This window comes from Poromitra crassiceps (genome assembly GCF_964638095.1).
Source record: "Poromitra crassiceps genome assembly, chromosome: 1".
NCBI lineage: Eukaryota > Metazoa > Chordata > Actinopteri > Beryciformes > Melamphaidae > Poromitra > Poromitra crassiceps.
This window is the reverse complement of record NC_139623.1, coordinates 106,798,387-106,853,733: the sequence shown is the minus strand read 5'-3', so window position 1 is coordinate 106,853,733 and position 55,347 is coordinate 106,798,387. Positions and strand designations below refer to the sequence as shown.

General features: G+C 43.3%; 2 protein-coding genes across 3 annotated transcripts; one reads left to right on the top strand and one right to left on the bottom strand.

Annotated features, from left to right (window-relative positions):
- Nucleotides 1–13,446: 13,446 nt before the first annotated feature.
- Nucleotides 13,447–15,611, bottom strand: LOC310772497 (uncharacterized protein; the record flags this gene model as incomplete). Its single annotated transcript, XM_083632319.1, has 3 exons — nt 13,447–13,708; nt 14,675–14,822; nt 15,560–15,611. The coding sequence occupies 3 exons, from the start codon at nt 15,609–15,611 to the stop codon at nt 13,447–13,449; spliced, it is 462 nt and encodes a 153-aa protein (XP_083488445.1).
- Nucleotides 15,612–23,561: 7,950 nt separating this feature from the next.
- On the top strand, nt 23,562–35,916 carry rbm8a (RNA binding motif protein 8A). Of its 2 annotated transcripts, none has more exons than XM_083638039.1 (6): nt 23,562–23,647; nt 24,893–24,952; nt 25,089–25,166; nt 25,725–25,861; nt 34,219–34,355; nt 35,393–35,916. In XM_083638039.1, the coding sequence occupies exons 1-6, from the start codon at nt 23,587–23,589 to the stop codon at nt 35,439–35,441; spliced, it is 522 nt and encodes a 173-aa protein (XP_083494165.1). In that variant the 5' UTR covers nt 23,562–23,586; the 3' UTR covers nt 35,442–35,916. The 2 variants fall into 2 exon arrangements, with proteins under 2 accessions (XP_083494165.1, XP_083494164.1); XM_083638038.1 differs by having other exon boundaries at nt 23,577–23,653.
- Nucleotides 35,917–55,347: the final 19,431 nt, after the last annotated feature.

The window sequence follows — 55,347 nt, the reverse complement described above, 5'->3', positions numbered from 1 at the left end:
TTCGAAACATGTTGGCATGTTTTTAATCTATGAGCCACTAAAATAAAGGCTTTTTAATTGTAACTCCTCGGCTTGATTTTTCCTATTGGAGTTCCATGGATTGTCCTCCTGTTTCAAATAAATAAATAAACAAACAAACAAACAAAGATGCACTGAAGCTTTTCCTGTCTTATTCCTGGGGGGGGGGGGGACAGGAAAGGAAAGGTAGGGTCGGCCGCGGGAAGGGACCCCCTCCCCCCGCCTCCCCACAGTGCCCCCTGAGCACAGCCGGTGATGAGCCATGTTCCCCCCATTATCCTAACCCCCTCCCGCCCCCTCCCATCATACAGTATATCCACCAATCAGAAGGTCTGTGGTTCGATCCCCAGCTCCTCCAGTCCGCATGTCGAAGTGTCCTTGGGCAAGACACTGAACCCAAAATTGCTCTCGATGGCTGTGCCAGCACCCTGCGTGGCAGCTTGCTGCCTTTGGTGTATGAATGGGTGAATGTAGGCACTATATAAATGCAGTCCATTTAAAATTTTGTGATTGTTTTTCTGTATTGCTTTGTCTTCTACTATTGATGTGATCACTGCGCTGAATACTTGCACTAAAGTCAAATTCCTCGTTTGTTATCAGATGACTTACTGTGGCTAAAGCCTTAATGGTTTGCACTCTACCAGTTGAGCCACCGGGGGGCGCCTCCCTGTTGCATTCCTATGACTTGTTTCTGTACTGTAGTACTGTAGTACATTGGTGCTGTACCATTCTTAGACTATTTTGTAATGGGAACTTTGTTTACTGTCAAATAAGACAATGTACACCTATAGTCATGCTACCTGCTGTTAGCGTGTGTGGTTTTTGTTTTAGTTTTAGGTCATTGTATTTTGGTAGAATTATTTGATTTTGACATTATGCAGTGTTTTGATAGTTTTGGTGCATTTTGGATGTGAAATTAACTGTTGTGCCAAGCTGGGTGTTGGCACCATAGACTGTAAAAAGAGATGGACGTTATGAGTGTGATGTCACCCATTGGTTTGTGAACTCCAATTTCGAAGCCTCGAGATTGCCATTTTGGCCGCTGCCATCTGAATTTTTTAAAGAGGATTAATATATTTTTGACAAGAGCTTCAGTCACTTTTTAATGCAGTGATTCATTCCTAATAATAATGACTTTAAAGGTTTGCAGTTGTCATGGATACACAATGCTTTAAAAGTGCTGTAACAGTTAAAAAGTAGTGAAAAATGTCACTTTAAAGGCTACAGTAGAGAACTAATATTAGAGGTATGATGCATTTATTTTGCCAAGTCTTTCTGTCTGCCTTGATGAGAGTCCACAGCAGCGTGGAAGACTAGTGATTTTGTTGTTTTGTAGTTAAACTGACTGACAACAAGTCATTGTCTCCCTCACTGCTATGAGACAAAAGCGCAAAGTCAAGTCAACAAAATGCAACTCTTTACTTTACACCAACCTCAATTTCCCTTTTGGTCATTTCACAATAAAAGAGTCCTAGTTAGTTGCCTTCCAAGCTGTTTCAGTATCAGTGTACATTGGGAAAGATGTACAGAGATATCACCCTGATCATCTACATGTGTGCACAATATATTTGACCTGACTAAATCGGATACACTCAATATTCAAACGTGGCGAACCGTGCCTATCAGAACCGGGCCTTCTATAACATAATCCACCCACCCCCACACACACGCACACAGGCAATAAACCCAAATGTAAAATATATATTATACATACTGATCAAACCTGGTCCAAAACCGAATAACTAAAAATCATGCAATGCTGGGATCAAGTGAATAAAACAGCTTAAAAAGAATGTCCCACTCTGACACACACACACACAAACTATAGCCTACCCTACTGCAAGTGATAGGTCTCTCTCTGTGCGCACTGCGTGCGTCTTTACGCGTTGGTGAGGGCGTAAACAGGCTATTGGAAATACTACATGCCCAAGATCTATGATGAGTTGTCTTGACTTCCACAGCCAGCTGAGGTCGCTGTATCGTTACACACAATAATTACTCCACTACTCCTCCTCAGCTATGAAAATTACATTAGGCTACATAAACAAATGGCTGTCACTGTCAATAACACAAACTCCCCCTGCACACCGACAGCAAGCTGCCCCAGCGACACCACCAGCAATGAAATAAAATAAAATAAAATGAAATAATAACTTACCAATGACGTTCACAGTGCTTCACTTGAAGACAAAACCCAAATCCACCAAAAAGCAACAAGCAACCCACCGCACAGCACAGCACAGCACCGCACAGCAGTAATAAAGCCTCTTGTCTTGTGCCCAACTCTGCATGTAAACTAAGGGTAAAGTTCCCAGTTGCTAGCCTGGAAATGGCGAAAATATAGCTTTTTGCAGGTTGAAAGCTCTAATTTTATCCTTTGGTTTTAACCATGGATGTATTAAAAGAACGGTTTGAACAGGCATCTTGAAAACTCCGCCACACTTCCTAGTTGCCCGAAATCTCCGAATAATCATTAACTCCTCCCTCCTTGTCGTCCGTCGTCTCCTGGTTGGCTTGGATTCGCGAATCCCTGGGAATATCCCACCCACAACTCAACTAATTGTGATTGGCTAACTCCACAACTCAATGGAATTCTGATTGGTTAAAACACCTGTCATCCAAATTGTCGTCCCCATTTCATGACCAGGCTTGCTGTCAATCAAATGCCATTTGCTGGTAGAGGCTTGTCCAATATTTGCTGAAACAAAGTGAGTGCAAGATCATAGCAATTTACGGACATTATTACTGGTATTTCAGTGAATAAAAACGAATAAATAACAAATACAAATAATTTATTAAGGGGAAAATTATTTTCTTTTCAATTTCTTCTTGGGCCAATGGGCCTTCAGTGAATACCTAGAAGGCCCTGATGGTTCGCCAAACCGGATTTATCTCCAATTAAGTAAATAAGCCACAAAATGTCAGGGCAAGATCCAGCATCATATGTTTTCCATGCAGCTTTTCTAAGCATCCTGATTGGAAAGGCGTGATTCCTCTGTCTGTATCGGTTGTTAGAGAAAAACATTCCCTTTTGTTCAGTGTAAGAACAATGTTTTCAAAATGCAAATAATAAATCATTCAATTATTTTAACTGTTTTTTTTTTTACATTTAAATGTTCAGCCGATACTGAGATATGCTTGCCTGAAACATTTTTTTCCAATATTTTGCAAAAACACCATTCTGTATCACTTTTGAATCAGGAGTTATTAATAGATGGGCTATTTTTCACGATTGGAGTTTGCAAATAACCCACCATTTTGTTTGGCACTTTGTTTTCAGTGATTTCCCCTTTTCAACTGACTTTTATGGTAAATGAGTCCAGGATCGTGAATGCAGGGTCGGCTGGGACAACATACAAAACAGGTGGAATATGACTGGTAAGAAAAATATTATTTGTTCTGAGCTCATTTCTAAGAAAACCCTTATTACGATTCATGATGTATCAAATTATTTGCAGTATGAGCGATAAAGTATTTTGTTTATTTATGTTTCAGTTCGTAATAGTAAAAATATAACCTCTTTTTCTGACTCAACAGTTTCGAGGTGAGCTGCCTGGTGACAAAACACAGCACAATCATACACAACTCTCAGCTCTGGAAACCATGGCATGAATGTTGTCAGTTTTGTTATGATGCAGATGCACGGATGAAATTGTAGATGAGGGTTTCTGAGAAATTGATTGGCCTGTGTCAAGCCATGTCTGCAGTGTAAACCAAGCCAAATCCTTAACTAGCTGCGCTGCATCTGTTGTTAATTTGGTCATCTTTAATTTTTGCAGATTTCCTTTTCCTTGATCCTGTCTTCCCCCAAAGGTTAAAGGTTGCTGTGATAAACGAAGCAAGACTCTTTCAGCTGTTCCAGGGTCAGATTTGTTCACCCTCCTGGTTATCATTCTAATTCTGTATTGGGTTAATTATTGTAGTGACGTCGATATGTCCAATGAGATGAATTTGTGTTAATCACATCAACCTGATTTTATCCAGATTGTGAGCTAAGCTCCAACCTATTTTGACAACCAACTCATGAATATTGAACCATGAATGATGGAAAACTCCTTTGACCCAAAGGTTAGCTGTGATGCTGATATTGACTAGCCTCTCATCAGATTCTGCTTCCCAATTTATTTCATTTCAACCTTATTACTTGCCCTTTGGCTTTTCATAAATCAATCAACGCACTCACAATGGAAGAGTCTGAAGAATGCATCAGTTATGTACTGAAATGAACCAAATACAGAACCGCTGCACACAAAATGGCCTTTTCCCCTCCACCCCTTTAAAGACGAAATTCACGCATCACATCTCAGATGATTTAAGGTCCAATTAACGTGAAATATGGATACGCATACGGACCAAGCCTTCTGTCCGTACTCTGTGTTCATTTCGTGTGTAATTCTCCACATTTTCTGAAAGCATGCCGATACGGATGAAACGGAGCAGTACCACAAACACATTCACACATTTGACTCTCTACTACCCACTAGTAGATGTATTGCTTAACATGATACCAACTTGAAAGATGCATGGAAGTATCTGGGCAGTGATGGACACATTTATTTTCATATGAAAATGGAGCATAATTGGGCCTTTAGACAGGGGAGGAAGACTGACTAAATTTGGTGAAACAGATGAAGGGAGACATTTGTTTTTTCCCTCCAAATTCTGAGCAGACCCAAAAGTGAGACAGAGCCAGTGAGGTGTTCCTGCGGCTGGGTGCTCAGGGTGGGGGTCGGGGGTCGAGTTTCTCCATCTGGTTGGTCAGGGGCTTGACCTGGGCATGGAAGTTGTCGGTCAGGGGCTAATTGACCAGGGTGTGAGAGTTGTCGGTCAGGGGCTTGACCTGGGCATGGAAGTTGTCGGTCAGGGGCTTGACCTGGGCATGGAAGTTGTCGGTCAGGGGCTTGACCTGGGAATGGAAATTGTCGGTCAGGGGCTTGACCTTGGCGTAGAAGTTGTCGGTCAGCGCATGACCTGGGCGTGGAAGTTGTCGGTCAGGGGCTTGACCTGGGTGTGGAAGTTCAGGGGCTTGATCTGGTCGTGGAAGTTGTCGGTCAGGGGCTTGACCTGGGCGGAGAAGTTGTCGTTCAGGGGCTTGACCTGGGCAGAGAAGTTGTCGTTCAGGGGCTTGACCTGGGCAGAGAAGTTGTCGTTCAGGGGCTTGACCTGGGCAGAGAAGTTGTCGTTCAGGGGCTTGACCTGGGCAGATAAGTTGTCAGTCAGGGGCCTGACCTGGGCGGAGAAGTTGTCAGTCAGGGGCTTGACCTGGGTGGGGAGGTTGTCAGTCAGGCGCTCGACCTGGTCTTGGAAGTTGTCAGTTAGGGGCTTGACCTGGTCGTGGAAGTTGTCAGTCAGGGACTTGACCTGGTCGTGGAAGTTGTCAGTCAGGGGCTTGACATAGGTGGGGAGGTTGTCGGTCAGGGGTTTGACCTGGGCGGAGACACTGCATTCTGGCAGGCAATGATGTAACGCAGTAACGCATGCGTTACTTGGATTAGTAACTGTAATCTAATTACTGTTTTGGAAATTGTAACGCCTTATATTACTTAGTTACTTAAAAAGTAACTAATTACAGTAACGTGTTACTGCCCAACACTGCACAGATGTGACTATGGCTTTTAAGGGGAGTGGACTGGACATGAGTTCACACGTGTGAATACTGTTTTGGGTATAAACACGCCTATATGGAGGTTTGCAATGAGATGACGCCAAGCGCAGCGGGCCGACACGCCCACAATTAGGGCTTTGCGGCCTGCGGCCTTAAACCCGGAGGCTGTTGTGGTGTTATGTGCATTGAGGAAAGTTTGGATCAAAGGAGAGTAGGGGTGTCACGATATTTCGTCGCATGATATATCGCGATATCAAAACGTCACGATATGTATCGTCAGAAAAAAATGATGATACAAAAAAAATAAAAAAAAATTTTTTTTTGCTCCTGAATAATAATAGAACAAATTTAGCAGAATCAACACGCATGAGTGAGGGGGTAGACTACTACTGGCATGGCAAAACAGCTCAAGGGGTACATAAGATTACATAAGTTTAGGGACCATTGAGCATGAGTTATTTAAGAAATAGATTGTATACTTTATTTTTCTTTCACCATGCAACAAACATTTAGTTTGTGACAGTGTGACACATTCTATTGCAAGAGAAGCATTATCTTCCATGTTGTTTTATAGTTATTATAATAACAATTTCCAAAAACAGCATTTGTTTTGTATTTTGTGTATTTCAAATGAAAGACTATTTTTCCAGTATTTTCCCAGGGCCTCCTTGAAAAGAGGTTTCGATTTCAACGGGACTCACATGGTTAAATAAATTATAAATAAATACATAAAAATTATTTACTTTTGTTAAAAAGAATATTGTTAAAATATCGTATCGTATCGTTATCGTGAACCCAATATCGTGTATCGTATCGTATCGTGAAATTAGTGTATCGTGACACCCCTAAAGGAGAGTCATGGAGGGTTTTGGGAAAAGCCTCCCCCTTGAACTAGACGAACTGTGTTGTACATTAGCTCAAGGAGGCCACCTTGAGTACAGCTTGTAGCTTGGCAACAGAGCAGGAAGAAGTGGGCGGCAATAGATCGATCTTTAAGAGCATTCATATATTTTTGACCACAGCTTCAGTCACTTTTTTTTATTTTAATTCAGTGGTTAATTCCTAATGATAATGACTTTAAAATTTGCAGCTGGTGTAACCGAGGTGAATCAGCGCGGATTCCTCGTGAGTCCCGAGTGGTAGCGAGTGAATTGGTTAAACTCACTCCCCAGTATAAAGGCATGTTAATCAGCTCCGCCAAGGGAGCTAGCTCTCTTGGTGTTGCGGTTAACATGTCGGACTCCCAAGCCGAAGGTCGGCGGTTCGTACCCACCCCTGGACAAGCCCTTAACATGGGTTGCTGCAAGTACCACCTACACAACGCTGTTACACTGGTATGGGTACAAAAGGCTTTAAAACCACTGTCAACACTTAAAACATAGTGAAAATGTCCCTTTAACGACTACAGTAGGAGATTTTGAGTAGTAGGCTAGAGATAGAGACAAGGAACTAATATTAGAAATATATAAGATGTGTTTATTTTTGCCAAGTGTGTTTCTGTCTGCCTTACACTGTCTGGCTGAGAGAGTCCACAGCAGTGTGGAAGACTAGTGATTTTGTTGTTTTGTAGTTAAACTGACAACAAGTCATTGTCTCCCTCACTGCTATGAGACAAAAGCGCAAAGTCAAGTCAATAAGATTTAACAAAAAATGTGATATTTAATATCACACTGATCTTCTAAATGTGTGCACAATAGTAGACCACCTGACTATATATATATATATATTTTTATATATATATTTTGTTTTCAATTTTTATAGAACAATATACGAACAAGACAAACAGGCTCAGACATAGGAAAAGAAAGAAAAGGAAAACAAAACAAAAAACAACATAAATCAACATTCGACATTGCAGTGTGGTGCTATCGGCCGCATAAGGTGCTTATGTGTTTGTAAAAGACAATATGCATGGGATCCCATGCAAGGGGTTCCATGAGATACCAGCTGGGCGACCCATCCGTCTCCCCTAACCTCAGTCACTGGTCATTCTTAAAGGGACAGCTCACCCTAAAATCCAAAATACATATTTTTCCTTTCACTTGTATGGCTATTTATCCATCTACATCATTTTGTGTTAGTTGCCTGAGTTTTGGAGAGAGTCCCTTCCTCCCAGCACCCCCTGCTTAAAGTGACTTCCAGCGGCCCTGGCCTAACCTCGCCATGAGTTCGAGAAAAAATAAGAAGCATGGCCATACCAAACAAAGTATTCAAATAAGTAGAGAAGAGGGCGCAAGAAACCCGCCCCGCTATTACTACACGCGGCGTCGCAGCAAACAGAGACAGCGATCAATTTGACAGGCATCCCTCTCTCGGACACTCACACTAAGGTTTTGTCTAAAGGACTCACTTTTGCTCCTACATGTCATTCCAACAGCTTTGATGTAAAATTTGATATTTTTCGTTTTTACCGAAATCTACATCTTAAAGCATTGTTATACTCTAACTACACTCCTTAAACCCCATTGTTATACTCTAACTAGACTCCTTAAACCCCATTGTTATACTCTAACTAGACTCCTTAAACCCCATTGTTATACTCTAACTAGACTCCTTAAACCCCATTGTTATACTCTAACTAGACTCCTTAAACCCCGTTGTTATACTCTAACTACACTCCTTAAACCCCATTGTTATACTCTAACTACACTCCTTAAACCCCATTGTTATACTCTAACTAGACTCCTTAAACCCCGTTGTTATACTCTAACTACACTCCTTAAACCCCGTTGTTATACTCTAACTACACTCCTTAAACCCCGTTGTTATACTCTAACTACACTCCTTAAACCTCGTTGTTATACTCTAACTACACTCCTTAAACCCCGTTGTTATACTCTAACTACACTCCTTAAACCCTGTTGTTAGACTCTAACTACACTCCTTAAACCCCGTTGTTAGACTCTAACTACACTCCTTAAACCCCATTGTTATACTCTAACTACACTCCTTAAACCCCATTGTTATACTCTAACTAGACTCCTTAAACCCCGTTGTTATACTCTAACTACACTCCTTAAACCCCGTTGTTATACTCTAACTACACTCCTTAAACCCCGTTGTTATACTCTAACTACACTCCTTAAACCCCGTTGTTATACTCTAACTACACTCCTTAAACCCCATTGTTATACTCTAACTAGACTCCTTAAACCCCGTTGTTATACTCTAACTACACTCCTTAAACCCCATTGTTATACTCTAACTAGACTCCTTAAACCCCGTTGTTATACTCTAACTACACTCCTTAAACCCCGTTGTTATACTCTAACTACACTCCTTAAACCCCGTTGTTATACTCTAACTAGACTCCTTAAACCCCGTTGTTATACTCTAACTACACTCCTTAAACCCCGTTGTTATACTCTAACTACACTCCTTAAACCCCGTTGTTATACTCTAACTAGACTCCTTAAACCCCGTTGTTATACTCTAACTACACTCCTTAAACCCCGTTGTTATACTCTAACTACACTCCTTAAACCCCGTTGTTATACTCTAACTACACTCCTTAAACCCCGTTGTTATACTCTAACTAGACTCCTTAAACCCCGTTGTTATACTCTAACTACACTCCTTAAACCCCGTTGTTATACTCTAACTACACTCCTTAAACCCCGTTGTTATACTCTAACTACACTCCTTAAACCCCGTTGTTATACTCTAACTAGACTCCTTAAACCCCGTTGTTATACTCTAACTACACTCCTTAAACCCCGTTGTTATACTCTAACTACACTCCTTAAACCCCGTTGTTATACTCTAACTAGACTCCTTAAACCCCGTTGTTATACTCTAACTACACTCCTTAAACCCCGTTGTTATACTCTAACTACACTCCTTAAAGCCCATTGTTATACTCTAACTAGACTCCTTAAACCCCGTTGTTATACTCTAACTAGACTCCTTAAACCCCGTTGTTATACTCTAACTACACTCCTTAAACCCCGTTGTTATACTCTAACTAGACTCCTTAAACCCCGTTGTTATACTCTAACTACACTCCTTAAACCCCGTTGTTATACTCTAACTACACTCCTTAAACCCTGTTGTTATACTCTAACTACACTCCTTAAACCCCGTTGTTATACTCTAACTACACTCCTTAAACCCCGTTGTTATACTCTAACTACACTCCTTAAACCTCGTTGTTATACTCTAACTACACTCCTTAAACCCCGTTGTTATACTCTAACTACACTCCTTAAACCCTGTTGTTAGACTCTAACTACACTCCTTAAACCCCGTTGTTAGACTCTAACTACACTCCTTAAACCCCATTGTTATACTCTAACTACACTCCTTAAACCCCATTGTTATACTCTAACTAGACTCCTTAAACCCCGTTGTTATACTCTAACTACACTCCTTAAACCCCGTTGTTATACTCTAACTACACTCCTTAAACCCCGTTGTTATACTCTAACTACACTCCTTAAACCCCGTTGTTATACTCTAACTACACTCCTTAAACCCCATTGTTATACTCTAACTAGACTCCTTAAACCCCGTTGTTATACTCTAACTACACTCCTTAAACCCCATTGTTATACTCTAACTAGACTCCTTAAACCCCGTTGTTATACTCTAACTACACTCCTTAAACCCCGTTGTTATACTCTAACTACACTCCTTAAACCCCGTTGTTATACTCTAACTACACTCCTTAAACCCCGTTGTTATACTCTAACTACACTCCTTAAACCCTGTTGTTATACTCTAACTACACTCCTTAAACCCCGTTGTTATACTCTAACTACACTCCTTAAACCTCGTTGTTATACTCTAACTACACTCATTAAACCCCGTTGTTATACTCTAACTACACTCCTTAAACCCGGTAGTTACCCTGTAAGTACAGTGTGGTACCCCGTAATTAGCCTATAAGTACAAACATTTGTCCCCTGCTTCATAATACAGCCTGCGACCCCGTCGTTAGACTATAAGTACAGATCTTGTTACCCTTTAGTTAAAGTATATTTTCACTCCTTAAACCCCGTAGTTATACTCTAACTACACTCCTTAAACCCCGTTGTTATACTCTAACTACACTCCTTAAACCCCGTTGTTATACCATAACTACACTCCTTAAACCCCGTTGTTATACCATAACTACACTCCTTAAACCCCGTTGTTATACCATAACTACACTCCTTAAACCCCGTTGTTATACTATAACTACACTCCTTAAACCCCGTAGTTAGACTATAAGTACAGATCTTATGTTATAATTCACTCCTTAAACCCCGTAGTTAGACTATAACTACAGCCCTAAACCCCGTTGTTATACTATAACTACATGCTTATTTGCGGGCTGTATTCTAAAGCGTTACCTTATTAGAAAGAATTGGGATCTTATCCAATGTGATGAGGCTCTACGACAGGTGTTCCCTGACCCTCCCATTTTTTTCTTTTAGGAGAACTCCAACTCTAAGTGACAAGCTGGTTCACAGTCACACACCAGCTAAAGGCCTAAACATGGTCGTCCGTCAGAGCCTCGCCCCGCCCTCCCCGTAGGACGGCGGGTGGAGCGCCGTCCTATGGGGAGGAGGCGCCGTCGGCTGACGGGGGCTGCTCGAAAATGTGACTTCACGGCGACGATACGTGCGTGACGTCAGCTGCAGGAGAGTTGTGACTGGCCGTTGCCTTGGCTCATCGTCGTAAAGTCGCCTTTCAAAGCATGACGTTAGATTATAACGAACTAGTTGTGTGGCTTAGCCTTCCCAAATGTTGAGGGTCGTTTTTTAGAATTTAATACATAGAATTGGGAACGTTACATTCAATTTCATTCAGACTGCCTGGCACACAATCTCCGCCATTTTCACACGGAGCTTCCACAGGAGGAGGGAGGGTGGGAGGGGGGAGGGCGTAGTGGCGTCCTAGCATGTAGGGCTAGCTGGCGCCGCCAGACGGCGAGACGGCTCCAATTCGAGGCGGACGGACGACCATGTTTAGGCCTTAAGGAACCAAGTAATTGGCTGTAGAGCAGGAGCACCCAATGGCACTTACAGGTGTGGTAACTGTAGACAATGTGACATCATAACGAAATCTAAAGATTTCATCCACCCTGTAACACAACATAGATACACAAATAGACATTTTATAAATTGCAAGACAACACATGTTATTTATATTCTTTCCTGTACTTTATGCAATGCTTTCTATGTTGGACGAACTAAACGTCGTCTCCAGGATCGTGTAGCGGAACATAAATATGCTGTAAAATCTGGTAACACTGACTATGCTATAACCAAGCATCTTAAGGATGCCCATAACTGTTGTTCAGTTTCCTTTACAGCATTGGGCATAGATCGTGTCCCCCTAACCCCTAGAAGAGGGGATAGAGAGAGGACCCTCAATCAAAAAGAGTCATTGGATCCATAGGCTTCAAGCCATGTCCCCCCCTGGTCTCAATGACACCATTGATATGGTCTCTTTCTTGTAAACTATACGCAGTTAGTTGACTTAGTGGTTTTAAATACCCTTGTATATATTTGCTGTGCTATCAGTATGGTGTTTTGTGGTTTGTTCTTTTCTTTTCTTTTCTTCTTTATAGGTCTGCTGGATTGTATCCATAGGCTTTTGTACAGTATTTGCCTCTATAATGCTGCCCTCTATAGGAGGCTATGTGCAAATGTCATCACCTGTTCCTCATGACTGTTGATTGCCTGAACTGGATATGTGGACTGTTTGCCCTGTGATTCTTTGCACACCCTGACGAAGGTCTGTTTGACCGAAACATGTTGATGTTTCAATTCAATTCATTATGAATTAAGCCTATAATAAAGCTTTTTTTAATTTGCTAGAAGAAGTGCCTTGGTCCTCCCGTCTTTTTTACACTATTAGGACTCTTTGACCAAAGAGCACCTTCTATTTTAACCATTTGAAACGCCGCAGCCCTCCTTTTGTTTCTTCTATTCTGTTTCTTCTATTATACTTGAAGAAACTTGCCCGATCCATAACATTACAGTACAGCACTTTGGTTCCTATGTTCCGGCCATAGCCGGAAGTCACGGAGCGAGGTTTTACCCACTGAGCTATATTAAATAGGGTTTTTCCATCCAGACTTAGCCTGGATGGAAAAACCTTTTTGGGCGAACTTATCCTTTAACAATGCTGCATCTGTTAATTTGGCCATCTTTACTTTTTGCAGAGATTTCATTTTCCTTTATCTCATCTTTCCTCAAAAGTTAAAGGTCGCTGTGAGAAATAAGACTCTTTCAGTTGTTCCAGAGTCAGATTTGTCCACCCTCCTGGATATCATTCTACTTCTGTATTGGGTTAATAATTGGGGTGAAGTTGATCTAACGAGAAGAATCTGTGTGAATCTCATCAACCTGATTTGATCTGCAGTAGATTGTTCTAAGGTCAGCGCTAAGAGACAGGTTTTGACAACCAACTCATGAATATTGAACCATGAATGATGGAAACACCCCGGTGACCTAAAGGTTAGCGATGACGCCTCGCATCAGATTCTGCTTCCCAAATTATTTCATTCAAATAATTGTCCTCTGGCTTTTCATAAATCAATCAACGCACTCGCAATGGAGAGAGTCAGACAAATACATCTGTTATGCACTCAAATGAACTAAGTACATAACCTCTGCACACAAAATGACAATTATTTTTAACCCCTTTAATGATGAAATTCAATGACAATCACATCTCAGATGACTTGGACAGGGGAGTAAGAGAGACCAACACTGCATGGTGAAACAGATGAAGGGAGACGGTTGTGTTTTCCCTCCGAATTCTGGGCAGACCAAAAAATGAGCCCGAGCCAGTGAGGTGTTCCTGCAGCTGGGACGAACCAATGGCGAGCTTTACTGGGGAGGGAGCAGGGCCTTAGTCTGGTCCAACAGCTGGGCAAAGAGCTTCTCCATCTGGTCGGTCAGAGGCTTGACCTGGGCGTGGAAGTTGTCTGTCAGGGGCTTGACCTGGGCCTGGAAGTTGTCGGTCATGGGTTTGATCTGATCTTCGATGTTGGTGATGAAGGGCCTCAGTTGCTCCTGGAGCTTCTCGGCCTCGGCCTGGACCTTGTCCACCAGAGGCTGGATCTGGGCTCTGCTGTCCTCCATGTAAGTCCTGTGGTTGAGGAAGGCAGAGTGAGAACATGAGAGGTTAATCGTTTTTTATCTCTATTTCTAACTGACTTGCATTTCAAAAAACAAACTCTTACGCTTCCTTCGTAAGCAACAGTCTGTGTTTGAGTAGGCCTACTAGTTGACGTTATGGCAGCTCAGTCAATGTGGTTTTCCTTAGGTTATAGGTCAGGTTAGCTTGTGTTTTATACTTCCCTACAATACAATGGTGAGCAAAGCAGGCTTTTGTACGGCAAGGTATATCATGTTCTTACGGTAGTTTGTCATAGATTATCTTTCTGCTGATGTTGCAGTAAGCCATTCGATGATAACAATTGAAGACGTCAGACATTCATCAAAATAGTTATCTAGTCATATTGGAGAGACGGTTTGTCCTTGACAGATGTGACGTGAGTGATGCGAGACAAGGCCCTCTGTCAGAGGTGAACGTGAAATGAAATGGTGTACAAAGTTGGAAGTGTGTGAATGTTAAGGAACAACGTGCTTATGAAAGTATGCTATGTGTACTTAAGTGAATGATTGAAAGTGTAACTAAGCTTTAAGGTGCCTAGTTAAATTTTCTACATCAGCCATAATGGATTCAGCCTTCTCAATTACACAAGATGTCCTGCAATTTACATTCTGTATGTAAATGTACACCCTATGCCTGGTTACATAGCCTATGCATAGATTCTTCATAGAATTTGCTGAGAGAAAATGAGCCTTTCTACAACTCAGCTCTCATGCCATATTGGCTGTTTATTGCTACAGTACACTGTAGCAACAAATCTGGCATTTTGTTGACTCTTCTCCCAGCGAATTAACAGGCAATGGATAGGACAGCTATTCCTCTGTCCATAGAATAATCATGCATGACAGAGTGCAGCATAGATATAGCTTTGGTAAGTATATAGAGCACTATGCGAAAAGAGTCAGGGAGTAAAGGTAAAAGTTTGAGACTGGGACTTACTGGGCCTTGTTGGTCAGCTCATGAGCCTTCACCTTCTCCACCATGTCTTGGGTTGCACTGGTGAGGGTGGCGGTCATGTCCTTGATGAACTGGGTGATCCTGTCCACCTCAGAGGGGATGTCACGCTTCACCAGGGCAGACTCAGTGCCTGTCAAACACATTTTAATAAATGCTTTATTCAAATCCACTTCCATAAATCCTTGTCATTCCAATTCTGAAGATTGTCATGTTTCCACTTCAAGTATTACACGCTTATCTGTGGGCTGAGACAATTCTGACACCTTTCAAAACCAGATCAAATCAGATAAGCTCAAAAATGCATGGTAGTCAAGCTAAAAACAATGTTTTTTCATTGTCTCTGAAAAGATGAGACAGGTTTTCAACGCCACAGCAATGATTTGACTATGTGCAGAATATTTGGTTGGCAGACCAGAAATGTGCAGAAATTTGTTTTTATCTTGTTCTTACATACACTACCAGTCAGAAGTTTGGACACCACATTTTTCTTGATTGTCACTAGTTTTCACATTTTAGAATATTAATAAAGACAACAAACCTATGAAATAACCCAAATGGAATTATGCAGTGACCAAACAAGTGTCAAAACAAAAACAAATCCAAACTATATTTTAGATTCTGCCCTTTGCCATTGATGGGAAGGCAAAGGCTATGTATGAAATAAATTCATACATAGGCATCCACTTCACTGTTCGTATTTTTCTAAGAAACAAATGTCAAACATTTAAGCTTAAGGCTTTAGATCAAAATGGATGAATGAAAAACATACACTCAATCAGGTGTGTCTAAACTGTTGACTGGTAATGTATATGTGTGTACAGTGTTATAAATGCAATTGTTTTTAAGATCCATGCAGTTATGTCTTACCATGGGCAACAGCCAGCACCAGGACCAGAGCGGCAACAAGGGAGAGTTTCATGGCTGCAGATGAGCAAGGCCGACCTGGAGAGAGATAAAGTCGAGAGAGAGTTGTCAAAAAACTCTGAAAGTTGCAAAGTAGTGAAAGCCTGGCAAACCATATTGAAACAGTTACTTATGTCTTGCATGAAACAAGCAAAGCAAAGCCAGTGACACAAACAGTTCCAGAAATACAAAGAAGTCTCCAAATTAAACATTTTCCTCAGATCTATATGAACAGCACAATCCTATTTACAGCCAAGCAAAGAATTTGAAACACCAAAGCTAAGTAGCAAGAGAGCAGACGCACCTTAACTCCTGGGGTTCTTGGACCTAATGGTGCCTTCTGTCAGGGAGCCAGGGGCTTATATAGCTGGTGGGGAAGAGTAAATCATGGCAATCACAATGTAATCACTTCCCATACAAGGAAGTGACCTGGCAAGCATTGTGTTGGCTGGACCTTGATGCGTTGCCTGTCACAAGAAAGACACAAAGTCCACTCTGTGTGTGTGTGTGTGTGTGTGTGTGTGTGTGTGTGTGTGTGTGTGTGTGTGTGTGTGTGTGTGTGTGTGTGTGTGTCACACACACACAAAACATCAATTGTTAGCTGTTGTGAATATTGTTGATGAGGTTTCCCTTTATTTTCAATTGAATTTTCATTTACTCAGCCTGTAAGGGCAGGCAGCTAACACTTGCAATAGACCAAACTGACTAAAATATATACTGTACCATATATCAATTTCAAACACTTATACAGCTGCTCAACAGTTCCATAAAGAAAGATTGAATGCTCATATGAACATTTCCGCCATGTCGCCGACCTTGACATGGCAGTATAGCTCTAGTTATGCACAGTCTACCATGCAGTCAAAAGATTGGACCCATTGGATATACTGTACTACAGTATGCTTTTGATTCTCTTAAAGACATTTGGATAAAGGCTTGTACTTAATGCTTGAAATATTAGCAGTGAAGTTGATCCATCCGTATGAATTTCTTTCGAAAGCCTTTGCCTTTCCATCGAGGCAAATAGTGGCTACTTTAAAGACTAACATATAAGAGCTTTGATTTGTTTAGCACTTTTTGGTCACTGCATCATTTCATGTGTTATTAGTTTTGATCTCTTTACTATCATTCTAAAATGTGGAAAATAATACAAATATAGAAGAATGTGGTGCATTCAAACTTGTGACTGGAACTATATGTGTATATGTAGCAAGCACTTTTCCAGAATATGAGTCATCGACTACAGCATATGTCATGTAATGCAGGATCCCATAAGCTTCCTGAAGCTTAATGCTTTGTCTTGGCCTACTCTCTTTTTGCATGCTAATAGAATTGTAAGCTTTCCATATTGCTAGTCTACTCAACAAAGGGTCAATTGATGAAACAGTTGCTCAATTGTCCTGACAAGCCTTCCGTGTGCCCAATTACTCATTCCTATCAGCAGTTGCCTCATGCTGCAGTACAACCACAGCCAGCTGTATCTGTGGGACGAGGTCCTGATAAACTCATCACAAAAGATAGAGGATACTGTTTCTTTGTTTGTCGTGCACGTTTTCTCCGTCACTGCATGTTTCTAACACTAGAATGCCCACGGCGGTCACTTTGACCTTTTTGAAATTGTGCAATAACTTTGTTGAATTAAAAATACAATGTTGGTGGTACCTGACTTTTCCTAAAAGTGTCTGTATTTATGGTTTTGATATGAATTAAACAAAAGGCAAAGAAAATGTGGTCATTTTTACCTCGAACGCCCATAGGCGGTTATTTTGAGCTCACTGTATTTCCCAGGGGTGTAGTCCTATTTTTTTAGCCTATCTTTTCACATTTTGGTGTTGTTTTGCGTTTTTAAAAGATATCTGAACACAATGAATTAATGCATTCATTTTTCAATTGGGTATTTATCATGAGAGATTATAGCGTTTGTAATCTAGTGGTCAAAATGACCACTTACAGCCATTCGAGTTATGGAATTTTGGCACTTCTTTAAACTTGCTAAAATGCACATTTTGGTGTTATTTCATCTTTTCAAAAGACATATCAACATAATAAATGCATTAATCTCTCATTTGGGTATTTATCATGAGAGATTATAGAGTTTGGAATCTACAGGTCAAAATGACGATTTACGGGCGTTCTAGTATTATGGAATTCTGGCCCTTGTGTTAAAACGGTCACATTGCATATTTCTTAGTTATGATCAGATGATTCTAAACATCCTTTGCAGGGCATGAAGGGAAAACGGGGTAAATTCTCAGATATCCTTAGACTTTATCTAAAGATCATCTACACCTTTTCAAAGTGACTTCAACAAAACAATGTTTTCATTGTTTTGCCAGGAAATATATTACAATCAATCAGATATGCTGTTACATTTTGTGGTTATTGAATGAATTATGTTGCCATCTTGGTCTTTGCCGTTTGAATAGTTGAAACAGCTTCAAATTGCAAAACTCAGGGTGCTTTGTTTGGGCATTTCCAATATGAATTTGTGATTAATTCATGAGCAGTCTATTCAAAATAATTGAGAATGTATTACCGTGAATTAAAATTGTATAAATAAAAGTGTGGATTCAAAAATAATATTGATTCAGAAAGACAAGATATTCTGCCACTATTGTATAAAATATTCTGCTATATGCTAATATTAAGTAACAGAGTGGATTTGAGTGTTTGGGGGATTCAGGTTAGTGTAGAAATCATCATAAGAGCAAACCTTACAGCTGGACATTGAAGACAGAGGTACAAGGCACATTCCCATGCTTACGTGTTAGTTTAACATTCATTAGGTTAAAGTACAGGTAAGCAAAAGGTTATCTCTCCTTACCATACTTTACTTTGCATTGACTTTACCAAAGACCAGACAGAGTTTTGCTCTAAAAAAGGAAAGGGTGAATAGGCTAATGTGTATAAATCTTAAATACTCTATGCTACAGAGTGTATGGGAGTTGTATTTGTAGTTATAGAATTCTGAGGGGGGGGGGAACTAAAACCCAATGGTTATCAGATTATCTTTGAGGACAGATCTCATTTCTGTTAACACCCAACGTGACACATATCTCACATGCGTCCACTGATTCTGAGTCCAGCGTGTGGCAAATGTTGAGGAAAGCACAGACCTGAAATTAATCAAACCTTTTGTTTTCTTAGGGTTAGTTAGGGGTTCAAGCCCCGAAGGCACAGTAACCAAATTTTGCACCTAGGCTAGAAAACTCTAACCTGACGCTGCCAGATGGATGTAAATGCCGCCCCCATCTGGCGGAGTCAGGCTAAGAAAACTCACCCACTACTCAGAAACAAAAAATTATACTAATCTACCAAAGTTTGGCGATATTACCAACACCTCATTTCCTGTTTTTTAACCATACTACTGAGCCAATCCCTGAAATTTGGCCCAATGACAGATATGACAGATATTCAAGCCTCTTCAGGGGCAATAGGCTTGAACCCCTGGTATTCCCGCTTGTGGCTATATTTAGAGTTATTTCTGCTTTATTTGACAGCTATAGACGGTTTTAATTTGACAACATAAACATTCTAAATTGCTCCTAGCTTACTTCCTGTTGCAGTGTTTGCTAATACAATAGCTGACAGGAAATAAGATAGGTCTCAAACTGTTCCCATAGCAACAGAATTCCATGAAAACCGTCTATACAGACAGGAAAATCCTATCATAAGAATGCAAAGTCTGTGTGTCTGTGTGTGTGTGAGAGAGAGAGAGAGAGAGAGAGAGAGAGAGAGAGAGAGATGTGTGTGTGTGTGTGTGTGTGTGTGTGTGTGTGTCTGTGTGTGTGTGTGTGTGTGTGTGTGTGTGAGAGAGAGAGAGAGAGAGAGAGAGAGAGAGAGAGAGAGAGTGAGTGAGTGAGTGAGTGAGTGAGTGAGTGAGTGAGTGAGTGAGTGAGTGAGTGAGTTGAGTGAGTGAGTGAGTGAGTGAGTGAGTGAGTGAGTGAGTGAGTGAGTGAGTGAGTGAGTGAGTGAGTGAGTGAGTGGCAGAAATTGTGTTCGGCCCAAGGGGCAAGTCCACCCCCTTTCCCCTGAAGATGCGGAAGTCTTTGTTTAAGCTGTAATTCCTCGAATGGCCACTTGAGGCAGGACTCAGAAGTCCCGTCGTTCCTGTTAAAATGCCCCACTTTGTAACAGTAATTAAACATATTTACAGCCTGGACTGAAACACAGTTTTGGTCTATATAGGACGAATCAGCATGATGTCACTTGCCAGCTCCCACAGACCTGCACAAGGGCACGGGAAGCTGGGTGCGGTGGGTGCTGCAGCACCCCCTGGTGGCAAGAGATGCAACATGCAAAATACCCGCTGAATAAGTGACCAAATGTTCATGTAATTCTGGCCAATACTCCACTTCTGTTATAACATTTCAGTCTGGAAGATATAATCTTTATGACTAAAAGGCTAAATGAATAGCTTAGAAAATGAATAGCCCCGGGGGCCCATGGTACTATTAATCCAGCCCTGGATATATGGGAGGAATAGCAGGTAGGCTATCACTGTCCCTGATTCCTGAGGGTAAATTGAGTAATGCTGCAGAGAAGAGGAGAAGACACTGAATAATGACATCACAACAGTATAATCCTAATGTTAATTTAAAATTAAATATTCCTCTAAATATGGCTAAAAGACCAAAAAGGGTGGGAGAGAGAATGAGGATTCCAACACAGCAGTGGGAGCAAGTGGTGACATGGAGGTGAGTGAGAAAAGGTGACTGAATAATGACACAACAGTCTAATCTTAATGTTAATATTCCTCTAATCTGGCGACAAAGTGGCCAAAAAATTTTGGTCGCCGCCAAATTTTCCGCCGCCGTCCCCCCCAATGTTGAATCGGTGGCTACGGCCTTGCAGCACCCCCTACCTAAAAGTACTTCCAGCACCACTGGACCTGCATGTCTTTGGGCTGTGGGAGGAAACCAGAGCACCCGGAGGAAGCGACACGGTGAGAACATGCAAACTCCACACAGAAAGGACCGGGTGGTGGAGATTCAAAACCACAACCTTTTTGCTGTGAGGTGACAGTACCATACTCTAGTGTTGGAGTCGAGATCACCTAACCCGAGACCGAGACAAGACCAAGACCGAGGGGAGGCGACACCGAGACAAGACCAAGACCGAGGGTGGGCGAGACCAAGACAAGACCAAGACCAGACAAATGCGAGACCATTTGTAAGACCATTTACACGCGACGTGACCATTTAACCTTTTTACACCATTGCTCTGCTAACAACGAAATAAATCATTATTTAGGAATTATAGTAAAATATAAATGGCTGTACAGTATATACTCAGTGACAGAATGCAATCCTTTGATCTGAAACACATCTAATTCCATATCACTGACCTTCTGAAAGGCTCAACACAGTGAACAGAATGAAGCATAAAAACACCTTCCTGCTGCTAAATTATGATGGACGACATCTCTTGAGCCACCTTGTTGACCTGTGTTGTCTTCCTTTGTGCATGAACGTGAGGGGAGTGGCTACAGCTTTAGAAGCTTTCAACCCGGAAGGTTATTGGTTGCGAATTTTACACCCAATCACAGTAAAAAAAAAAATACCCAGGCAAGTAATGATGTCACTGCAGTTGTGGACCGAGACGAGACCGAGACCGGTGGAGGGCGAGTCCGAGATGAGACCAAGTCACCGAGACCATCAAAATGTGGTCTTGAGACCGGTCTCGAGACCAAGACTGGTCTCGAGTACTACTAGTAACACTACCATACCCTGAGCCACCGTGCCTCCCAGGGCGCCTTTTTCTGGGAAAGAACGCTGGTCTCAGATTTGGAGGTGCTGAGCCCTTATCCCACACACAAACATGTCAGTGAGGCAAATAACAACAACAGAGAACAGTGTCACCAAACTGGCCGGGCTGGCCCTCTACTGCTCCTTACAGTAATATCCTATCCATGAATATCACAAACAGCAGAGGGGACGAGGTGCATCCTGGTCGGAGTCTGATGCTTGAACAAGCTTGTCTTAATGCCAAGAATGCAAATACAGCACTCAGTCCGAGTCAGGACTGCATGGCTCGCAGCAGCTGCCCTGTCACCTCCATACTCCCACAGCACCTCCCACAGGAGAGCTTGGGTAATAAGGTCATAGGCCTTTTTCTGAATCTATAAAACACACGTAGGCAGGATCAGCGAACTCCCTTTTATCCGAGTGTCAAAAGCTGCTTCACTGTTCTGTGACCAGGACAGTTCCTTCCTCGGCATTGTTCCTCCCAGTGCTGCCCCCTGAACAGAGAGGGTGTGTCAAAGTGTTCCTTCCACCTCTTGATATTCCCATTTGTGACGAGCATTTTCCTGGTCTCACCATCTTTTGCCATAGCTACTAGCAGCCGATTCCATGACAGAGGATTCGAACAGGAATACATTACAGTACCCCATGTCTCCTCCTCAGTGATCCAGGAGAAACTTGGTTTGGGATGAGATTCCCAGCACATGCATGATCCTCTTCAATGCCTGGGGTTGCCAGGTCTGACAGCCTTTGCCTCCCATCTGAAGATCTGATCTGATCCAACTCACCACCAGATGGCGATCAATCGACAGCTCAATTTGTTATACATTAGAATAATTGCTTCGCTGGCCCGGCCACTAATAATCAAAACGGATTTTCCTAAATTTGATTGGAATTATGTTCAGGCAGCCAAGACAATACTTATATAAGCCCTAAAGCAGGAGTTAGCAGTCACCTAGTTGAAATTAATAGTGGCCAAGTGCCTAGGTTAGATTTAGAAAGTGGTGGGGACATTTGGCCGGGGGTCCGCATCCCCCCTAGGAAGAACATTTAAAATTATTTTAAATTAAAATGCATCAATCCGGTGCACTTTGAGAGCAAAATGAAGAGCCTAGATCTATGAAGAACTACACACATCACATTAATTACTATGATGTGGCTTTAGTTTACAATGATCAAAAAAATTATTGTCTCCTTATATATTCTGCATACAGAATTCAGTCAATTCTCTCTCACTCTTAAAGGAACACTCCGCCCATTTTCAACCAGCTTTGTATCATTAGAACATCAGTAGTATATCAGAAAACTGTAAATGGTTTTTAAGTCTGTCATTTAATTTGACAGTTATTGAGTGTTAAAGTGTGGACCAGTGACATCACTGGTCCACACTAACTCAAATTAATAACTCATTAACTCAAATCAACTGTCAATAACTGTCAAACTATTCATCATTCATCTAGTTTGACAGTTATTGAGAGTTGATTTGAGTTAATGAGTTATTAATTTGAGTTAGTGTGGACCAGTGATGTCACTGGTCCACACTTTAACACTCAATAACTGTCAAATTAAACGACAGACTTCAAAACCGTTTACAGTTTTCTGATATACTACTGATGTTCTAATGATACAAAGCTGGTTGAAAATGGGCAGAGTGTTCCTTTAATTATGAACATTCACTATACAAAAACAAAGACTTCAGGCTGAAACGTCCGTGGTTGCGGACTATGCCCAGATGATGGATTAAACCTTTGAAAGGACATTCAAGTGTGCTGGCTGTTCTCTCTTATGATATATATATATATATATATATATATATATATATATATATATATAGGCTATATATATATAGATAGATAGATAGATAGATAGATAGATAGATAGATAGATAGATAGATATAGATATATAGATAGATATAGATAGATATATAGATAGATAGATATATATGATATATGATATCTTATGATACCTACTCTATGATATAACCATGAGCATTTATAACTACAGCCTTTTGGCTGTGTGAAACTAGGGACAATATGATAAGACTACAATGTTACACCTGTTACACTAATGTTTTTATGAGATGAAGGGTGGAGCTACAGTAAAAGGGCTCATTTCACTGCATCCGGGACAAAAATGATCAGCTATTACTTACTTTTACGCAACCTGGCAACATTCCCCAACCCAAAGCTCTTTGCGTACGCACGCTACGTGGATCCCCCGGATCAGAGCAGCTGCACACAGACATCATGGCGGATGTACTGGATCTTCATGAAGCGGGAGGCGAGGACTTTCCTATGGATGAGGATGGTGATGGTAACATTTGTTTTCCTGCTTATATGCGGCAGATGTTTCATAATCCAGGCTTTCAAATATTGTGTACATTTTGGGGTCCAGAGCAATGCGACAGAGGCCAGAAAGCCATAAACACAAACACCAGACGCGAGAGAGAGTAGCAGGCCCGAGAGAATGCTAGCTAACTTTAAGCTAACTCATTCTCCATTCAAACATGCTGGCTTACAACTAATTCCAGCTAGCCGTGGTTATTGAATATTTTTTTGTTTCTCATATCTATCAAAACATTCTGGACTGTTTTAACAGTCAAACGATGTTTGGTTTTCCGTCTGGATGAAGTAATGAAGTGACCAACTTAGTTTAGCGGCTAGTCGTAGCATTACAATAGTTAGCTTGTTAGTGTTATTATTAGCGGCTAGCTACTTAGATACTCCTCCACGTGCAAATTTAGTGGTCCTTACAAATCGTGACTTTAGTTTAAAGCAGAGGTTTTCAAAGTCTGAGACTGCGGGCCGGGCATCCCCTCGGCCCTCAGACAAGCCTGGACCCCCCCCCCCCCCCCGCGCAGTTAACTTATTTAGTTTCGATTAATTCCTAGATGCCTATGGGATCGTGATTGTTATTTGATCCCATAGACACTCAATAATTTAGCCAAGATAGCCTGATATTGCTGTTTGACTTCAGACTACATCAATTACATAAAAAGGTCTGCTGAGGGCGTTTATTTGTTTCCGACTCAAACATTTCAGCTATTCTATGCCATCTCCTTTTGTAATAACTAAAGTAATATTTATTCACTTCCATTCACTGAGCCTCCCCTGAAACTGTTTGGAGCCCCCCTGGGGAGGCCTGCCTCCCACTTTGAAAACCTCTGGTTTAAAGGCCAAGGGTCAATGTAAGAAGGTAGAGCCTGCACACTTACTCCATGCCATAGTTTAACGAGACAAAAAATAGGACAACATTTCGATCCTACATTGGATTTTCGTCAGGTCAGAATTGGCCAAGGGTAACATTAGGGAAGTTGTCATCCCCCGGTCAACTAACGTTAGCTCGTGAATTCAACTTGTATTTATCTTATCAGATGGATTTTTGATTTAAGTAATGTTAGAATTGAGACTAGTTGTTTATTGCCAAAAAACTACTGAAAGAGCAGGGGTGAAACCGCTTCCAGCAACTGCCAAACTTGATCAGCATGTGCATGGTCTTCATTAACCATCCTTCATGTTACTTAACGTTAACTGTTATGATCTCCCTCTCCAGAAAGCATCCACAAATTGAAAGAAAAAGCAAAGAAGAGGAAAGGAAGGGGCTTTGGCTCAGGTGAGTTACTTTTGTTATAAAATTAGTTCACAATTTAATACCATGCTGAAGTTGTGGTAGATTTATACATGTGATTTGTTGTACTGTGCAAATTGTCAGCTGTAAGTCATTATATTTCCTGTATTATTGTTTCCAGAGGAAGGGGCCAGGTCCAGGATCAAAGAGGACTATGATACTGTGGAGCAGGATGGGGATGAGCCAGGCCCACAGAGATGTAAGCATGCTAAAGATGGTTGTTGGTGGAATTTAAATTACTAAAAACTATTCCAATTCAGTCTGCAGCAAGAAAGCAAATCATTTTGGTGGATATTATCGCATGCCAGTTGTTTGCCTGCCAGCTGTTCATTTCAAGTGTTGCACTTTTTCTTGTTTTATTTAAACTGCAACAACTTCTTTTTCTCAGTATTATCCTGCCCTAAATTGAGAGTCTGAAACACAGATGTAAGATATTTTATCAAACCAGAAGAGCACTCTTGTGGATGTATTTTGGATTCAGTGATCCAATAGCTAGGTATTTGTTTGATCGGGTCTAATTTATTAATACTATTTATTTACTAATGAATATGGATGTAGGAATGATCTGGCAGACAATCAAGTGCAATTTCCAATACCAAAATGTTCATAATTACTTAATGAAAGTGCATGCATAAAATAAATAAAACAGGAGAAAGCAAAACCGATTCCCAGCTTTGCCCAAGTAGATAACCTGCCTGAAACGACTGGTTGTATTTTATTTGACATCCCGTGCAATTCCTTGTCTTTCTTGTTGCAGCTGTGGAGGGCTGGATTCTGTTTGTAACTGGAGTCCATGAGGAGGCCACAGAGGAGGACATCCATGACAAGTTTGCAGAGTTTGGAGAGATCAAGAACTTGCATCTTAACCTCGACCGCAGAACGGGTTACCTCAAGGTTAGACAAAAAATAACCATGTAACTGTTGGCATGTTGCTGAGTTCCAATGTGTTTCTAGTTTCATGAGAGAATGACTAGGCTACTTGCAGTCGATATGCAATAATGTTGTCACTGTTTTTGTCCCCCTTATTGACACAGCCTGAGATAACTACTAGTAGTACTCTATAAGTTCTCAAAAAGTTTTTTGCCAAGGACCCCTTACAAGATAGAAAATATACCGGGGACCCCCTCATTCTGATTTGTGATTTTGGGCTAAGCTTAATTGTTTCCACGGTAACGTGCTTGACTTTTAAATTGATAGGTTTGTTAGATTAGAATGTAATCCATGAACCATTTTAGATTTAAAGCATAACATATTTTCATTGAACTATGAAGCTTTTGCACACACACAAAAGTTTTTATGTTTATTTTCCTGAAAACTTTTTGCGGACCCCCTGGCAAAGTGCCACGGACCCCTAGGGGTCCCCGGACCCCATTTGAGAACCACTGCTCTATATACTATGTAGCAGCGGCTGCTTCAAAATCATATGAAATGTCATGAAGTCAGGGCAGCTACTTTAAAGAATCTAAAATATAAGATAGCTTTGATTTGTTTGACATTTTTGGTCACAGCATAATTCCATTTGTGTTATTTTATAGTTTTGATGTCTTTACTATTATTCTAAATGCTAAACAATGATGGTGTGTCAAACCTTTTGAATGGTAGTGTAACTTAAGATGGATATATGCAAATGTAATAGGACAGTAACGTTGCTTAAGTATAACTGAAATAACATTTAGTTTTTGAGGGACCTGGCCAAGGAAAGCAGCACAAATTTACAGATACACATTCCATTAAACAACTACTTTCATAGGAAATAAATGGTGCAAAGCACATGATATAGAAAAGTAAATCTGTGCAATTCTCCGACTGCCGGCGCACGACCCAGGTACAACAAACCCCTTCCGCCCGCTGCAAAAAAACAAACCAAACAAAAGAAAATCCTAGAGGAAACACTGTCTTATGATAGTAAGTTAGTTAAAATCGGCTTAATATCAGTGAAGGAAAAACGAATTGACGATCATCCCTTCAATCGGTGATATACGATTTGATCGCCAATCGTCCCATCCCAAGGCAGGAGTACTCTTATTTGTTGGCATACAGGAGACCAGTGGGAAAAGTTACAGGTAATTGACAAACTGAAATTCCTTACTTTGCAGTTGATTTTTAAAACTAAATGTCCACCATGACAAAATGAGCGACCTGTTTTGTTGGGAAGGGTTTTGCGTTTTCCGTGTGTGAAATGTTTCTTTCAGGGTTGCCACAGGTCTGGAAAATACTTGAAAGTGCTTGGATTTGGGCGTCCGGGTAGCGGTAGATTCCCTGCCTACCAACATGAGGGTCGCAGGTTCGCGTTGTCCTGGTCACTGCACTAGCGCCTCCTCTGGTCGGACGGGGCGCCTGTTCGGGGGGAAGGGAACTGGTGGGAATAACGTGATCCTCCCATGTGCTACGTCCTCCTGTTGAAGCTCCCAGTGTCGGGTGAAAAGAAGCAGCCGCATGTTTCGGAGGAAGCATGGTTGGCTAGCACAGGGGTTCCCAAACTTTTTTGAGCCGCGGACCGGTAGATAGATGGAAAAAAAAGTCGCGGACCGGTTGTCAATTTTAATAAGTGGGAATGAATAAATGTCCACTATTTAATAAGATCTAGGCAATCCACACAAAAAGGTTTGGCTCTAGAGCAGTGATTTTCAAAGTGTGGGGTGCGCCTCCCTCTCAGATGTCTGTATTCCAGCTGTTTGACAGGGCAAAGGCATTTCCCCCCGCTTTAAATCTTTATTGTACACAAGTTTGTAAACAGAGCGCATGTGTGGACTCCCACCAACCCCTCCCCCACTGTCTGACAGACAGCGGGGTGGGTTTCACTTTCCCAGTAAGTACGGGAAGTAACCCCGTCAGCGCCTTAACGTTATTGGATGCGAGTTTTGTTTACCATAATGATTACATTCGGTCATCTAATGGATTATTGCAACATGACAAGGAGTCATCCCCTCTTCCTCACCGCATCTTGCTTGTCATCCCACGCGATGTAAGTTGCTTGTTTACAAGTTAACAGCTTTGTCAGTGTTATGTAATGTTTAGCCGCAACGCGCAACTATAAAGGACTTTGTCGCGGCTACGTAACGTTACATTAGCAAGCTTACCTCGTTGGCTTGATGTTGACAGAATTTGCAAAACAGCTTATCGCCTGAGTCATAAAAGGCATTAGGATACTGCTCTGCACTTTTTTGACGACTAACGGGAGAGCAGCTGGACGCTTCAATATTGTTGTGGTTTGTTCTGTCTGGTCTGGAGGAACCCCCGGTAATGTTTCCTCTCCACAAAACGTTCCATTCAGTCAACGCGGATTTCTATGGCCCTTCTTCTGTGGTCTTCTTCTGTGGCGTTGAATTCAATTAAATGGCGTTCAAACAGCGTTTAGGTGCTTTACTACCACCTTCTGGATTTGACATATTCGTTGTGTCGCTTCACGTACCGAACCATGATGCCCGTACCGTGAAGTCACGGGACGAATACATGTACCGCGACACCCCTAATATATATATAGTATATATACTGTATATATACTGTATATATATTACATGTACCGCGACACCCCTAATATATATATAGTATATATACTGTGTATATATACTATATATATTACATGAATACATGTACCGCGACACCCCTAATATATATATATATATATATATATAGTATATATACTGTGTATATATACTATATATATATTACATGAATACATGTACCGCGACACCCCTAATATATATAGTATATATACTGTGTATATATACTATATATATATTACATGAATACATGTACCGCGACACCCCTAATATATATATATATATAGTATATATACTGTGTATATATACGGACACTGCAGCACCGCGCCATATGATGCTGTGTGACGCCGTGGCGCCGGTGTGTGGTACTCAAACTATTTTCCCAAGATTGGCAGGTCTCTGTGGTAGTCTACGGCTTTCCCCAGAGGGTGGAGCAGATTGGCAGGTCTCTGTGGTAGTCTACGGCTTTCCCCAGAGGGTGGAGCAGATTGGCAGGTCTCTGTGGTAGTCTACGGCTTTCCCCAGAGGGTGGAGCAGATTGGCAGGTCTCTGTGGTAGTGTACGGCTTTTCCCAGAGGGTGGAGCAGATTGGCAGGTCTCTGTGGTAGTGTACGGCTTTCCCCAGAGGGTGGAGCAGATTGGCAGGTCTCTGTGGTAGTCTACAGCTTTCCCCAGAGGGTGGAGCAGATTGGCAGGTCTCTGTGGTAGTCTACAGCTTTCCCCAGAGGGTGGAGCAGATTGGCAGGTCTCTGTGGTAGTCTACAGCTTTCCCCAGAGGGTGGAGCAGATTGGCAGGTCTCTGTGGTAGTCTACGGCTTTCCCCAGAGGGTGGAGCAGATTGGCAGGTCTCTGTGGTAGTCTACGGCTTTCCCCAGAGGGTGGAGCAGATTGGCAGGTCTCTGTGGTAGTCTACAGCTTTCCCCAGAGGGTGGAGCAGATTGGCAGGTCTCTGTGGTAGTCTACAGCTTTCCCCAGAGGGTGGAGCAGATTGGCAGGTCTTTGTGGTAGTCTACAGCTTTCCCCAGAGGGTGGAGCAGATTGGCAGGTCTCTGTGGTAGTCTACGGCTTTCCCCAGAGGGTGGAGCAGATTGGCAGGTCTCTGTGGTAGTCTACAGCTTTCCCCAGAGGGTGGAGCAGATTGGCAGGTCTCTGTGGTAGTCTACGGCTTTCCCCAGAGGGTGGAGCAGCGACTGAGGCAACAGGGGGAAATTGGCCAAGTACAATTAGAGAGAAAAATGGGGGGGGGGGGGGGGGGGATTTAAGAAAAAATAATGAAGGACTTGAAAGTGCTTGGATTTATAAAGAGATCCTTAAATGTGCTTGGATTTAGCCTACCGGAATCTCTGAGTTTAAGCCTTGTGCACTCCGTAATAATACCTATGATACCATTTTTATACAGTATGTTGTCTGTAGTGCTGGGCCAAGCTTATACATGACGTTCTTCCTATCTACAGTATCACACTCCGCGGTGGATACCTTTTTGTTTTAATCTTTTTCTTTTTTCTTGTCTTGGCTTTATTGCTTGAAAAGTATCATTACAAAAGAGTGGCAACCCTGTTCTTTGCAGTGTCCACACTTAAGTATATTTGCTTGTTGCTGCTCTTTTTTTTATGGATGTCACTGTTTTTAGAGGCTCCAGTCCAGTGATCTACAAAAAGTGTATCGAGTGTTCAGACTGTATCCAACTTATTATTCCCTATGCAGTATGACTGTGCAGGTTTATATAGACAGTTTTAACTCGACAACATAAACATTCTAAATTGCCCCCAGGCAGCTAACTTCCTGTTGCAGTGTTTGCTAGTAGTACAATAACTGACAGGACACAAGCTAGGTTCCAAACTGTTCCCCAGCAACACAATTCCGTGAAAACAATCTATATACTTTTCCCCCTTTTCTTTTTTGCCCTAACAATTTATCTATTAGTCTTTTTCCACTTCCCACCAATTCACCCATTTTGTGTCTAAAAGACAGGAAGTAACACTGGTGCAAGCAGAACATTAATGGGGGTTTCCAACTTGAATCCATTTGGTGATCCAGTGCTGGGGCCCTCATTACTGTTTTGCTTCACCTGCTTCCTGCATTTTAGACACAAAATGAGTAAATTGGGTAGGAAGTGAATAAGGCTCATATTTGATTAGGGATGCACCGATTGCCATTTTCTTGGCCGATTCCGATTTCCGATTTTTGAATAGTCTGACTTGCCGATACCGATTTTTGCCGATTCCGATTTTTTTTTCTAAAAACAACAATTGACAGCTTTAGGGCTGTCCCAAACGATTATTTTCTTATCGATTCGACTAACGATTATTTTTTCGATTAGTCGATTAATCTAGCGATTATTTTCTATTAATTTTTTTTATTATATAACAATAAATTTACCCAAAACAAATAAATAAACAAAAACTTCTCAATTTCAGTATTTTATTTAACCATCTCATTCTCATTTGGGGAAAAACTCTTCCACACTGCTTTGCTTCCTGAAAAGAGAGAGAGATAAATAATAATATAATACTGTAGGGAGGGACATATTTAAAATTAGTCTAAGTCTAATTTCCATGTCTGTTATTATGATATGATCATATGAATTATTATTATTATTAATATGAATCTTATTATTATATAATATATAGTGCCTGCCTATTTGTCAGTTGCCTGCTCTCATCACGAAAATACTGGACCACCTGACACACAGATTAAATTGATCATCATCATGATTCATCACTGTATGTATGAACCCTTTCCCTAAACTGAGGAGGATCAGTATTTTTACAGGACATGGATTTATTTAATCACTGGAGTAATGTGCATTGTGCAGCTAACTCAGCCAAATGTATGTTTGCATCAGTGTGGGGGTAAGGAAATAAATAATACAAACGATTTACAGACTAACAGTCACAGACTGTAACAATGGTCTGTAACGTTAGTTTTGATCTCATCTTACATGGCCGTGAACCCAAACAGAAGAATGTAAAAAGCCGAATAGCACTGTTAAATGATGCACGCAGTAAATTAACGTGAGCAGCAACAGACTAACAATGGTCTGTAACGTTCGTTTAATCAATTTTCTACATGTTAGCCGTGAAAGCAAACGGAAATATGTACGTTAACGTTAAACGGCCGAATAACACCGTTAAATGGTGTAATGTTATGTTCGCTGCGGTGCAGAAATGACTACTTTTTCCGGCCATCGCTGCCATCTTTTTTGTTTTGTGACGTGTCGACGCACGTAGCGTGCGTCGACGTAATTACGTAGTCGACGTCATCGATTACGTCGACTCGCTGGGACAGCCCTAGACAGCTTACACAAACGTTTTTGTAACTTTGTTTAAAAATTAAGATTCATAGAACAATTCTTACATCTAATGGGGATCCAAATAAACAAATAAACAATTCTTATCATTTGCATGAAGTAGGACCTTCTCACTCAAACACATCTCAAAATAAAAGTGTTCCAGGTTAGGCTACTGGACAGAGCTTTTTTGTGCAAATACAATGAATACAAAAATTAAATTAAATCCAATAGCCTATATCCCACAGCTATCATGCATTTACTTTTCCAAAAGAAAACAGGTGCAACAGAACATCAAAATGATCCATGGACAAGGAGTTTATAGACTGGCTCCAGACCAGTCCTCTTGAGTAGAGGGGAAATGAGTTTATGGGTTACAGTAACGATCTTCAGTCTGAATATCAGGCGGAGTTTACACACAGTCCGAAGTTTGGTATGCGTATTTTTATCTGCCATCCGAAAAAATATCGTCACGCACAGAAAACGTTGCGCACTTGTGAGTCCGATGCATTTTTATTATTATGTCCGTCGTTCTCATGTCGTTCTATTTGCAATACGAAACAAATAGTCTCTCCTGTATCCACGTCACGTTACAACATGACTTGACAGGCTGAGGCAGCAGCGCTGATGTGGAATGGAAAAGCAGGTCGGGGAATGGTTATCATACTGGACACAATGCTCGCGTTCACCTCGCCAAGCCGGCTGTGCGCGGTGGCGGGTTGCTGGAGCACCGCTTCCCGGGGAGAGAGAGCAGAGAGAGAGGGGCCAGTGAGGTGAAGCGAGCCGCTCTGACTGGACTCCAGCCGAGCGGGACTCGGCCGCATCTCTGTCTCCACGGCTTATTTTCGACTTGCATGTGTGACAAACTGCGAGCTTTGTCTACTTCACTGACGGTGAAAAAAATCCACAACGAGGAAGGTATGCTGGCGTGTGTGGTGTGGTGGCTGGGTGCCTGTCTCGGTGCTTTGGGGTGCGCGCACGTCATGTGAAAATCGGCTCACAGAATCGGCTATTTAGAGTGACCGGAACAGATCACCGATCGAGGCCGATCACGTGAAAATCGGCCATTTCCGGTCACGTGCCGATCGATCGGTGCATCCCTATATTTGATCCTTTGCAGGAAATGACTTGGTCACATGATGCAGCTATATTCAACAGTCAAGGCACCAAACAGGAGGCACTAACTAGGCACAAGAATACCAGAATAAGTTCTAAAAGTACCAGAAAATGTATTAGGGGAGTAAAAAAAAATATTATAATATATGCTAAAATACTAAAAGTGCAAAATGTGCCACAAAAGTAACTTGAGTATCTAAAAAAATAAATAAGAGCATAACTAGAAATTCCCCCGCAGCCACCTACTAGACCTAAAAAAACAACTAATATATATACACATACTATTACATACACATATACTGTATACATATATATACATGCTGAAAAGTGCATATATGCCTAGGCTATGGTTATGGCAAATTAAATAGCCTGATGGCAGCGAGCAGGAAAGTCCTCCTGTAAGGTTCAGTCCTGTCCAGCACCTTTTTGCCACCCGATTTATCTTCTGCCACTTTCCTCTGAGCCACAAGGTGGCACCATTGGCTTGATAATGAAGTGAGGATAAAGCAGTAACTGTCTCTCCCCAGTCATTTAGGCAAGGATAACATGTCCAAATGATTTTTATCTCAGGCTTAGTTTGGATATCAAACATGACACACCAACTGCCAGACAGGTTTTATTAATTGGCCTGTTAATGCCTCACATATACAAGAAAAACTTTGTGTTGGTTAAGGTTTGTTTTCTAGCAGTTCAAAAGGTCTTTAATAGCGGTTTCATCCGAACTATTACAACTAGTCAGAACAAAGGATATTTTAAGAATGCAATGATTACAGGGTATTCGCAGGGTCTTGAAAAGTATTAAAAGTTGATAAATCAATTTAGGGAAAAGTACCGTAAGCCCCTTAAAAAACTTTACCCTCACCCCCCCTTTTGTGATATCAGCAAATATTGTATCATTGTCCAAAGAATCTATATATTGTTTAAAAGAATAAGTCTGGAGCAGCTCGGATCCAATGATGTCCTGACCTGATGAAGACGTATGTACGTCGAAACGTTGTCTGACCATTTTGCACCTTAAATAAAAGGCATCATTGGATCCGAGCTGCTCCAGACTTATTCTTTTAAGTATTATTGCGTCCCTCCTGTGATGCACCGGACCTGCCAGTTCCTACAGCTGAAGCGCAGTTGGATCCTTCACTTTTGAATCTATATATTGTATTGTGATGAAACTTGTGATTTACCCCCCAACCACTGATGTGACGAAAGTGGCGTTGATGTCTTAAAATATATTGAAAAGTGCATATACCCTGGATTAGTAGCCCTGTTTTTTGTCTTTATGAAAACTCTCAAATTCTAAAAGCATTGATGCCATTAATATGACATGTCCCGTGAACTGTCTGCAGGGTTACGCACTGGTGGAGTATGAAACGTACAAAGAGGCCCAGGCAGCCATGGAGGGGCTGAACGGTCAGGACTTGATGGGCCAGCCCATCAGCGTCGACTGGGGGTTTGTCAGAGGGCCACCCAAGAACAAGAGGAGGTGAGGGTGCAGTTTGTGTGTGTGTCATGCAGTATTTGGCTGTGGTGGTGCCAGCAATAAATGGCATGCAAATCACTGATGGAGCAGATACCATCGCAACTCACCTGTGTAACTGCATGGAGCAGTTTGCTTAACCCTTTATATGATGCATGCTAGGGCTCGGCAATATGGTTGAAATCAATATCACAATAAGCATAAAGGATTTTTATTTTATTTTTTATTTCACAATATGGGTCACGTATACACGTGGTAAATAATCAGATAATTGTTCATCCCATTGAACCGAATGCTAATGTTCGGTGTGTGTCAGGGAAATCTTTAAAGAGTTTTTAAATCAAATTAACGTATCAATTTAGATGGCAGAATTGTAACATGACATCTCAAAATCATATCTTGTCTTAGTCTTTAGATAAACAGTAACACTAAACAACAATCTTTTCTTGATATTATTGCCCAGCCCTATTGCATGCATTTATGGGGCATTCATTTTGTATTGGGAACTAGCAATACCCCAGTTGATTGACGTCACACCCAAGTTGACCGCATTTCATTAAAACAGTCGGAAAAACAGCCAGGGTTAGCTCTAGCCAGGGTAGCCATTGTTAGCAATAACCGTTGATAAACAACGCAACGTATTTGTTGCAAACACTGTAGCAAAATGTCCACAGATACAAGTTAGACATTATTACTGTGTGTATGACTGATTTAATGAGACACAAATAAGACAGAAGTGCTAATAAACAGTATTTATTACAACTTTAACTACTCTGGAAGCGTGGACCCTCCAGCTTGGATTTTAGGAAATCCGAGGGCACCTCCTGACCTTTGAACTGTGAAATCCCAAGTTGCCACTTGCCAGTACAAATGGAATGGCCAAATAAATTGGATGTTTGTATGTTGATAGTCTATGAATAATTTGAAGCTCTTGAACTGTTTCCACCATTGATCATTTTATATTTTATTAGAACAATCCACTTTCCATTGTTTTTCCACCAACTTTGAACTGTTCCCTGATTTGGTCCTCGTGTCTTTCGTAGGGGGGGTGGACGGAGACGCAGCAGAAGTCCAGACAGGAGGCGGCGTTGATCTTGCATCTCTCACTGTTTTGTTGATCAGTGGCAGTGCCGTTTTCACAGGCAGTTTCTAATCGACTCATCTTCTCATAAGAGGCTACTTTCAGTGTTTTTGTGTGTGTGCCCTATGTTTGAGTAGAAGCTCTGTGGTGTCTAGTTGTGAAAAAAAGACAAGGAATTAATCTTAGTTCAAGGAATCGGATTTAAAGGAGGGGGATAATGGCATAATTGCAGTATTTGTAGTTTTTACATCGCTGATGCTGCTTTTTAATACAACAAAACAATATCCATTCAGCCTTGTCAGTGAAACTTGAGTTTTTCTTCAATACCAGTTGTTTTTAAGTAGTGCACATGTATGATTTTCTTATGATTCCGTCAACATTTTGTTTAAAGTTTCAGGTTGGTTATGTTACGTGCATTTTATGCTCCTGGGGTATTTTGTTTTATATTACTTTGGGAAAATTAAACTTTTTAAAATGGCAAGTGTCCCCTGCGTCCCCTGGGTGTTTTATTTAGCCCTACAAATGAAGTGACGTTTACATCATCCTCGATGACCTCACCCAGGGAATCGTCCCGCCCCAAGCATTTTGTCAATTCAGAAGCACCTGTCACTCTGGACTCATTTCTACACCCATAGGCTACTTGGACAAAACCACTGCCCTTCATTTTTCTACAGCCAATTGGCAAACGAATGTTTTCTACTCTCCAGTTCTCATTTGGTGTTTACTCTGCTGGGGAACATCAGTCACATTTCGTAACGATGGTCATTGGTGCATGAAGTGTCAATGAAGTACTTTCTCCTCCGTGATTGGCTCTCTCTTAAAGGAGGCGGGCTCACAGCGCTTTGGTTGACATTGTTGTTGTTGTAAGTGGCTGAAGAAATTACTTTGTCGTTGGTGGTCCGGTCTGGGATTTTACGTATATAGTGCCACCTATGAAGAGGCTGAAAAGTTAGGAACTGATGGTCTTGGAAACGTAGAAGCTATTCACAAGTGCGTACCTAGCGGAAAACTACATGGAAAGATGAAAACAATATCTGCGAGGCCGCTCAAGGTAAGCAGACAAGGGACACTACTAAGGTTAGCTAATGTTAGCCGTTGATGTTAGCTGGGTTTAGCCACGCTAGAAGTAGCCACTTGCTAGCCAGATGTCAGGGTTCAGTCTATTTACTGACAAAGAGTAGTTCCCTGCAATCTGCATTCAAACACACACATGCAGAACAGTTTGATATAATCGCAAATATTTTGTCTGTTGCGCGTGTGCATGAAGGTATGCTGTGTATAATAACCGGTGCATAACATAAGCCCGCTGCGCTTGAACATTTGAAATGCGTTTATGTAAGCATGTGTATTGTTCGTTGCAATTTTGTTTCAACGAATAGACAACGTCACAGTAACTGGCTCGGGAATAACATTTCGGACAAGCCACCATCAGCAGCACACCGGGCTGGCAGGTTGGCGAGGCGAATGGGTTGCTGAGCTGAGCATAACCTTAGCTAGCTCTGTCCAGCTATTGTTACAACGATGCCATCACATCATGCCTGCTGCAAAGTTATACTAAATGGGTGATCAGTTCTGTACCATTCTTAATTATCAGAATCATTTTATCTAAAAGAGTCCAAAATAACGTTACCATAACTCAGCCGGATTTTATATCTATAATGTGATGTAAACCGGGCACCGGCTTGGAGCGGTGTGTTAACCCTGTTGCATAGAGACATCAGTTACCCCCATATAATTGCGAACTTGACTAAATAGCTCAAATATAACGGGCTTCACTTTGCTACCGTTAACCAGATAACTTCTCAAGCCTCTCTTCACCACCCTGATGCCAGAAATGGGTGACTCCTGACTGAGTTGTTCTGGTCCTTTCTAGGGCTGGGGCTGTTTGCCGTAATTTCCAACATCACTACAATGAGAGGGTTGCATTACACTTTGGCTTGAATTATTCAGGTCTTGTATTTATGGGCTCTTTTGTTTGCTGTGAGCCTAGGACAGACAGTCAACATGAAAGTAGGACAGAGGTGCACGTTCTTTACTGTATTTGGCCTACAGGGACTGTTTATGTCTAGTCTAATATATGTCTAGAAAGCACCCCACCACCTTCACACCCCCAGAAACACATGACTTTGTGTGTCTTCTTCTCTCAAACTTTTAAGTTTACTCGTCTTATCATTTTTATTCCCACATAAGCTGCATTCAGCTAAGTGTCCAGGCTACTCTAGCTGAAACACAAGCGGCAATCGAACTTCGGCTACCAGCGCTGTGGAATTTGAAGAAGGGAGGTATTGTGTAGTAGTAAAAAGAAATGCATCCAGCCCTTCCACCTGTACTCATTCCTTCCAGTGGCCATGCAGCTTGATGTTTGAAATGCCAAACACACAGGCGACTGGGTACAACTTGGCGAGCAAGGCTGTTCATCAGCGAGTAGCAGGGTGAGAAATGAGCACCAAAACCAGCCTAATGCTACTAAATATTGGCTGTGGCTGGTAAGTTGAATTTTCTAGCAGCCACTTTGGCAGGTAACCCAACCATGTGATGATGCTGATGTCTTTCTCTTTTGGCTGTTGATTTCATTCAAGTTTCCTGTCAATTCTGGGATCCACCGAGCCTCAGCGCGAGACTCTTCAGTCATTCTTCCTTCAGAGTCTCGGATCATGATGCGTGGTCCCCTCAGCCACTGCAACGCCGGCTAAGTGGCTGCACGCTATCGATCACAATAAAACTGTACCTACCTCCGAGCCAATGTTGTTATCTAAGATAACGCTGCCCTGGCACTCCCAAATACTGCGTAGTTTCCAATACCAAGCACTTTTTCACATAGCGGAGCCGATGCTCAAAATTGTAAGCTGCTACACCCTCCCAGCCACTGAGCACCGAACCGATACATCCGGCGCTGTGGAGCACCTAAAAACTTTGGCACTGGCAACCAACATATTAATCTGTATAACCAAAAATACAATTTGTTGTTTATTTGTTTATTTGTTTATTTGTCAGGGACATATACAAAAAAACATCTCTTCCCCATAGGGGAAAAGATGTTTTTGTAACAGATTTAGCCATAGGCTAATTTCCATCTGGAGTCCCTGGGCAGGTGGATACAGAGGCCATTCAGAGTTAAATTAATTTAATTTAGAGTTACTTGATAGGTAATTAAATTATAAGTTTGCTGAATGCCCAAATGAACAGAGCTGGCAGTAGATAAATCCTTCACTGATTGGTTCCATGAAATGGAACAAGCCATGGTCTTGTTTTACTTTGAGTGTTTGTTCTCTGCGTTATTACATTATGATTTTCTTTGGGCCATTTGAATCTCAATGATCCATATTAAAACCAACAGCTTCCAATTTGCAGCTTGTCATGCAATGTTGATCTCCACCAGTATTCAAATGGCCTGCGGTAAACGATTGAAAATGATACAGACAGATGAGATGACAGGTGATGAGACTGATGCATGTCATCACCGATGTCTGAGTGAAAGAAGGAAAAGTGATCTGGTCATACAGTACTTGTACATTCTTATGTCAAAAGCTTTGTCATCATGGGGTTATCAACTTGAAGCTGGCAACTCACAGGACCTCATGGCAGCTGGATTATTGGTACACTGTATTGCTGTGATGCATAGCAAAATGACCCACACATGATTGATCTATTGAATACTAGGCAGCACTAATTCTAAACTATTGTGAGTCTCCGTCCATAGGTCCATAAAGCAGCCAACTGACTTATTTATCTCACTGGAAAACACGTTGAGTCTGTATTACTTATTTCAATGGCTTTGTTTTACTATCTTTAATACATACCTACAGGCGAGCACATATTACTGAGCCTTATTGTGCTGGCTTGCTGTGGCCGCCGTTCTGACTGTCGCGGTCAATATAGTGTTTCACAGGGGAACCATGCTGCTTCAGCAAAGCCGAGGAGATGAAAATTTAACGTGGTCCCTCGCCGAGCTCCCCCAAACAGCTGCTCAGTAAGTGTGTGTGTGCGCCAGGGCTCCAGTGTCAGTTTCAGAGCCAGGCCCATTTGCCTGTAGAGCTACTCCCAAAGGATCTCTCAGCCCAGAGCTACAAACACGGTCAAATGAATAAGTAAATAGATGAGTGCCTCTCCAGGTTAGTAGGACAAACGCATGACTTTTCTGTGAAGCGAACATGTTCCACTCACTTTTGCAGGACATAGGCTTAGCCTAGCATAGGCAGTGCACCAGTTTATAAACACAGCAAGCCTAACACCTCGCATCTGCTCGTGTTACGACTTACATCATGGTCACGATGGAAAAACGAGAGATTACAAAATCCACTACCATACAGCCCTGCGTCCTCGTTCTCCATATCTCTCATCAGCACAGTTTGAACTAGTCAGGAAGAGATGTGATTTGAACCAGACAGGAAGATATGTGATTTGAACCATACAGGAAGAGATGTGATTTGAACCAGACAGGAAGAGATGTGATTTGAACCAGACAGGAAGAGGTGATTTGAACCAGACAGGAAGAGATGTGATTTGAACCAGACAGGAAGATAAAGATACAGTATGTGATTTGAACCAGACGGGAAGATATGTGATTTGAACCAGACAGGAAGAGATATGATTTGAAGCAGACAGGAAGAGATGTGATTTGAACCAGACAGGAAGAGATGTGATTTGAACCAGACAGGAAGAGATGTGATTTGAACCAGACAGGAAGAGATGTGATTTGAACCAGACAGGAAGAGATATGATTTGAAGCAGACAGGAAGAGATGTGATTTGAAGCAGACAGGAAGAGATGTGATTTGAACCAGACAGGAAGAGATGTGATTTGAACCAGACAGGAAGATGTGATTTGAACCAGACAGGAAGAGATGTGATTTGAACCAGACAGGAAGAGATGTGATTTGAACCAGACAGGAAGAGGTGATTTGAACCAGACAGGAAGAGATGTGATTTGAACCAGACAGGAAGAGGTGATTTGAACCATGCAGGGAAGACATTTGATTTGAACCAGACAGGAAGAGATGTGATTTGAACCAGACAGGAAGATACAGTATGTGATTTGAACCAGACAGGAAGAGATGTGATTTGAACCAGACAGGAAGCGATGTGATTTGAAGCAGACAGGAAGAGATATGATTTGAAGCAGACAGCAAGAGATGTGATTTGAAGCAGACAGGAAGAGATGTGATTTGAAGCAGACAGCAAGAGATGTGATTTGAAGCAGACAGGAAAATATATGATTTGAAGCAGACAGGAAGAGATGTGATTTGAAGCAGACAGCAAGAGATGTGATTTGAAGCAGACGGCAAGAGATGTGATTTGAAGCAGACGGGAAAAGATGTGATTTGAAGCAGACAGGAAGAGATGTGATTTGAAAGTGAAAAATGCCTTCATCCCCATACTGCCACAGAGAGACGGGGATCAATAGGTGGCTTGTCTCCGAGAGGCCTGTGCGCCCAGACAGCAACTCATAAAACTCTTTTGAGCCCCACCCTCCCCTCCCCGCCCGGCATGGCTGGATGTGTGCCAGCCTTGTGACACAGCAGCCAGCCCCACCCTCCCCGCCCGGCATGGCTGGATGTGTGCCAGCCTTGTGACACAGCAGCCAGCCCCACCCTCCCCTCCCCGCCCGGCATGGCTGGATGTGTGCCAGCCTTGTGACACAGCAGCCAGCCCCACCCTCCCCTCCCCGCCCGGCATGGCTGGATGTGTGCCAGCCTTGTGACACAGCAGCCAGCCGCCCAGCCAGTGCCCGGGGCTGTTTGTGTCAGGGCGGAGAGACCTAGAATCGAGGCATCACCCATCCCGCCCTGCCTGCCTGCTCTACCTGGGCGCAGCTGCACGTCACAACTCTGTGCGACTTACTGGGGCCTACTCTAAATGCCTGCCAGATTGTGGTTGGGCCCTTCACACAGTTGTTAGAGTATGAGTGACTGACTGTTCACTAGTAGGATGGCCGTGGAGTTACAGGGGGAAGGATCTAGACCATCTAGACGACGGAAGCAGACATAATCCATATCCACTCCCAGAAGATTAGCTGTGGTAAAGATTGCATGATGCGGTGTCCATTGGTTTTTTACTCCTCTCTCGTTCTCCACTACAGGCAGGGTGGGAAATTAACACCAGCCAAATGTTGGCTATGCCTCGTGAATGTGTCTGCTCTGTCATCCCTTTTGGCAGAATAACCATGCATCATTTGGAGCTCCTATTTTATAAAATAACTTAAGCGACAGGCGGGGCAGGAAACCAACAACAGTGACTAATGGATTGGAAAACTAACAGAATCTCCAGAGGAGGTGTTAGTTTGCCCGGATCAGTTGGCAGAGTTGTCATATATTTACCAGCTATAACCAGATTTTATAAGCATTTGATAGGTGGGCGCTGTTAATGTCATATGGTGGTGGCAGGTGGAATTTGGATGCCACTGTGGCCTTGAGACCAAAAGTTGGGGCCAATCCAAATGTCCACCCTCCGGACTGTGGACTGACTGAGTCCTCCGGACTGTGGACCAACTGAGTCCTCCGGACTGTGGACTGACTGAGCCCTCCAGACTGTGGACTGAGCCCTCTGGACTGTGGACTGAGCCCTCCGGACTGTGGACTGAGCCCTCCGGACTGTGGACTGAGCCCTCTGGACTGTGGACTGAGTCCTCCAGACTGTGGACTAGGGATGGTATCGAGCACCGGTGCCTGATTGGTCGGCACCAGTAGTATTGATAACGTCCTGGACGTTCGGTGCTGCTATCGGTATTTTATTTTTTATTAATATTTTTTTTTACCGTCCCTAATGATGACGAAGCGGCACCAGGCGTTTGATGTTGCGTGTTTACACTCCTGTCCTGTCACTAGTACGCTTGCGGCAGGTTTAAAAGATTTAAGACATCAGTAGGCTAGCTTAGTATATTTGGAAGAAAACACATGTAGCCAATCACACAACAACAGTCTTATAAAGCGAGCGACTGCCCTGTGATGATTCACAGAGAAATCTCCGCCTCGCGTTGCACAAACGTCACGGTGCTTTGCTGTTTGCTGAATGACCTATTTTCTGACAGTCACAGAATATTATGTGGACTTCACTTTGCCAACTCTGACAACAAACAGCGACGGTGTTCACTTTACCTGTAACGTTACGTTAGCTTGCAGCTAACGCTACATCCAGACTGAGCCCTCCGTTCAGATAAAGTTGATCCACAAACTCCACGTAACATATCGCGCTGGTTTGTTTCATAATCCTTTGAAAACGGATGTGATTTATCCAGGCTCAGCCCACCACACTGTGGACTGAGCCCTCCACACTGTGGACTGAGCCCACCACACTGTGGACTGAGCCCACCACACTGTGGAGTGTGGACTGAGCCCTCCAGACTGTGGACTGAGCCCACCACACTGTGGACTGAGCCCTCCAGACTGTGGACTGAGCCCACCACACTGTGGACTGAGCCCTCCAGACTGTGGACTGAGCCCACCAGACTGTGGACTGAGCCCACCAGACTGTGGACTGAGCCCACCACACTGTGGACTGAGCCCACCAGACTGTGGACTGAGCCCTCCAGACTGTGGACTGAGCCCACCAGACTGTGGACTGAGCCCACCAGACTGTGGACTGAGCCCACCAGACTGTGGACTGAGCCCTCCAGACTGTGGACTGAGCCCTCCAGACTGTGGACTGAGCCCACCAGACTGTGGACTGAGCCCTCCAGACTGTGGACTGAGCCCTCCAGACTGTGGACTGAGCCCTCCAGACTGTGGACTGAGCCCTCCAGACTGTGGACTGAGCCCACCAGACTGTGGACTGAGCCCTCCAGACTGTGGACTGAGCCCTCCAGACTGTGGACTGAGCCCTCCACACTGTGGACTGAGCCCTCCAGACTGTGGACTGAGCCCTCCACACTGTGGACTGAGCCCACCAGACTGTGGACTGAGCCCTCCAGACTGTGGACTGAGCCCTCCAGACTGTGGACTGAGCCCTCCAGACTGTGGACTGAGCCCTCCACACTGTGGACTGAGCCCTCCAGACTGTGGACTGAGCCCACCAGACTGTGGACTGAGCCCTCCAGACTGTGGACTGAGCCCTCCAGACTGTGGACTGAGCCCTCCACACTGTGGACTGAGCCCTCCAGACTGTGGACTGAGCCCTCCACACTGTGGACTGAGCCCTCCAGACTGTGGACTGAGCCCTCCAGACTGTGGACTGAGCCCTCCAGACTGTGGACTGAGCCCTCCAGACTGTGGACTGAGCCCTCCACACTGTGGAGTAAGCCCTCCGGACTGTGGAGTAAGCCCTCCAGACTGTGGACTGAGCCCTCCAGACTGTGGACTGAGCCCTCCAGACTGTGGACTGAGCCCTCCAGACTGTGGACTGAGCCCTCCGGACTGTGGAGTAAGCCCTCCAGACTGTGGACTGAGCCCTCCGGACTGTGGACTGAGCCCTCTGGACTGTGGACTGAGCCCTCCACACTGTGTGGACTGAGCCCTCCGGACTGTGGGTTGAGCCCTCCAGACTGTGGACTGATTTTTCAATATAAAACTTGGTGAAATGATTTTTTAGTGTATCAGTAGATTTTCAGCACAATTTAACAATACTGTGATAATACTGATATATGGCCATGTGTGATAATTTTGGTCACTATAAATGTGGTAGGAAATTTTCATTTTCATCTCTAGATGAGACCATAGATGACTCCAGTCAGTGTTTGAGAAATTAAATGTTTAAATCTCAGCACCAGGCGATGTAAAAACTCCAGCCTTGCTCTTGAACAGCTGCGCACAATGGGCAGGCGGTCCTTAGGAAAGTGCAGTGTGTATGTATGTAGTCCTAGATATTAGGCTAGAAATAATTTATTCAGAGAACTACATCAGAGATGATAAGCGACAGCATGATTTTCTTGCCCATATGAGGCGCTCCAGTCGGCATCCTTCGCCTCCGCTCCTCTGTACCACTTAAAAAAGAATGGGGGGGGGGGGGGGGGGGGGGGGGGACTGTGGTAAGAAAATGTGTGGTGAAGTCTGCACCCCAAGCGGACTCTCTTGAAGTCTGCAGGAAGTCTGCTTGAGGCCCCTTGTGGACTGGCTGAATTGTGGATTTGGATAGCCCTCAGCAGCACTCACAGACCTCCTGGGACGCGTCTGCAGTGCGGGGAAATCTGCACAGTTAGACTGAGCCTTAGTTTCCTGTCCACTCCTGACTGCAAGACACCAGTCTCTGTGTGCGGGGAAGTCTGCGCAGTTAGACTGAGCCTTAGTTTCCTGTCCTGACTGCACGACACTAGGCATGGGTCGGTGTAAACATTTTAAAACCGGTTCGATATTATTCTTCAAATCGCATCGAACCGGTATACCGAATTTCACCAATAGGTACCGTGTCGCACTTTGAGCAGTGCGTCCCAGTTTAGGCGATAAATGACTGTAGTGCCACTCCAGTCCACTTGGTGGCGATAATGTGCCTCTAAGCTGGTTTGCCAACTACCAATAACTAAATAAAAGGAAGAAGAAGAATGAACCGTTGTCTGTTTATTAAATGAACCGTCAGCGAGATATGGTGTCATATTATTCACGTGACCACATGTCCGTCGTCAGCACAAAGTTATGGCCCTCTGAGATCAAAACTTGAACCGCATTTCTCAGTTTGTTGTGTAGGCTACAGCTCAGGCATAGCAACTTTAGAGAAATACATTCAACCTGGGGATCGTATGGATTTACCGTGGATTTTAAAGACTCCTTTTTCTACTGTTTTGGACACCCATCTTAGCCAGGTGACTGGTGACTAGTGTCCCGTTTATATTCCCCCCTCTCGTTATAACGTTAGATGGGGAACATGCAGGTTTCACGAACACACAAACAACATTATGGTCGCAGGGTGAAACGTTGCGTTTAGAACACGTTATCATTGACAAATCCACTTTTATTCCATAACGTTAGATGTGGAGCATCCAGGTCGCTACAGCTCAGCTGACAGGAGTCAGACATACAAACGACGTCATGATCGCACTCGCACAGTGAAACGTTGCGTTTAGAACACGTTATCACAACAAAACAGCATGTGGGACCACTGAGTAGCTAACAGCTTCTCGCTGTGTAGGGTCAGTAGCCTCGCTCTGTCTGTCTGAGTTACCCGTGTCTGTGTGTTAGGCCAGTGTTAGGTAGGAATGGGACAGTAAGATTTTAGAGAAATACATTGTTGTCGGTTCAGCTGGACGTGAAATCAAACCGGTTTAAGCTCGTACACCTGACCTGACCGGCAAAACCGGAAATCGACCGATGCCTACAGGACATCAGTCTGTGTGGGCGGGGAAGTCTGCACAGTTAGACTGAGCCTTAGTTTCCTTCCTGTCCTGACTGCAGGACATCAGTCTGTGTGGGCGGGGAAGTCTGCACAGTAAGACTGAGCCTTAGTTTCCTTCCTGTCCTGACTGCAGGACATCAGTCTGTGTGGGCGGGGAAGTCTGCACAGTAAGACTGAGCCTTAGTTTCCTTCCTGTCCTGACTGCAGGACATCAGTCTGTGTGGGCGGGGAAGTCTGCACAGTAAGACTGAGCCTTAGTTTCCTTCCTGTCCTGACTGCAGGACATCAGTCTGTGTGGGCGGGGAAGTCTGCACAGTAAGACTGAGCCTTAGTTTCCTTCCTGTCCTGACTGCAGGACATCAGTCTGTGTGTGCGGGGAAGTCTGCACAGTTAGACTGAGCCTTAGTTTAATGTCCTTACTGCAGGACATCAGTCTGTGTGTGCGGGGAAGTCTGCACAGTTAGACTGAGCCTTAGTTTCCTGTCCTGACTGCAGGACACCAGTCCCGCCCCCTGCCCTGTGAATGGAGGGCAGCAGCAGTAATCCTACACACACATACAGCCCATCACTCAGAATGACGTCACACACAGCTTGATGTCAAGTGGTGCCCGGCTGGCCCGCAGCACGTGGGGATTCACATGAGCATTAGTGCTACTCGCCTGCCCAGGCTAGCGTTGTTAAGCCACATCTATCTATCTAGGTTTGGTTGGCTTTACATCTATCTATCTAGGTTTGGTTGGCTTTACACTTTGAATAGCTTAGCACTGGTAGCTCTTAAATGTTTTGAATGTCTTGTCATGTAATTTAATATTGTACAAGCTTCGATCCATTTACATTCTAACATGTAAGCCTATTTGCAGCTACTTTCTCTCTTACAGTAGGATCTTTGATTTATTGTGGAGTAGAATGAATATGATTAATTCCAAAACAGAACAGCCAAAGGTTCAGGTTAGCTTCTAAGAAATATCTTGCCTTCCTCAAGGGTTAATGTGCAAATTACGGTCAACAGGCAGCTCCCTTGCCTTCTAAATGTGAATTATGTAATAATAAGCACATTGTACAGTAGGGATGTTCATCAATTATCGAAAATCGATAATCGATCGTTAAGGATTGGAATCGATCCTGTGGCATTTGGATCGATTTTTTAATTATTAAAAAAAAAAATTTTTTTTTTTTTTTTTTGGACTAGGTTTGGGTGGAAATCGTTCCTCCTCGCCCCACTCCATTGCACAGCCGACTAACGTGAGGTGGAGCTTCATATAGTCTCTAGTTTTCTGGCTGGGCACGGGCCTTTGTGCCAACAAAACTGTTTTAAACATGAGAAATTCACACCGGCATGCGCCAGGGACAGCAGTGTTGGAGAGGAGACACATTGAAATAAAGAGTTCATTGAGGAGAACACGTTGTCTTTCGTATTTTCTGCCATAGGCATTCATTTTGTTAAAAAAAAAAAAAAAAAAAAAAAAAAAAAATTGAAAATATTGAAAATTTTCTAAGTATTAATAAAATCGATAATCGATAATTGATCGTTAATTCTCACCGATTATCGATTTTGGAAAATTTTCAAAATGAACATCCCTATTGTACAGTGTGCACTCAACGAATAGGAGTGTCTGGTGTTTTTGGAGCAACCCTGAGACATGATTTATAGCCAGTGCAGGGTTTAATCTGAGAACAATCAATGTGAGGTAATGTTTGGCAGCCTTAGATAATGCCTTTTTTTTAAATGAGGTCTAACCTTTTAATTTGACCGTATGTGCCTGGCTTGCACAATATGGACAGAATGATTTTTTTTTTACTTTTTTCCTGAGTATATATCGTATAGTCTTGTGGTTTATGAGTTGAGTCACTGGAGTATTAGGGGGTAGGTAGGAAGATTGGGGTTAAGATGCTGATGCTTGGAATCTCCAACATGCAACTTTCTAGGTCAAGAATTCTGCAGAGCACAATAAAACCTAATTGAGGACTCAGTGAAACAGCATTTTCTCTAAGAAGAAAATGCAGTCCTGTCCAACAGTTTGGAACTTGAAGTGTATTGCCATTTAACGTAATGTAATTTGGTTGATGCTTTTATCCAAAGTGGCAAATTTTACCATGATGACTACATACATTTTAAACATGTTGGGCCCCTGTGGAAATTCAACCCCTCTCCCTGGTATTGTTAGCACTATGCTCTAGCCATTTTGGCACAACATGGCTACGTGATTTTGATAATTGTAATAATGTTAATGATAATACGGTACAGTCCTCTCTGTGTCTTGTAAATCACTGTTCCGTTTGTGCACCCTTGATGTTGATGAATAGGCAGGCAGTGTTCAGATGGATGCAGAGGTTTGCATTTCTGCACAAAGGCTAGAAATCGATAGAGGGCCCACGAGGGCAGAATGAGGGCTTCTCACCCACCAAGTCTGGAGTTTAGGTTGGCAGCTTTCCGGAATACTGAAACCAGGGCATATTATTCAGCAATTCATCCATCTATCTCCGCACTGCAGTGCTTCAGAAGCAAAGCAACAACATCCGGACAAACGCTCTACAGCAGCCAAGCTCCACGTCCATGTTCCCCCCCTCTCTCGTAACGGGACAAGCCCGTCTTTTATTGTCACACGAACACCACAACACATGCATGCGGCCACAACACACTCATGCTGATGGTGGCCGGTGAAAAGTGTCCTCTGCATTTAACCCATCCAGGCATGTCCTTTCCTCCGGGGGGCAGGCCAGGAGCAGTGGTCGCTTTCTCGTACAGCGCCCGGGGACCAACTTCGGATGTTGTCGTCACTGGTCGGATGACGATGACGATCTGATCTTCTGCATGTTTTTAGTGGGGGGGTTATATACGGAGGAACCCCCTGGGGGAGCACGGGGGGAACATGCAAACTCCACACAGAGAGAAAGGCCCTTACGACGAGATAACCCACCTGGGCAGTGGGCACTGAGGATATGGGGGGGAACACAACCACAGCGCCCACAGTGTCCCAGGCGAGAATCGAACCCAGGACCTTCCAACTGTGAGGTGACAGCGCTTAGCACTGCGCCACCGTACCCCTACAGTTAGGAACCTAGCTTGATAATGCCTTGCTACGCAGCAAACGGGGGAAATGAAAGTGCACTTAAAAGTACCCGTTAACGTTCACGTAGCATATTAATTAATGAATTGTTCGGGCAATTGCTTATTATGAGCAAACTATGTCTCCACTCCGCGAGTGCATAGAGTTGAGAAGTGTGGAGTTAGGAACCTAGCTTGATAATCCCTTGCTACGCAGCAAACAGGGGAAATGAAAGTGCACTTACCCTTACTGTGGCATGCAAAAAAGTTGTGGTGGACGTCGGCACAAATAAGCTGCAGCGTCCTCCTTGTAACGAGCTAGCCACAGTATTAGCCACCTGGAGCATGCCCTGGGCCTTTTCTCAATACCAAGAATGCATTCTTGTTCTTGTGTTCTTGGGGAGAACGTTCTTGCTAGTCGTTCTTGGAAGAATTAACTTGTGAGGTCACAAGCACACATGACGCTGTTGGCAGTTTGAGACGACGCGTTCTTGAGGGTATTGCGCAATACCAGCGCAGAGGCCGCCTGCAGTACTACACAAATAAAAAGCTCGACTGATGTAGATGCAGCCAATTGTGCTCTGGAACTTTTTGCCATTTTTCGCCATAAATGTTCGTAAAGTGGCACTTATTGAAACCTACTACCCTGCTTGTAGGCATCAAAAGTCATCAGAAATTAATTTAGTGATGAAATCAAACTTTAAATTGTAAAAAACTTCCCGGAGCTTATGGCGTCTTCTCTGCTGCGTTCTGCCTCCACTTATGCCGAAATGAATGCTGGGATATGTGCCTTGCCAAGTAGGGATGTCCCGATCACATTTTTTTTGCTCCCGATCCGATCCCGATCATGTGATTTTGAGTATCTGCCGATACCGATTTTTCCCGATCCGATCTTTCGGCAATGCATTAAGAAAAAAGAAAAGAAAAAACTGCAATCAAGTTGACCCTTAAGATTGTTTTTTTATTTAACAGTAGCCTATCCAACTAACTATCCATTATATCCAACATGGATATGGCTTTTTTATTTAACAGTATATTCATTATATCCAACATGGATTCAAAATTTAAAATAAAATAAAATAAAGCTTATCAGTGGTGCACCACAAAATAACCATGTAAACTAAAACAAATGATGTGCAGAATAGTGCAATAACAATGTAAATCAGGAAATGCGTTTGTTTTGGTAAATTCTTCTGCTCTGTGCGACACTAAATAAATGAATGATGATATGTAATTTAAAACCAAAACTAAGGCCTCAGGATGAGTTTAAGACGTGAACATGGTCATGTTTGTTGAATTTATAAAAAAAAAAAAAAATGTTTTTTTTTTTTTTTTACTCCCAATCTTTTCCCCCCGATTCCGATCTTCTAAAAATCACGTGATCGGCCCCGATCTCCGATCACGTGATCGGATCGGGACATCCCTATTGCCAAGTTGACACAAGTCACCACCCAGAGCATCCTCGGTAAAGTGGGCATGTCAAGAACACATCCGGGAATTTTAAGCGTTCTTGGCGAAATGTGAACTTTGTATTGGAACAGTACTTGGGCTGCGACTGATGACGTTTCACAGGGACACAAGAACGCAAGAACACACAAGAACGCTTATTGAGAAACGGCCCTGGTTTGCAATGAGCTACTGTTGCCAGATACAGCTGATAGTTTCCAGGTAAAAAGTGGCAACCAGCTTAGAGGTGCATTACCGCCACCTACCGGACTGGAGTGTGGAAAGACCAGCTTAGAGGTGCATTACCGCCACCTACCGGACTGGAGTGTGGAAAGACCAGCTTAGAGGTGCATTACCGCCACCTACCGGACTGGAGTGTGGAAAGACTAGCTTAGAGGTGCATTGCCGTGTGTGGAGTCGTGCATAATGTGTCCGGCGACTGAGTGGAATGTAAGGGTCCCTGCTGTGCATGCTGCACACCGGCCCAAAAATTCAGGCCTGGAGGGATTCCGAAATGTACCCCGACCGCAACGGTGGGGGCGGTCAGTGGGGGCGGTCGCTGGCGACGCTAAACTTTTAGCTAACATTTTCGTATCTACTGTATGTTCGCAATGGCATCCCAAGTATCATCATACTATTATGGGATGCAATGCGAACAGTTGTATTATGGGATGCAGTGTTTCCCCTAGAAAATCTTTCAGGCCTGGAGGGATTTCGAAACGTACCCCGACCGCAACGGTGGGGGCGGTCGCTGGCGACGCTAAACTTTTAGCTAACCTATTCACATCTATGTTCGCAATGGCATCCCAAGTATCATCATACTATTATGCGAACAGTTGTATTATGGGATGTGCGTTTCCCAGGCAACGACACACGTTGACACGTTTTGGAACAGCGCTGCACGCTGGCACAATGCTCCTAAAAGCAAAATGGTTATTGTTTTGAATGATTTGGCATCTTCTATTACTGTCAACACCAGTATTGTTGTATTGTAATAATATGCCATAAAGGTTTATTGATTTTTTTCTTTTTTCTTTTGCAATTTCTTTTCTGGCCTGGCGGGGGCGCCGTTGGCCTGGCGGCCCGCCAGGCCTGTAGAATGGTAGGGGAAACACTGCCATTGACAGCCAGTCTCCACGTCCATGTTTCCGCCCTCCACACAACCAATGCATTGACAGCAGATGAGCTTAAAGTTCCCTTACTCACTCTTGCAGAGATCAAATACCCATCATTACATTCTCTGGTCTTGGTCTTGCTATGTCAGGTACCCATCTCACTGCAACAATGCAACCAGCGGCCTCTTATAGCTCTCTCCACAGCAGCCTGCTCCAAGTGGCTGTTAATTAGCACTCCCTCACTGGTGATTACTGGGCCTGACTACAGTGACATGCCCGGGGCGCAGGCCGGGAACCTCAGAGGCCAGCTCTAATAGACTGGGCCTGACTACAGTGAACCTCAGAGGCCAGCTCTAATAGACTGGACCTGACTACAGTGAACCTCAGAGGCCAGCTCTAATAGACTGGACCTGACTACAGTGAACCTCAGAGGCCAGCTCTAATAGAACGGCTCTAATAGACTGGGCCTGACTACAGTGAACCTCAGAGGCCAGCTCTAATAGAACGGCTCTAATAGACTGGGCCTGACTACAGTGAACCTCAGAGGCCAGCTCTAATAGAACGGCTCTAATAGACTGGGCCTGACTACAGTGAACCTCAGAGGCCAGCTCTAATAGAACGGCTCTAATAGACTGGGCCTGACTACAGTGAACCTCAGAGGCCAGCTCTAATAGACTGGACCTGACTACAGTGAACCTCAGAGGCCAGCTCTAATAGACTGGACCTGACTACAGTGAACCTCAGACGCCAGCTCTAATAGACTGGACCTGACTACAGTGAACCTCAGAGGCCAGCTCTAATAGAACGGCTCTAATAGACTGGGCCTGACTACAGTGAACCTCAGAGGCCAGCTCTAATAGAACGGCTCTAATAGACTGGGCCTGACTACAGTGACATGCCCGGGGCGCAGGCCGGGAACCTCAGAGGCCAGCTCTAATAGACTGGGCCTGACTACAGTGAACCTCAGAGGCCAGCTCTAATAGACTGGGCCTGACTACAGTGAACCTCAGAGGCCAGCTCTAATAGAATGGCTCTAATAGACTGGGCCTCACTACAGTGAACCTCAGAGGCCAGCTCTAATAGAATGGCTCTAATAGACTGGGCCTCACTACAGTGAACCTCAGAGGCCAGCTCTAATAGAACGGCTCTAATAGACTGGGCCTCACTACAGTGAACCTCAGAGGCCAGCTCTAATAGAACGGCTCTAATAGACTGGGCCTGACTACAGTGAACCTCAGAGGCCAGCTCTAATAGAACGGCTCTAATAGACTGGGCCTCACTACAGTGAACCTCAGAGGCCAGCTCTAATAGAACGGCTCTAATAGACTGGGCCTCACTACAGTGAACCTCAGAGGCCAGCTCTAATAGAACGGCTCTAATAGACTGGGCCTCACTACAGTGAACCTCAGAGGCCAGCTCTAATAGACTGGGCCTGACTACAGTGAACCTCAGAGGCCAGCTCTAATAGACTGGGCCTGACTACAGTGACATGCCCGGGGCGCAGGCCGGGAACCTCAGAGGTAGGGATGCCACGGTGTGAACATTTTCACACCGAATAATAAGTACGTGACCTCACCAGTATTACCGGTTACACCGGGAATGTTAGTTCTTACTAGGGATGGGCATCGAATTTCGAATTTTCGAATAATCGTTGTTATTATCAAGGTCGACTTTTATTATTGAAATTCGAAATTCGGAAAGAAAAAAAAAATTTTTTTTTAGTGAAATGTTGCATTGTCTCCCCTGATTCTAAGTATAGTCAAATCGCTTGGTTTGAGCAAGTAAAACAATTTTTATAAGCATTTTAAGCTAGGTTTATGGAAAAATGAATGGCGGATGAAATCCCATGAAGAGGGAGAGGGGGTGACTTTGGCACCCCTTTGGCACTCAGACCTGAGCCTACTAAATATTTAATGAACCACTCATGATTGTCAAAACTGTTTTTTATTTTCGAAAATGTCAATGTCATGTAACATGTTCTTTACTTCAGTGGTGCAATGCTTGTTTGAGCTAAAAATCCACAGCAGAAGCTTTTTATATTAATTAATAAAGCCGTAGACTTAGAATCAGGGGAGACAATGCAACATTTCACTCACAAAAAAACAAAAACATTTTTTTTTTTTTTTTTCGAATTTCGAATTAAATTCGAATTTGGCCAGCGAATTTCGAATAGTGTTTTTGCTAGAAATGCCCATCCCTAGTTCCTACTAGTGCATGTTGTTCCCGGGAACAATAACAGTGAGACACCAGTCGGGTATCCATAGCAGCTAGACTAGAGCGAACGTTACGTTATATGTATGTTGATAATACAAGTTTTAAAGTAAGCAAGAGTCTATGCTTTAACCGTCCATTCTGTAGGTTCATAGAGACAAGACGCACGCTGCTGCTGTTTAAAGTACTAACGTTAGCATGGACGCTCACAGTCATATACAACACTGGCTGCATCACAACTCATGGCTACATCTGACTCTAGACAACTTTTCAGACGCCCGTGGAGACAATCTTTCTCAAGAGAAACTGATGTTAGCGACACACCTGGAGACTTTTTCTGACATGGGATTAACAATACCAGCAAGCAGCAGTAAGCAGGCAATGACTGAATGCTGGTAAGTCCTCCCTCCCGTTAGCATTGATGATAAGTTAGCATCGACTTTTCGCTGTGGAAAAAAAGGCACATTTCCAGAGATGGCCCGCAGTGACAACAGTATGCACACGCATGCAGGCTTAGCTAAGGGTCTTACCTACATGTGTATGAGGAGCGCATCATTTGTGTTCATAAGATGTATAGCGTTAACTAACGTTAGTTGCTGGTCTAACCATAACAGCGGAGCCACACTGCAGCCGAGAGGGAGCGCTTGTAATTTACACCGGCGCACGCTGAAACTGCGGAGTTTTCCTTTCAATTCTTCCTCCATAAAAACAAAAGGTGTTACCGGTGGGCACGTTATGTAATCGGTGTATCCCCCAACACTGTGTAACACCGGTAACACCTAAAATCGCGGCAAGCCTACTCGGAGGCCAGCTCCAATAGACTGGGCCTGACTACAGTGACATGTCAAGTCAAGTCAAGTTTATTTTTATAGCCCTAATTCACAAGCATGTCTCAGAGGGCTTCACAGAGAATATGTCTAGCTAATTCTAGCTGACACAACAGTAGCAAATTACAGAATAAAGATAACACATTGAACAATTGATAGAGAAATATAGAAAATATAGAAATATAGGATAGAGCAGAGGAGAGAGCAGGAGAAGGGAGGAGAGCAGGGGGAGTGTGAGAGAGTGATGGGGTGGGGAGGGAATGGGAAATGTTGGAGAGTATAGGAGGTGGGGAAGGAGCAAGAGGAGAGAGTAGGAGAGGGGAGGGGGGAGGGAGAGCGGGGGAGTGTGGGGGAGAAGAGAGCAGGGAGAGGGAGGAGGTGGGGAGAGAATGGGAAATGTGGGAGAGGAGAGAGTGGAGAAGGAGAGGTGGGGAAAGTAGCAGGGGAAGGGGGAAAGAAAGAGAATGGGTGCCATGCTTTAAAATGGAATGGATGCCATGCTTTAGAAAAGTGGAGGGGGGGGGGGGTTCGGGAAGGGAGGAGGTGGGGAGGGAGAGCAGGTGGAGTATATGGAGAGAACAGGGAAAGTAACAAATTACAGTAGTAATAATAACACATCGAACAATTATATGATAGAGAAATATAGACACACATTTTGCAAACGGACATATGTCGATTTCTTAGCAACCAAACTATGCTTAATTTAATTGGCTGCAAGCCTTTAGTAGTGAATCCCTTTGCCAAATAAACACATGTTCACATATAGAGCTTATGGGTGCCTCGCTTTAGGGTAGAATGGGTGCCATGCTTTAAATAGTGGCGGAATAGTGGGAGGGGATAGAATGGGTGCCATGCTTTGGAGTAGAATGGGTACTATGCTTTAGAATAGTGGGGGAAGGGGGAAAGAGGAGAGAGCAGGAGAGGGGAGGAGGGAGGGAGAGCGGGGGGATGTGGGGGAGGAGAGGGCAGGGAGAGGGAGGAGGTGGGGAGAGAATGGGAAATGTGAGAGAGGAGAG

Coding starts and splice junctions, on each gene's coding strand:
- rbm8a (XM_083638038.1), top strand. CDS start 23,587: ATGGCGGATGTACTGGATCTTCATGAAGCGGGAGGCGAGGACTTTCCT. Junction 25,167..25,724: donor TGAGCCAGGCCCACAGAGAT/GTAAGCATGCTA, acceptor TTCTTGTTGCAG/CTGTGGAGGGCTGGATTCTG. Junction 25,862..34,218: donor GCAGAACGGGTTACCTCAAG/GTTAGACAAAAA, acceptor AACTGTCTGCAG/GGTTACGCACTGGTGGAGTA.